Source organism: Aegilops tauschii, chromosome 1 (assembly GCF_002575655.3).
Source record: "Aegilops tauschii subsp. strangulata cultivar AL8/78 chromosome 1, Aet v6.0, whole genome shotgun sequence".
NCBI lineage: Eukaryota > Viridiplantae > Streptophyta > Magnoliopsida > Poales > Poaceae > Aegilops > Aegilops tauschii.
The window spans coordinates 22,712,565-22,784,653 of NC_053035.3; the positions used below are offsets into that span (position 1 = coordinate 22,712,565).

Here is a 72,089-nt window from a genome sequence, read left to right on the forward strand (position 1 = left end):
TGAGCCAAAGCGCCACATAGTTCTTTAAAAAAAGGGACATTGTGGGAGTGGAGGGCAAGACAGACATGTCTGAAGATTATGAAAAGTTTCATGAAATTCCTCCCTTCAAAGTCAAGGCTGACCCAAGCATCCTGATAAACGATGAAGATTATCCATGGTTACGACGCAATAAGCAAATGACACAAGCGAAGAAAAAGTGAAGACTTTCTCCCGCAACTATTATGATGATACCATGCCAACTTTGTAATAGACGAGTATGATACCATTGTCCGTTTTGTACAAGAAGTGCATCTAGTTTTTGCCGTAACCCTCTCAACTTTCTTGCACATGCTATGTGGATGAAATGATGATACCATGCCAACTTTCAACCTTTTCAGAGTTCATTTGAAATGCTTTTCAATTTTAGGGTCTTATAGCTCAAAATAATTAGTAAATGCATGAAAAATAACAGGCCAAAAATTAAAAATTATGCCACCTACTGGGCCACCACGGCCTGAATACGATTAGAAACCCATCCATGGGCCAGGATTAAGGCCCGCAGAAGGCCCAGTAGGCCCACAGGCATGTACAGAGAGGTTAGGCCCGTAAGCCTGCTTTAGAGAGGAGCTCGACAGCTCAGGCGCACCGCACCTTATAAACAGGTGCGGCTCTCTCTTAGCTAGCGAGGTGGGACTAAACTCACCACCACGCCGCTGTGCAAGGCCATTGGTCCCGGTTGGTGGCACGAACCGGGACCAATTCCACCCTTTGGTCCCTGTTGGTGCCACGAACCGGTACTAATGAGGCTGTGGCCCCACGAGCACCTTTAGTACCTGTTCGTGGCACGAACCAGTACTAGAGTTTCTTACTAAGCAGTTTTTTAGTCCCACCTCGCTAGCTGAGAGGCACTAGGAGCGGTTTATAAGCCCTGAGTGCAGAGACGATGAAGAAGAGGCGCAATGCTCACGTTGCTTAGCTTCAAGCCTTGAGGAATAAGGTAGACTGCATCAAGCTCTGTGCAGTGAAGTCTACACTATTCCGAAAGGCTTGAAGCAAATCAACGAGCATTGCGCCTCTTTTTTATTTTTAATCATTAAAAGCAAAAAGAATTTTCATAAAGAACTTTTTTTGATAGAAACTTTAATAGCAAAAAGAATTATCATAAAGTAAAATAAATAAGTAATTAGAAACAAAATAAAATAAAATAAATAAGTTTTTCGTTGTAAGTAGAAACAAAACAAAATAAATATAGCAAAAAAGAAAACAAAAAAAACTAAATACAGCAAAAAGAATTTTCATAAAGAACTAATGGCACTAATAGAAAGTTTATATTTTTTCTAAAACTAATGGCACTAACAGACATTTTATAATTTTGCTGACCTAAAAGCAAAAAGAATTAAAAAATAAAGCAAAAAACAAAAGAGAATAAATAATGCAAAAAACAGAACCAAAAAACTGGATTTTTTTAAAAAAAACTGCCACCTATTGGGCCACCATGGCCTGAATACGACTAGAAACCCAACCTGGGCCAGGATTCAGGCCCGCAGAAGGCCCAATAGGCCCACAGATAGCACAGTGTGACATTAGGCCCGTAAGCCTACATTTGAGAGGAGCTCGAGAGGGCAGCCGCAGTGGGGCTTATAAACCACTCCGAGCCCCTCTCAACTAGCGAGGTGGGACTAAACTTTTGGCCGCGGGCAGCGCAAGGCCTTTGGTCCCGGTTGGTGGCACCAACCGGGACCAATGCCCCCCGTTTAGTCCCGGTTGGTGCCACCAACCGGGACCAAAGGCCGCCGCTTCCCGCCCTTTGCGCTGCTTAAAAGGGACCTTTGGTCCCGGTTGGTGGCACCAACCGGGACTAAAGGGTGGCATTGGTCCCGGTTGGTGCCACCAACCGGGACCAAAGGTGTGCCTATATAAGCCAACACTTGGGAAATTTTCAGATCCCTCGCCAGTTGCCCCCGACGCCGCCAGGCTGCCCGTGCTCGCCGTCGCCGCCCGCTCCTCGTCGCCGTCGCCCCGCGCCCTTGTCTCGACGGGTCGCCGCCCGGTGCTCGTCGCCGTCGCCTTGCCCCCACGCGCCGCCCCACCTCGTGCAACCCTGCTCGCGCGCGCCGCGTCGGCGCCCCGAGCCCCCTGCCCGGCCCGCACGTGCTCGTCGGCGCCCTCGCCGCCCCCGCCCAGTCCCGCCCTCGCCGCCCCCGCTGTGAGAGCCGCCGCCCCGGCTCTGTTTTTTATTAGTTTAATTGTTTTTTGATCATATATATATATATATATAATGTATATGTGTATGTATGTGGCTATATGTTTTTGTTCATATGTGGCTATATGTTTTTTTTATTTTTATTAGTTTAATTTTTTTGTTCATATGTGATGTATATGTGTATGTGGCTATAATGTATATGTGAACAAAAAAAATTTGTATGTATGTAGATGTTCAAAATGTATGAATATATATGTCAAAAATGTTTTTTTGTTCATAGAAAGTTTTTTGTTCATATATAGAAAGTTTTTATATATGACAATGGATATATATTCGATATATATGAGAAATGATGATCCATGGAAAAGTTTTATATATGCAAAAGTTACAATTTTAGAAAAGTTTTATATATCTAGCTAGGAAGGGAAGAAGAAGAAAAAGAAGGATAGGAAAGAAGAAAATAAGAAGAGGAAAGAAAGAAGAAGAGGAGAGGAAGAAGAGGAGAAATAAATAAGAAGAGGAAAAAAGAAGAAAAAGAAGAGGAGGAGAAGAAAGGAATAGAGGAGAAGAAGAAGAAATAGAAAATATACCCCTCCTCTATTCCTTTCTTCTTCTCCTCTTTTTATTTCTTCTTCATTTTCTTATGTTTTATCGGGTCTGTCGTTGTCGATATATACCCCTCCTGATAACTTCAACACGAGGGGGGATAACTTTAACACGAGGGGGGGTCGATATACCCCCTCCCCGATAACATTATTTTCCCGTGTATATATGTCGTCGTTGTCGATATAACCCCCTCCAGATAACTTCAACACGTGGGGGGGGTCGATATACCCCCTCCCCGATAACATTATTTTCCCGTGTATGTATGTCGTCGTTGTCGATATTACCCCCTCCCGATAACTTCAACACGAGGGGGATAACTTCAACACGAGGGGGGTCGATATACCCCCTCCTCGATAACATTATTTTCCCGTGTATGTATGTCGTCGTTGTCGATATAACCCCCTCCCGATAACTTCAACACGTGGGGGGGGGGTCGATATACCCCCTCCGCGATAACATTATTTTCCCGTGTATGTATGTCGTCGTTGTGGATATATATAACTCCCTCCCAGATAACTTCGACATGATGGACGGTCGATATGTATACCCACTCTCGACCGTGATAACTTATACCACGGGAGCACACCCCGGCCCTCTCGCTCGACCAAAACTCTCGAGGACACCCAAACCCTAGAAAAAAACGATGTCGGTCTCCTACCCCCTCCCGCCGCGCCCCTACCCTTGAATCGTTGCCTAGGCCACCCCAAACCCGGAATAAGCTAGGTCTACGTTTGCACTAATATATCCACCTGCTGTCATGTTTGTGTAATAATTGCCATGTTGTAATATTTGCAGAAACAATGGAGCACGGACGAGATGAGCAAGCAGAAGAGGTGTTGGGGGACATAATCTTAGCCGGAGGTGATATCTTGTCGTATCTTAACGACAATGATGGTCTGCAAGAACAGGGTGAAGAAGCAGGCTACGGTGATCGAAGAGTGGAGGAGGAAAGACATGATTATGATGGCTCCGGTGACCCAATGCTGGTGCAAGAAGGAGCCCGTGGTGACGGCTCCGGTGACCGAACAGAGTCCGGCCAGGTAAATATATTAGTTAAGCTTGTGCTGACTAGCTAATTGATGCATTCATTGTTTTGGTATGTACACATATTAATTAACACTCGTCTTTCTTCTTTTTTCTAGCCCTCCGAATCGAGCACAACTTCGGTAAAGAGACGAGGCCCGAAGAGAAAGTTGCGCTCGGATGAAAGGTTTGAGATCACAGCAATCGCGCGACGGCCAACCGATTGAACCCCACCGGACAAAGGATGCTTTTGCTGCTCAGTGCGGGGTTCTAGTTAGGGACAAGATCCCGATTAGCATCCACCAATGGTATAAGCCTAAGAAGGAAGACCCTGAGGTGTCTTATGTCAATGATATGCAGAAAGATGATCTTTGGACTGAGCTGAAGGCAAATTTCACCCTACCGCCAGAGGAGGATCCGGAGAAGCCAATTATAGAGCAATTAATCAAGTCTCATGCTCTTAAGAAGATGGCAGACCTATTCAGGAGGTGGAAGAATGAGCTGAAAACGTTTGTCGACAAAGAAGAGACACCAGAATTCGTCGGCCGGTATGAGAAGATCAGAGATCACTGGCCCGCATTTGTGGCCCACAAGACATCGGAAAAGAGTAAGAAGATGTCAGCGACAAAGAAGAAGAATGCTGCAAAGAAGAAGCTTCACCATCGCACGGGGTCAGGTGGCTACCTCAAAGCCCGGCCTAAGTGGGCCAAGTCTGAGAGGGATCTACTTGTCAAAGGGATCGAACCAGAGACAATGAACTGGCCAGACCGTTGCCGGACTTGGTTCTTCGGGGCTGGCGGAACCTTGGACCCTGTATCAGGGAGGTGTCGTTGGACGGACGAGCAACTTGCAATACCCGTCAAGAAGCTTAAGCACTATATCGATGCAGCGCAGCAAGGGACGTTCGTTCCAGACAGAGAGAACGACGAGCTCACAATGGCCCTCGGGAATCCTGAGCACCCTGGACGGACACGAGGCACGCCAGGCTCCGTTCCGTGGAAGGCTGGTTTTCCGGACGCGGGCGGTTACAAAACCTAGGAGAGGAGGAAAAAAGTGGAGCAGATCTAAATTCAGAAGCTGCACGAAAGGGTTCAAGCGCTAGAGGAACGAGACGGCAATCGAGATGCCGAAACTGCCCCCGAAGCTACACCGCCATCTCAGCGGAGAAGCAGCGTGGCTTCCACCGAGCAGCTTCAGCTGGAGCATGCGGCTCTTGCTAGCTACCCCGTGGATGCTATCACGGAGTCTCAACATTGCCACCTTATGGCGGAATGGCAGAACTTCAAAGTGAAGGCGGCTGTTGGCTCTGTTTTACCTACTGAACCCGGCGCAACCTACCACTGCCAGCCGATTCCAGAAGGATATGCTAGGGTGATGGTGGATGAAATAACGGAGGGATTTGAGGACCTCCAGCTTGACCACCCTACCGGTGAAGGGGAGACTCGGCTGGGTTTAGCTCTGAAGACTCCGTGCCTATGGCGGAAGGAGCTCATCAAGCTTCCGAACTGGACGGCTCCGGCGACTAAGGGCACTCCGCCTCCTCCTCCGCCTCCTCCTCCGGCGAGTGATCAGGGCACTCGGCCTCCTTCTCCGGCACGTGGCGGCACTCCGCCTCCTTCTCCGCCAGCGCCGGCGCGCCACAACAGCCAGCCTCCTCCTTCTCCGCCTCGTGAGCAAGGGCGGAAGAGACCCGCCGCCGCTGCGGTTGCTCCGGCGCGTCGTAGTCCTTCTCCTCCGCCTCGTAAGCAAGGAAAGAAGACAGCCGCAGCCGCTCCGTCTGCTCTGCCGGCGTCTAGCAGTACAGCTGCCAGAGGCGGGAGGCAATACAGATTCGGTCCTTCTCTGAAGACTCCAGAGAAGTTACCATACGAGAGGACCGAGGAGGAGAACGCGAAGATCGTGCGAGCCGAAGTGAAGAACTTCTTTGAAGGGGTGAAAGCAAAGAAACATCCACCTCCGGAGGAGAAGGTAGATCCGGTGAAAGCAAAGCGCACTCTGGCTGCCATGACAAAACCACCAAAGTCTCCGCCGAGAGGCAACTATGAGCGCGTTCTTGCAAAGACATATGCCGAAGCGGAGCGGTTGGGAAGTACTGTCAGTGATAAAAGGATGAAAGACCGACGAGCTGGGAAAAAAATAGCCCAGCTCGGCGAACAAGCGAACCAATCGTGCCCCCCGCTCAAGGTGTCAAAAGACATCGTCGCTAATGATCCGAGTATGGTGCCCGGTTATAGCAATCTTGGAGATTACCTGCTCGACGATGTACATTATGAAATCATGGAGGTGGACGAACACAAATACCATTACGGGAAGCCTCTCGTCAAAGATGAAAGATCTCTAAGCACGATGATGCGAAGACTACATGATTGGTATATGAAAACCTGCACAGAGTCTGATGGGATGGATACTTTGACGCTGAGAGTTAAACCGGAGCATAACCTCGTTGAAATTGATCTGCTGAGTGTTCCATTTGAGGATTTCTTCCAGTTTTACAATCAAAAGGCCCTCGATAAAACAACGATCACTTGCTACTGTCTGTAAGTAGTACTACTTCTGTCATTAAGTCTCTCTATATAGGTCAGCTCTTTCATTGCATGTATTTATACTTATCCTCACTATATTACGCAGATTGAAGATCGCCGAATTGAAGAAAAGACAAATCGGTGATATTGGGTTCATTAACACAAATCTCATAGATGCATATACGGTTGAAAAACATCCCAAAGAAGCCGAGGCCAACTTGCTACAATCGTTGGTATTAAATCAAAACAAAGATATAATACTCTTTCCTTACAACTTCAAGTGAGTGTTACTGTCTTGTGCATATTCGGTTTCCCTTATTAGTCCAGGTTATGGTAATGTAATTGATGAGTTATGCATGCATGCGCAGCTTCCACTATATTCTCCTAGAGATTAAGCTTGAGCAGGGAGTAGTAACCGTCTTAGACTCGAGACGAAAAGATCCCCAGGACTATGCTAACATGACTCAAATGCTCGAGAAGTAAGTTAAATCGATCATTATCCACCATATCAGCAACTTTGTTCATTTCCTGATATCAAGTAATTGTTTTCTTTGTCTGGCAGGGTTTGGAGAAAATTCACCTCAAAAGCTCCGGGACTGCCGAAGAAGCTGCAATTTAATCACCCGAAAGTAAGTACTATAGTAGCATGTTCCGCGCATCTCCTAGTGATTCAAGCGCTAGTTTCATCAATACCATTTAGCATGCTTGCTTATCAGTTTGATTGACCTCTATTTCTTGTAAAGTGGTTGTGGCAGGAACCCGGGAATAATTACTGTGGATACTACGTTTGCGAGTCCATCCGCTACACGACCTGTGAGCGGGGCTACACTGAAGAACAATATGAAGTGCGTAAGCAATAATATTCACAATTTTATTTTATTACCATCATTTGTGTTGAGTTTCATTTATTCATATATATATATATATATGTATTGACCCCCTTCTTCAAATTAGATGTTTCGGAAGCGGGATGAACTCCTAGCCGAAGATCGTATGCGAGGAATTCAAGAGGAATTGGCGGCATTCTTCCTTGACCACGTGATCGCTGAAAACGGAGAATACTATGTGGACCCTGTGTTCCTACAATTTAATTAGGAGATTGTATTGTAAGAGATAATTATTGTATATATGTAGCCGGTAGTGTCGGATAGATATACGAGAACTTGTTGTTCCACCAATATCTCGGAGAAGGAGAGGTGGTCGATATCACTTCTCTCTGTATGCATATGTTCATGACGATCTTCTGTTTCCTTCATTTGATTACTAGCTAGCGTGTCTACTCCTCTTCATACGTATATAGTACGTAGCGTCGACCAAGCACGGAGATAAGAGAGGACACTTCTCTCTATTAATTAGCTAGCTAACACAATATATGAAACACCTAAATTAACCCCCAAAACCCCTAAACCACCCCCTTTCAAAAAAAATAAAAACCTCAGCTCCTGCCAGCTGCTGACGCGTGGATGCCTATTGGTCCCGGTTGGTGACACCAACCGGGACAAAAGGCCCTGCCTATTGGTCCCGGTTGGTGGCACCAACCGGGACCAAAGGCCCTCCTGCCTGGGCTCCCCGCACCGGCCACGTGGACGGCCTTTAGTCCCGGTTCGTGTAAGAACCGGGACTAAAGGGCTAGGGCATTAGTAACGACCCTTTAGTCCCGGTTCCAGAACCGGGACTAAAGGCCCTTATGAACCGGGGTAAAAGCCCCTTTTCCTACTAGTGAATGATGGGCAGATAAGCCACGACGACGGGCCGGGCACGTCAAGTGCGGGTATGGGCGCGTGCTGGGCATCCCGGGCGCGTCGGGTCCGAGTAGTAGGGCGTGCGTGTGTGCGCGCATTGGGTGCATGGGCGTGTCCATGCACCAGGGTAGTGTGTTGGGTCTGTTGCCGAGCCGTTGGCGGCCTGATCGGGCGCGAGCCATTGGAGCTGGCCGTGTGACGGGGGCGTCGGGGCGCAGCGTGGGCCTGGTCAGAGCATGGATGGCGCGGGCACGATCAGGGGCGAGTGGAGGCGTGGGTGCGTGCCCAGTGCGCTGGCTCGGGGTATAAAGCCGCGGGGTGATCGTTGTAATGAATGAAACAATCAAGTTCGTGCTCGAGGGAACAAGGAGGCGTGCGTGCACTGGAAAAACACCTGTGTCCATCACTCCTCTGATCTTCTTCTTCCTATTTCTTTTGATCGAGCCACGACAACAGAGAGTGAGCCGAGCGAGAGGGACAGGAGAGCTAGGGCTAGGGAGTGGCGGTTCCAACAATTGGCATCAGAGCGAGGTAAAGATCAGGGCGTGCCGGCGATGGCGCTCGTCCCGTACGCTGGCGGCTCGGGTGGCTCGGTGTCACAGCCGGTGCCCGTGCTTACAGGGGAGAACTACACCACCTGGGCCATCAAGGTGGAGGCCGACCTGGACGCCGCCGGGCTCCAGGAGGCGGTGGTGCCGCCAGAGGATGCGGCGTCGGTGATGATCTCCAAGAAAGATAAGCCGGCGCAGGCTTACCTGCTGCGGGCGCTCGCCGATAATCTGCTGCTGCAGGTGGCTGCGAAGAAGACGGCGACGGAGATATGGAGCAGCCTCAAGTCCCGGTTCGTCGGGGCCGATCGTGTCAAGGCGTCGCGGCTAGGCTCGCTGTGCAGCGAGTTCGAGCTCCTGCGGATGGATGGCGGGGAGTCGCTGGACGCCTTTGTGGGCAAGATCAGCGGCATGGCGGCGCACTACGCCGGGCTGGGATCGACCCTCGACGATGCGGCGATGGTGAAGAAGTGGCTGGACTGCGTCCCGGATCGCCGGTACGTGGCGGTCGCCGGGATGGAGCAGTTCTGCGACCTGTCGACGCTGCTGTTCGAGGACGCACTAGGGCGACTGAAGGCGTTCGACGAGCGGCTGCGTCGACGCGGGCAGGCGGCGAGCTGCTGTACACGGCGGCGCAATGGTGGGCGCGGGAACGGCGTCATGGAGGTGCGCGGGACGACGATGACGGCGCGGCGAGCACAGCATCAGGCGGCGGGGTCGTCGCGGAAAGTGCTACAAGTGCGGCGTGAGAGGGCCTTTCAAGAGGGAGTGCCCCCTGCTGTGGAAGGAGCCGGCGGCGGGGCGCGCACTGCTGGTGGACGGCGACGTCGACGACGCTGAGCTGCTTTGAGCCGCGGCTTAGGGCATGAATGATGGGCGAATAAGCCACGACGATGAGCCGGACACGTCAAGTGCGCATATGGGCACGCGCTGGGCATCCCGGGCGCGTCGGGTCCGAGGAGTAGGGCGTGCGTGTGTGCGTGCGTTGGGTGCACGGGCGTGTCCATGCATCAGGGTAGTGTGTTGGGTCTGTTGGCGAGCCGCTGGCGGCCTGATCGGACGCGAGCCGTTGGAGCTAGCCGTGTGACGTGGGCGTCGGGGTGCGGTCAGAGCATGGAGAGCACGGGCACGATCAGGGGCGAGTGGAGGCGTGGGTGCGTGCCCAGTGCACTGGCTCGGGGTATAAAGCCACTGGGTGATCGCTGTAACAGATGACACGGTCGAGTTCGTGTCATCTGTTACAACGCAGCGCACTATGCTAATGATACTACAAAGTCATGCATTTAGGTTACAATTACTGACGGTCATGGATGATCCATCAGCACACGGAGAAGAAAAAGGGTTGCACAACAAGAGTTCGATGGAGTTCTTTTCCTATCAGAAGGGGGTGGTCAAGAAGCATGACATCTGCGCTAATTTGCGGTTTACTCCTCTGCGATAACTGAGCATCATCCACTCGTGTTCGACAGTTCCTTGTCAACAAAACATCAAACTCTCTACCCATGGTCTGAAATAAATTGGCCTCTGCAAACTAGTGTGACCAACTTGCTCTGTTCTGTAATATCCTCTCTACATAGCGTCCAAGCTGAGGCGAGATAGAATCCGCAGCACCCTGGACACATTTCTTGCAAGAGACGTCTTCAGTGGTGCCGTCGTTCCTTACCAGAATGAAGCACCTTGTGCCTGGGTGACTGGGATGATGTCCGATCTGCAAGCAGCACACCATCACATAATCACAGGGTCACAATATGATATAATTCCAGAGTAGCCTTATTTCGCCGCAGAATAGTTGGCCATGATATTTACAACAAAACAGGGATGCAAGTATGGAGCATGATGTGTCGGCAACGATAGATACCACCAGAGTTTCAACAAAATGAACTCAATGAAAGGATTGTTGTTCATGTAACTTTTCGAACTCAACGATGCTGTGAAAGCTGGCAGCAGTAGAAACCTTAAGATCAAATTAAATCAACATGGCCCATTTTCATATTAAGTGGACAGCTCATTGGCACATCATGTCAGCACCGAGAATATTCTCACATATACCAATTGAAAAACATATGAACACAAACATCTAAGCGTTATGAAGCTATGAAAAAAAAACAGAAACACATATGCACACAATTGTAGCGTTACAAAGCTATGACAAAAACAGAAACACATTTATATTACCTTTATATCTCTTATTCCAGCACCAATCTTTTCATGCCCTCTGGGATGAAATCTCAGGGCCTCAATCACCCGTGATTTATCTAGCTCCACGACATATGCATTTAATTGGTACCTTCATGCAAGTAAAACATGGTATGCATCATATAGGAAAGTAATCGAGATAAAACTTCAAATGGGATAAAAACTACTATGCACAATACAATTCCGGGAATAGTGATGGGAGCATTACTCATGTAGCATTTTCTGCAAGCAAGTGCGCATATCAATAATATTGTCCCATATAACTATGTAGCACCAAAACAATCCTGTTCCACGGATGTGCTTACATTTAAGATAGCGCCACCTGACACTTGCTGAACTTCAGGGCTATGTAGGCAGTCATAGATGTTCTCATTTGGTATTTGTGTATGCGCCTTAAAAAAATTTAAATGTTAGCATCGAATTAAACATATGTATACATAACAAGTATAGTAAGGAGAAATCATATTTTTAATCCGACAGACTGTTCAATTCAAACAGCCCACAGCTTGATCACGTGCAAGTATCTGGGAAAATATATCTGGCACTATGCTCTCAGAAACTAAATGTATGAAACTATTGTTTTTCAAGTAACACCTCTAGAGAGGCAGGGGGTTCCTGCATTTCATAAATAAGAAGAGAGTTGCCCGGTAAATTAGGGAAAACCTGGCGAAAACCAGATACAAAGGGCAAAAAGTGCCCCACCGGTCGCCAAAGCAATAGAACTCAAGACAGACACACCACCATACGCACCATACGCACCGACAAACCAACGAAACCGAAGGCACGGCACCACCAAAACGCCATCAACGCCAACCATGCAGGGGAGAGAAACCACACCACTCTGAGCGGAGCAGGTATGGGCCGCCCAAACATCATAGACGATGAAGCTTGCCTCTAGAGCTCGATGCCATCCAATGCATGAAACTATAGCAGTGGAGTACAGGGTGATTTCCATCTGAAGGCCCCAATTTTCTTTAGCTGTTTTTCATTTTTGGGAGTACAATGAAATGCCTCTTAAGAAATTATGTGCCTAATTTGTTTTTAACAGAATGATGCGCCTAAATGTGACAGCAATAATAATACTCACCTTCCCAGAATACATAATCTTGAAAGGACCCGACGTCCCAGTAGAAGGCTCCTTGCATCTACAGTACCACAGAGATAGTCCACTGAAGATTGCTTTGCAGCATTTATAAAACTATGCGCAGGCCCCTACAGAAAATAACATCAAATGAGAATTTGTTGACCACACTTAAAAAGACAACTCTTGTAGTAAACAGTCACTCAGAATAGCATAAATTACTCACGGAAAAACATGCTTCAGAAAATGGAGATGAGATTGCTAATCGAGTCCGCTGTTGCTTTAAACCTTGACTGCTTAGTCCATGGAACTGCCCACTTACAGACAAGCAATCTGCCACGACCAGCAAGTGTTTGCGATGAATGCTCCTTCCAATATCATCAGTTTTTGATCTTAAAGACTGTACAAGGAATGAGGAAACATCAAATGCTAAAGTCAAAATTATCACGGGCAATCAGGCTTAAAAATTTGACCCAAATGTTTACGGAGAAGTCAAAATCAAAACAGAGAGAAGTAAATATATACTTCAACAAAATATTTCCACGCTGAGTCTATGCCATATGAGCAGAAAATATCATATACACTCCCTGGCCGGCTCCGTTCCCAGTCAATCAACGCCATAATTACAACGCAAGACTTTTGTAGAGTAGCCCAAAATATCCCACTCTTGTTGCAATGCTCAGACATAACAACTTTCACAACAAGTTCACCGTCTTCATGACACTGGATCTCCACATCCTTAAATTCCAAAAATCCTGCAAAAGAAAACAAGTAGTGCACATCATATATTATCTGCATATTGTTTACTGAAGGAATCAAGGAAGTAGTATGTATTTTTTGATAAAAGTCACATAAGGGTCCTCGGATTTGTGATAACATCAGAATTCAGAAGACTGGAATCATACAAGTTGCACCTAAAACAATTTTACATTTGTACCATGAAACATAGAAAAATAAAATTATATAATTTAGAACTTGATCTAGGAATTATTAAGGATTCCGTGGCACGAATATATAGAGAACATATTTCGAAAAATCTATCGAACAATAATAACCTTTCACTGGTATGGCCAGGAGGCTTGGAATCACCCATTTCTTGATACTGTCCAATTGAGACATGGAGTTCGATTCATCCTGTGTTACCACCACAGTGATGCAACAAGTCTGCTTGCTGACGCACTCATTGCCAGCAGAACATTTACTGCAGGGTAGAAGTATGTTATATGTCAAAATATATATTGCAGAAGCACAAAGGGAAAAGTAAAGTAGGTAATTGCATAATGTACCACACTTAAGACCTAAGCGCTACATAACCTACAATGCATCTCATGTTGCCTTGCCTGATATGTTTACTGAAATACTGATGTGTAAATATCACTTGGGCAGGCAATCCAATAATCGGACATAGCTACTTGAGGCCTTGAGATGAATGAATCAAGCAAAAAGAATTACGATCTATTTGTCATCTACTTTATCCTCCCAATCCCTATTCTAACCCCTCTCCCACACAGCTGCCTGACCATCTTCACAGCGGTATTTACTGTTCATGACAACTATCATTTTCACAAAGAAATGAAGCATGCACTAAAAATTGATGCTGCTGACATCAATTAAGCATGAGATACACCAAAATATTTATCCTTATTGGTAAACATCACACATATGTTGCCATGAATATTAGTGATTAGTGATATCTGTCATTGCCGATTAGCCGATCGAGCGAAGAACGCTGAGCTCAAGAACGCACACAACACACGCGAGAGAGGAAAGCCTTTTTGCCGCAGCTAACAACGCCACGTTTTCTGTTTCATTCCTTTTCCCTTATTCCTGGTACCAACCGAAAGCCTAGCTAACAAACCCCGGCCAGCCCGTCGTGATCCGGATTGATCGCGCCATCCCACGACCTCCTTCACACAGACGTGCCACGCTGACCGGGTTTACAGAGAACCAACAAAGGGAAAAAACGGGATATAGTGCGGAGGGCACGTCCCAGCTACGTGCATGCTGCATGTGACCATCACATCAGTGCATGCGTACGCAAGTTTAAAACAGAAAAATGACCCTAGTGGTCTGACGGAGAGCTTATTCTATCAATATCTACCTCACTGAGGGAGGGCAAAAAGTACAGAGTTGAGTATTAAGGAAGAGGGATGATAATCTTCATTTTCAGGTTAGGGAGAACATAGAAGCAGTTGGCAGACCAAATTAGTGTGGTTAGGCAACAGGAAACAGAGAAACATACAGATAGTCATTTTAAAATGACTTTTTTTACGGGAAGACAAAGTTTCTGTCTTTCTGAACATCAGGCATCACATTGTTTGGCTTGTTTCTCGTGGCATTGTATTGTTCTGTAAGCGCTTCTACAACAAGTGCTAGTTCCAATCTTTTTCTTGTCATAAATTCCTGCATGTGCCATTGTGCGTACAAGTTTAAATAAATATTTAAGACATCGGCTTATTCTATCCCTCATAAAATAGGAAATGGGGTCATTTTGCTTCAAAATAATAAGAACTGGTTTAGATGAAAATGAGTAATCCATGGACTTTCTTTTGTTGACTGGATACCACCTCCCCTATATCTTCAGAACAAAATGCAAAAGTTATTTATTAATTAAACAGTATTAAACGTAAAGTGATAGGAAAAAAGATGATTCAAATGTACTGACAGAATCATGACGGTGTCAACCAAATCAGAGAACTTCACTGGTTCGAGATGATCCTTGACTTCTAGCGATGCATACTCCAAACCGTATCTATATATTTTTACATTCTTCGACAGGAAAAGCAAACCAAAATGATCCTGATAATTAATACCCTTCTGGCACTTTAATACGTCCTGACATTGAAGTTAAGATAGTATCAGAACAAAGAAAAGGGCGAGATCACAATAATCATGGGCCATGAAATAAAGAACCTAACCTGCAAATTCATGAGAGGGGAGTCCTCTAAGCTGTTCACTGGGTGATCCAAAGCTCCATATGCAGCTTCTGAAATGGAAGATGCAGCCCAAGAACCAACAGGGGCACCAGGTTCAGCAGTATCATAAGTAAACTGCACTATTTGCTGCCCGTAAGAACTTCTAACAGTCCCATCATAAGCAACATATATATCCCTCAGGTGATACATTAGTTTTCTTGTTAATGTCCCAGGAACATCTGCATTCGCACCGAAGAAATTTGCTCTACCAGATATTGAATGAAGAAGACACTCCAATGGATTTAAACCACCTGCAAAAGAATTCCTTATCACAGCATATAGGATTTGGCCTCCCAGGCATTCAGCCGTGCTCTCAGCATTCAATGATTTATGTCTATTCCAACTAGCACACGAGAGTTCTGGAGGAATTCTAAAGGGAAATTTGCTTGCTGGAAGTTGAAGACCGACACATGCATGCAGTTTGTTGCACAAACTTCAACATGCTACCCTTACTTCTGGAATTAATCATCACCATCATTGAATTATCTTTGGCCATGTGTTGATGAACCATCTTTAGGAGATCATTGAACACACTCTTAAACGCCATGATTGAAGATTTAATGATTGATAGATTGTTCTGCATGAACTCAGACTGTTCATAAGCATTTGAGAGATCAGCACAGTCATCATAACACTTCAAATAAAGTATAGAATTTGGACTTAGCAATAGTTGTTCAATATGAAAAGCCTCTTTAGCATCATCCAGTGCCAGATTAACTTCATCGGCAAGTTTTTTCCTTGAGTTATGGTCTGAGAAAAGATAGATATCTGAAAGACAGACACTAAAACCCCTCATTGTTGAAAACTCAGAGAGTACATCCTGAGCAGAAGAAAGGAACTTGAGAGCCGCGTCACCATATTCTTTGAACATGACAGAGGAAAGGCCAGACAAGCCATTCTGTATCCATAAAGAATCAGATGAGCAGGCAAGAACTTCACCGTCTATGATGCGTACCTTAGGATCAATACTGAAATTCAAATCAGAAGGAAGCAGCATGCTGAACAACTGTTTACCAGTCCACAGTGGACCGTGAGAGCATACAGATTTAAATATTGATGGTGCTGGTGTCAGCGAGAGTGGATGGCATAACATTTGAAATTGTTGAAATTAAGTTCTCTCCAGTAAAACCTCCGAGCTTGTTAATAGATACGCAGCAGCCAGAGAGTCATGTGTTAATGACACCAAACTTCGACCATCTTGCACATTCAACAGTTGGCGTCTTAAGCTAACTAGCTCTCCAAGCTCAGCACTTGATTGTACAGACTGTGGGACATATCCATGCAAACAATCTCCATCAAAATCTCCCATAAAAGGTGCACAACACAGTGGGTTGATTGAAACAACTGACTGAACTGGTAATAACTTCGCAGATAGCGCAATAAGTGAGTGTTGATGTACTGATGGTGGCCTATTGATAAGAATGCGATCACCATCCTGCAATAGCCTATGCACAATGTCACCAATTACCAGCTGATTTGCCTCCTTAACAAGGATTCGCTTTCCATTGCGCTTAATTAATAGTTCTTCCTTGGCAAGAAGGTGCAGGTTGCACTTAGAATTTATGTTGTCGAAGTTGTATGAGTTAACATACTCAGAAACGTGCAATTTCGAAGCTAAATCCATAGGGATGCCAATTTCATGTAATCTAAACTTCGGATCACCAACCATAGTACTCCGAAAAGAATTATTGGATCGTTTGCTGAGAATGGAATCCTTCAACCATTTCATTCCATATGTGTCTCTTGATGATTCCTTATCTGTCCTTTTAGAGTGTAACTGCAAATAAATAAAATGTCAATGAAGCAAGTGAAAGCATATGACATAAGCAGTAAGCACAATGTCACCTCAAAGTCTCAAACTACATAGTTATATTAATTTTGTGACAGAATTACCAAGTAGGTTAAAAATTCATTTTATTTTACTTGTTATGAAGTAATAACAAAAAACAAACAGCTAGATATCAATGATAACTTGTAAGCCATGGAGCTAGACCAAATATGTTCTCTTCAGGTAAAAGACTTTTCTTTACCGAAAAAGGCTTTCGCCCCGCTTTATATATAAAGCACCGATCAACAATCACCCAGTACAAACGCATGCCACCACAACACACGCACACACCCAGGATAGGATACATAGGCGCTGAGCGCAGCAACACCAACCCTAACACTACCGCCGCGAAGAGATGAAGCAACATATGACGAACCATGGGCTCCAAGGTGGCGCCTTCAGGAAGGGAACGACACTGGAGCGCCGCCACCGCCCGATCCGAGGATCAGAGTTTCCCCTGGAGCCGCATGATGGGCAATGAGAGCCGGAACGACGCCTTCAAGAAGGGAACGAGCTTCCCCGCCGCTGGTCTGTCCGAAGAAAGAATAGGTTTTCACCCCGGCCAACACTCACCGCCACCCAACGCCACACCTTGGCTACCACGCCGCCCACACGGCCATGGCCAGCGGGCAGCACCAAGCCACAGACTCTGCCCAAGAGCACCGCGCTACCACTACCAGGGCCGCCGCCCCGACATCCAAGACCTAGACACCACCTCACCTGAGACCCGCCGCTACCCCAACCAAAGAGACAAGCAGAAAGGTCCCACCTTTCGCACCCCCGGGCGACCCCAGCATCGAGACCCAATAGGCCGGCCAGAACTGGCATCCATCGGCCTGTCCTGCAGCCCCGAGCACGAGACGAGCTCGGTCCTGCGGTACCGTGAGGCGGACGAGGTCAGTCCTGCTACATCGTGCGCGAGACAAGCTCGGTCCTGCTGCACCGTGCGCGAGACGAGCTCGGTCCTGCCTCACCGGGCGCGAGACGAGCGATGGACCGCGGCTGGGAGAGGGCCAGCCCTTCGATGGAAGTAGTGACCGGAGAACGAGGAGATGGGGTGAAGGTCGAAACGGTCCAAACGCGGGCGAGCCGACGCCGGAGAAGCCGGCTGCCGCCGGCCGCCGCTGCAGTCAAAGCTGCCGAGCCACCATGAACCCGCCACGACAGCGGGAGGCCACCACCAATGCCGGACCTCCCCGCGCCGCCGTCCACGGCCAGAGCAACGGCCATGCCCGGCCGCTGCCCACCCGCGTCGCCCGGCGAGCTCCAAGCGTCGAAACCGCCGGACACGCACCACCGATGCCACACGCCGGAGCACCAACCACCACCACAGAACATGCGCGTCCACGCCCTGGCCAACACCACCGGAAGCCCCACCACCCCACCGGAGTAGCACAGCCAACGGCGACACCACCACCACCTTAGCAGGGCCGCCAGCCTTCCCCGCCGCCACCAACCACCACCACCAACCAGATATGGGCAGAGCCACCCAGATCAGCCGCCAGAGCAACCCGCCTCCCCGGAGCCCAACAAGCCGTCGCTGGAGGGGGGAGTGAGGAGAAGGGGGGCACACCTGCGGGCCACCACGACGCCGGGAGGGGGAGGGAGCCGGAGTAGAGGAACGCCGCCACCCGATGCCGACGGGCAGGAGGGGACGCCCCGCGACGCCGGCCACCTGCGCGCGGGAGGAGACGCCCTGCCGCCGCCTGCACCACACGGCCTTTGGTCGGCGACGATGCCGATGGCGGCGAGGACCGGCAGCGAGGGAGGAGAGGCCGAGGCGAGGAGCTTGGAGGCGACGCTAGGGTAGCCGCCCGGAGTCGCCCGCAGGAGCGACTCGGGGGCAGGTTCTTTCTCTCTGTGTGCTTATCCGCAATGGAAGCATTTCAAAGACTTTTCTTTCACTGAAACTGATACTCATCCTTCAAAATTAACCGAATTAAATCTTAGTGGGGAGCCAGGGACTAGATGAAACATCTATGTTTTGTCGGTTGTGTTTAATCAGTTTACAGAGGGCAGCATATCAAGGTGCAGGATTGGTACATGAGATATTCTCCACTACAATCAGGTGAAGTGTTAGAAAAATTTGTATATCATATGGTGCAAGTCAACTACTGAGTACATGTCATGTTTGGAGACGGAAACCTAAAGGAAAAGGGGTGGACAAAATGGGAAAAACATAATACTGTCAAATGCATAACTGCATATGCATGAGTGGGAAGAAAATAAACAAGAGCAACTTGAAAGAAAAACCCACCTAATTTAAACATATTAAATTGTCTAAGCTGGCGCCTTGGCGGCAAAGTGGTTCGCCACTAGACTGTCTCTAGTGGCACACTAAGTGATCCACCCAAACCAAATAGACTTCATCCGAGGAAGAAGCATCCTCGATGCTATTGTGGTCTTTCACGAAGTCTTGCATGAAGTGAGATGCTCTTAAAGGCAAATTTGACAAATTTGACCAATGGACAAAATCAAATCACAAAATGAACTGTCCGTGAAACTATTTCACGCGGCTGACCTTTTTGTGTGACGCCCGACACGAAGGTGCCACACTACACTGTGCAACGCCTCACGGATAGGCGCTACACGGCCAGCGTCGCACCCGTATAGCGCCTGAGAGCTAGGCGCTACACTATACAGTGTAGCGCCTAGCTCCTAGGGGTTGCACTAGTGCAGCGCCTAGCTCCTAGGCGTTGCACTAGTGCAGCGCCTGAGAGCTAGGCGCCACGGGTCAGCCGCATGAAATAGTTTCACGGACAGTTCATTCTGTGATTTGATTTCGTCTATAGATCAAATTTGTCAAATTTGCCGCTCTCAGAAGCAGACTTTGAGGTGACCGGCTAATGATTAACACTGGCCGACCGGCTGAAAACTCCGCAGTTCACACGCAGGTCGTCAATCAGGAATTGAGATAGCACACCATCTGCTGCCACGCGGTCCCCCCACACCGCTTTGTCCAGCCTTCGTCCCCGCGCGACCCCGAAGCTCCTTGACCAGTCGCGAGTCACCTTCTTCCCCCATTTTTCTCTCCCATCGCCTGCGCCGCTCTTTTCTCCTCGCTCCACCATGAATCCGTATTGTTCTAATCTGTTATCTATGCACCTCCAAACAGGCCCACTACTGCAAGGAGCACATCCGTCCCTCGGAGTTGCTTAAGCCGGCGCGACGCGGGGGGTGGGACGCATAGCGAATTGCAATTGGAGGCGCAGTGGGCTGGAGGCACCAGCGGCCACATGAGGTTGGGCTGCAACCAGCAGCACGGCGAGCTGGACCAGCTGATCCGGGAGTTGCAACAAGTGACACCGGAAGCTACGACGGGCAGCGCACTGTAGTCGAAGATTGTTTCTGCCGGCGTTGGTGGTAGCTGGAACCGGCTTCAGTGCATGCTGGAACCAGTGGCGCGATTTGCTGGAACCCAGGAGTCGTCGGTGCTGGAAGTAGACTACAACGCCACCGAATGCTGGAACGTCACTGCATTTTTGCTGGAACCAGCTCCGCAAATTGCTTGCACCAATGTCCCTCAGAGCTACAACTGTTTGCAGCGGTGCTGCGACGGGGTGCGATTGCGCGGCGGAAATGTTGCAACCAGCTCCGTGATTTGCTGGAACCTGCGTTTCCGGGAGCTACAACAGGCATGCGGTGGTGCTGCAACTCTGGCGGGGCGTGGCGAAAATGCTGGAAGAGGCACCATGATTTGCTGGAACCATTGTCCTCGGAAGCTGCAACGACACACAACGGTGTTGTGGCGGGGCGGGGTGGCACGTTGATAAATGCTGGAGCTGGCGCGGTCTGGTGCTGCAACCAGCGACGCAAGAAGCGTCGACATCCCCCGAGGGTGCTCCGATTGGGGCAAGAGGCTGCGGCGAACACGCCAGGGATGACGATTTGCTACAACAGGCCTCAATGCATCTACTGCTGGAATTTTGTCTATTTTGGGCCTAGCCCAATAGCAGTTTCAGAAATTCCTAATAAATCCTAGAGGCCCACGCAGCCCATTCATGCAAGGCAAGAGGTGGAACTAAAGTTTAGTCTCACATTGCTAGTTTAGAGGGAGTTGGACCTCTTTATAAGGGAGGCTCTTTCTCCACATGTATGAGGATGAGAACAAGAGGGACATCCACGCGCGCTCCTCCTCCGCCGCCCGCCTCGCCACGCCACGCCACGCCTCGCCTCGTCATGACGCGCCGCGGGTTGCGAGAACGAGCCGATGTCTAAATTTTTGCCACGCACGATGGGTATACGAAAGGTCACATGGAAGCTGAAACGTTTTTGCTGTAGTGGAGATTGAATACGAACGGCGCACCTCTTTGCCTGCTGCCCATTCGTTTCGTCTCCCTCGTTCTCTCCAGCTCCCGGCGCAGCCTCTCGCCTCCTTCTCTTGCGCCTATAAAAGGGAGGTCGCTCCTCTCAGAGAGACGCACCGGAACCTCTTCTTCCTCTCGCCACAAGTTCCTGAGCACTGCGCTGCTGCTACGTTCTTCCCCATCCCGGCTTGCGGCGTGCACCGCAGGTCGGGACAGTAGGCCTCCGAAACTGCACCTTTTGAGTCCTGTACGGGAGAAGGGTGATAAGGTTTTTGGGGAGCGCTCAGCGCGACTACTGACTTCTTCGTCACGGACGCCCCGGACTCCGACGATTACTTCCCCGACGACGACTTCTTCCCCGACGTCGACAACCTCCTCGACGAGATGGCTGGCGAGGACACCGACCCCAAGATCGGTGCATCTGCTCCCGTTCCGTACGTTCTCATACTCTTTCTGTTAGAGGTTCTCTCACAACTTCTTGCTCCAGTGTCTTTTCTAGATGTGTTCGGTTCTAGTTCATATATGCAGATGTTGTTTACCTTCTCTTTGTCAAATCGCATGACTTGTTTTATCACTGCTATACTCGTCGTGCTTTATCTAGTATTTCTGTTAATAAAATCATTTGGTAAATTACTCATATTTCCAACAATCCAAAAACCTTATGATAGGCAATTTACTCCAAGTGGTTTTGCTGCTTCCATGAGACCTCCTATGTTTGAGGTATCCACTATAAGAGGTGGCGCATGAGAGCAGTCTTATGGTTTCAAACCATGAGTTGCTATGACGCCACTCTTGGCAAACCTGAAGGGGAGCTTGATGCTCAACGGGCACAAGCTTTTCAGAAAATGGATACTCTGTTTAAGGCTGCTCTCTTGAGTGTTCTTGGTGAGAACATAGTTGATGCTTATGCGTCAATTGATAATGGAAAAGATATGTGGGATGCACTCGAGGCCAAGTTTGGGGTCTCGGATGCTGGCACTGAGCTGTACATCATGGAGCAATTCTATGATTACAGGATGACTGAAGAGCGCTCCGTGGTTGAGCAAGCTCACGAGACATAGTCATTTGCTAGAGAACTTGAGCACTTCAGTTGTATGCTACCGGACAAGTTTGTTGCCGGAGGTATCATCACTAAGCTTCCTCCTTCGTGGAGAAACTTTGCTACCTTACTGAAACATAAGAAAGAGGAGTTTTTCGTCCCGGATCTCATTGGCACTCTTGATGTGGAAGAAAAGGCGAGAGCAAAGGACACACGTGCTCGAGGTATTGAGGGAGGATCTAGTGCCAATCTGGTACAGAAGAAGAACTTCCAGCCCCACAAGTTCAAGAACAAGGGCAAGTTTGATGGGAAGAACAAGGCTGTGCAACACACGAACTTTAAGAAGAAGAATGACAAGAAGAAAGGTGTTTGTCATGTGTGTGGGGATCCTGATCATTGGGCTCCTAGTTGCCCTAATCGCTTTGACAAGCGTCATCCTGGGAAAGGTGGCAAGACCGCTAATGTTGTCATTGGAGACACTGACATGAAGGATGTTGGGTATGGTATATTTCCCACTATTCTTTCAGTATGTCATTCTCCTGATTGGTTGATTGACACGAGTGCTAATGTGCATGTATGCGGTGATATTTCCATGTTTTCGTCTTATCAGACCGCAGGGACTTCAACCGTGCTGATGGGCAACGGTTCAAGTGCTTCTGTTCGTGGTGTTGGCACGGTCGATCTGAAGTTTACTTCGAGGAAGATCGTGCGGCTGAAGAACGTGCATTATGTCCCCTCTGTCAATAAAAATCTTGTTAGCGGATCTCTTCTGTGTAGAGATGGCTATAACCTTGTCTTTGAGTCGAATAAATTTGTAATATCCAAGTATGGAACCTTTGTCGATAAAGGCTATGAGTCAGGAGGCCTGTTTCGTTTATCCTTATCAGACATTTGCAATAAAGTTGTTAATCATGTTTGCAACAATAGTGAATCAAATGTCTGGCATTCACGTCTTTGTCATGTTAACTTTGGTTGCATGTCGCGACTAGCGAAGTTGAACTTAATCCCTAATTTCACCACTGTCAAGGGATCTAAGTGTCAAGTTTGTGTGCAAGCTAAGCAACCTCGTAAGTCTCACACAACTGTGGAAACGAGAAATCTTGCACCACTAGAGCTCATACATTCAGATTTATGTGAAATGAATGGTGTTTTGACAAAAGGTGGAAAGAAATATTTTATGACGTTAATTGATGACTCCACTAGATACTGCCGTGTGTATCTTCTGAAATCTAAGGATGAGGCTTTGAACATTTTCAAGATCTATAAAGCTGAAGTGGAAAACCAACTTGATCCGAAAATCAAGAGGCTTAGGTCCGACCGTGGTGGAGAGTATTTTTCCAATGAATTTAATGCTTTTTGTGCGGAACATGGTATAATCCATGAGAGGACGCCTCCTTATTCACCTCAGTCAAATGGGGTGGCCGAAAGAAAGAACTGTACTCTAACTGATTTGGTTAACGCGATGTTAGACACATCGGGTCTCTCCAAGGCATGGTGGGGGAGGCGATATTGACTGCATGTCATGTCCTAAACCGAGTTCCCACAAAGAATAAAGAGATAACTGCATTCGAGGAGTGGGAGAAGAAAAGATTAAAACTCTCTTATCTACGAAAATGGGGTTGTTTGGCGAAAGTCAATGTGCCAATTCCAAAGAAGCGCAAGCATGGACCAAAGACCGTGGATTGTGTTTTCCTGGGATATGCTTTTCATAGCATTGGTTATAGATTCTTGGTTGTAAAATCTGAGGTACCTGACATACATGTAGGTACGATCATGGAGTCGAATGATGCGACATTCTTTGAAGATATCTTTCCCATGAAGGATATGGCTACCTCATCTAATCAGGAGATGCCTAGTTCATCGAATCAGGAACCAGTTACAATTACCGAACCTGCCATTTCGATGGAACACTTTGAAAGTCCTGTGGAGGAGAACAATGAAGTTCCTACTAGGAGCAAGAGACAGAGGACTGCAAAGTCCTTTGGTGATGATTTTCTTGTGTATCTCATAGATGATACTCCCGGTTCTATTTCAGAGGCCTATGCATCTGAAGATGCTGACTACTGGAAGGAAGCGGTTCGTAGCGAGATGGATTCCATCTTGGCGAATGAAACTTGGGAGATAACTGATCGTCCTTATAGGTGTAAACCTATAGGATGGAAATGGGTATTCAAGAAGAAGCTTAGGCCTGATGGTACTATTGAAAAGTACAAGGCTCGGCTCGTGGCTAAGGGTTATACCCAAAAGGAAGGTGAAGACTTCTTTGATACTTACTCACCTGTGGCTCGACTGACCACTATTCAAGTTCTACTTTCACTAGCTGCCTCACATGGTCTTCTCGTTCATCAAATGGATGTTAAGACTGCTTTCCTAAATGAAGAGTTGGACGAGGAAATTTATATGGAACAACCAAATGGGTTTGTACTAGATGGTCAGGAAGAAAAAGTGTGCAAGTTGCTGAAGTCATTGTATGGACTCAAGCAAGCACCTAAACAGTGGCATGAGAAGTTTGAAAGAACTTTAACAGCTGCAGGCTTTGTTGTAAACGAAGCTGACAAATGTGTGTACTATCGCCATGGTGGGGGCGAGGGAGTTATTCTTTGCTTATATGTTGATGACATACTAATTTTCGGAACAAATCAGAATGTTATTAAGGAGGTCAAGGATTTCCTATTTCGCTGTTTTGAGATTAAGGATTTAGGAGTGGCTGATGTCATTCTGAACATCAAGTTGTTGAGAGACGATGATGGTGGGATTACATTGCTTCAATCTCACTATGTGGAAAAGATATTGAGTCTCTTTGGCTATAGTGAATGCAAGCCCTCTCCAACACCATATGATGCGAGTGTGTTACTTCGAAAGAATCGAAGAATTGCTAGAGATCAATTGAAATATTCTCAGATTATTGGCTCGCTTATGTACTTAGCCCGTGCTACAAGACCTGACATCTCTTTTGCTGTTAGCATACTGAGTCGGTTTGTCTCAAAACCAGGAGATGTGCATTAGAAAGCTCTAGATAGAGTTTTGCGTTATTTGAAAGGCGCTGCGAATTATGGAATTCACTACACCGGGCACCCAAAGGTGCTTAAGGGTATAGTGACTCAAACTGGATCTCAGATGCTGATGAGATAAAGGTCATGAGCGGTTATGTATTCAGTCATGGAGGTGGCGCTGTTTCTTGGAAGTCTTGCAAGCAGACCATCTTAACGAGGTCAACAATGGAAGCAGAACTCACAGCACTAGATACAGCTACGACCGAAGCAGATTGGCTTCGCGGGCTCTTGAATGACTTGCCGGTTGTTGAGAAACCTGTACCGGGTATCCTTATGAACTGCGACAATCAAACTGTGATCACGAAAGTGAGCAGCTCAAAGGATAACATGAAGTCATCAAGACACGTTTAGAGAAGGTTAAAGTCTGTCAGGAAAATGAGAAACTCCGGAGTTATTGCATTGGATTATATCCAAACGTCTAAAAATCTGGCAGATCCTTTTACTAAGGGTCTATCACGTAATGTGATAGATAATGCATCGAGGGAGATGGGTATGAGACCCACAATATGAGTTGTTCACAGTGGTAACCTATTCTTTGTGATCGGAGATCCCGTGAATTAGATGTGGAAGACATGTTGTTGATCAACTGAGAGGAGAATATCCTTACTATTAACAATACCACTCCATGAAGATGCAATACTCTCCTAAAACTGCATGGCAGGTTGATGTATATCTCAATGTGTTCTAAGTGGCTCATTTAAGCAGAGATGTTGTCCTGCAGAACATCTTTTGAAGAACACACCTATATGAGTCGGATTGTTAAACGTCGCAATCTATGAGAGTAGGGTTCTCTCTAGTAAACTCAAGAAAGGTCTCGGAGTATGACGCATAAGCTCCACCCGCGGGGAAGACCCACGGTAGCCACGTATCAGTCAAGGCTTTATGTGAAGCTAGATTCGCAGAAAACTTGCAGTTCAAGGCCCAGTCCACTGTTAAAGTTGCTTACTAGTGTAGCATAGAGTTCTAGGTGGAAGTTCAACTTAACAGTCTCCACTGCAGTACCGGTATATAAAGCAGTGTTTTGGAACCAAAGGCAATTTTGTGTGCCTCTGGGATCTGGTGGGGGATTGCTGGAATTTTGTCTATTTTGGGCCTAGCCCAATAGCAGTTTCAGAAATTCCTAATAAATCCTAGAGGCCCACACAGTCCATTCCTGCAAGGCAAGAGGTGGAACTAAAGTTTAGTCCCACATTGCTAGTTTAGAGGGAGTTGGACCTCTTTATAAGGGAGACTCTTTCTCCACATGTATGAGGATGAGAACAAGAGGAACATCCACGCACGCTCCTCCTCCTCCGCCCGCCTTGCCGCGCCGCGCCGCGGGAATGAGCCGAGCCGATGTCTTTTTGTTGTAGTGGAGATTGAATACGAACGGGGCACCTCTTCGCCTGCTGCCTGTTCGTTTCGTCTCCCTGTTTCTCTTCAGCTCCCGGCGCAGCCTCTCGCCTCCTTCTCTTGCGCCTATAAAAGGGAGGTCGCTCCTCTCAGAGAAACGCACCAGAACCTCTTCTTCCTCTCGCCACAAGTTACTGTGCACTGCGCTGCTACTACGTTCTTCCCCATCCCGGCGTGCACCGCAGGTCCGGACAGTAGGCCTCCGAAATCGCACAGTCCTGTACGGGAGAAGGGTGATAAGGTTTTTGGGGAGCGCTCAGCGCGACTACTGACTTCTTTGTCACGGACGCCCCGGACTCCGACGATTACATCCCCGACGACGACTTCTTCCCCGACGTCGACAACCTCCTCGACGACATGGCTGGCGAGGACACCGACCCCAAGATCGGTGCATCTGCTCCCGTTCCGTACGTCCTCATACTCTTTCTGTTAGAGGTTCTGTCACAACTTCTTGCTCTAGTGTCTGTTCTAGATGTGTTCGGTTCTAGTTCATATATGTAGATGCTGTTTACCTTCTCTTTGTCAAATCGCATGACTTGTTTTATCACTTCTATACTAGTCGTGCTTTATCTAGTATTTCAGTTAATAAAATCATTTGATAAATTGCTCATATTTCCAACATCTACGACCACGGTTGACCGGTTGAGAGAAGGTGCGACCCCGGTGTGTAGGCCAGCGACAAGGAACAACATGGGGAGATGAGTGAGATTGCGCCTGCTGGCTGCGGCCGTTGGTTATTTTGCTGCCGCCAGAGCTGGGGTCCGGCAAGAAGAGCGAGATACGCGCAGCATCTGAGCACGGAGGGGATTTTTTTCTTCACAAACTGAAGCCAGCAAAACGACGCGCAAGGGGAATCAAGCGGTCCTGCTCTCTCGCATCAAACGGCTGCACGGCGACCGACCCAAGTTTGGGCTGGCCGAGTAGCGCCTAGCACCGGCCTTCGAGAAAGCATATGATCCGAGCCGAGTTAGATGGGATTTCTTTGAGGAGATCCTCCATAATAAAGGCTTTGAGGCTAGATGACTAGCTGGATGATGCAGCTGGTTATTAATATCAATGGGGAAGAGGGCCCCTTTAGGAAGTACAGAGGAGCTCATTGTTTAATTTAATCTCTCATGCCCTAGCTGCCATGTTAGATGACGCGAAGGCAGACAACCATATCCCTGGGGTGGTTCCTGGTGGCCTCACCCATCTTCAATATGTGGATGATACACTCATCCTCATTAGAAACGCCCCTGTCAACATTGTTTTTTGATAAGGGTGGATTTTATTGACTTAAAATGAAACATCAAGAGGATACAAATACAATGAGCACACACCCGGTCTTTGCATAGCTAGGATGCATAAGCCAACACCAACGCACACACACAAAATACGCCGGCAAATAGCAAAGTCATATAATACCAAGAAAGAAATTGGTTAATTGGTAAAGATACATGAATTTGGTGCCCCGCCCAAGAAAGAGACCCAAGTCCTAATAAACCCGCTAAGTGGTGATTCAACATGAATTCTACATCTTGAAACTAGGCCAATTTGGGAGCGGCTTTGTGATAATGGAACCAACCAGCAAAAAGCATTAACGCCACAAAAATCAATGGGCCCTCAGTTTATGGACCGGCACAAGCTTTATTAGTTTTACCAGCTGCATCAGAATAAACCACTAAAAAAATAGCACGCTATAACCTCGCTAATAGCACGCTATAGCATATTGAGAATTGTTTCGCTAAATATATCAGTGTACAACGTCTCGCTAATAGCACGCTATAGCGCGATATAGCACGCTAATAGCATATTTTAAGGTCGGCGCTATTTTGTTGTAGCATGCTATTTTTTTCATTGGAATAAACTAACATGTCTTTTTACTGGAGTACAACGGAGAAGTGGCGCGCGCACAAGTGTGTGTGTGTGTGTGTGTGTGTGTGTGTGTGTGGCTGGGGTTATGAAGTGCAGAATTTGGTTTAATTGTTCTTTATTGAAGTATGTACAGATGATACGACAGCAAAACTTGACCGCAAAACTGCAGGGGTGGCCTTGACATTGTATAAATTTACTGATATACTATATTAGAACAGAAGACATATAATCATGAAACTTGGATACTGTAATAAAAAGAAAATATCAGTTCCCTTGCCTTTGATGATTTAAGGCACTCCATAACTAGGCTTGTGACAAGTAAATTTGCATGAACACTGAACTGTGGAGGCTGACGCAAGTCATAAATTTTCCTACAGGTATCAACCGTCCTCTTATAAGCTTTCGTCAGGTCATCCTACGTCCAAACGAGAAATGAACAAACATATAAGTTCATAATTAAGATACCAACACATCCCAGATATTCCCTGCAGAAAAAAAAACAGCCCAGCTATGCATGTGCATCAGACCACAATAAAAACATGCATGCTCGACAAACATATAAAGAAGCCGGAGAGTATATATTAGAGATGTGAGAGTATATTAGACAGAATAGTGATGAATCAATCTATTAGATGTAGGAAATGTATATTTGTTAGATTAGGTTCTCTCGTTGATTAAATGATTTATGGTCAGATTTTAATCCTTACACCATACAATGGATCTGGTTGCATTTAACAAAAGTATTTAATGGGAAAATTGTTAGAAAAAAGTTAAAGGTATGATACAGAAAATAATCTTGGGTACGAAGTTCGCCAACGAGATAGCGCATAGTCACATACATAAACAAAGCAAGGGCCATCTGAGAACTCATAGGGCAACTCTGCCACGCGATGGAACTTGGGAGTCACCGGCAAACATGACATATAAATTAGCTCCCGCCTTGAAACAAACCGGCTAATACGCTCAGGATCATCAAGTTGTTTCAATATGTGACGGACCTGCAGACATGATAAGGAAATAAGATTTTAACCATAATAAATAATGTAAAATTATATGGTCAGCTGCTCGTCATTTTCTTTTGAAAGAAACTTAGCATAGCAATACCAATGCACTGGCCAACAAGAATATGCATACCACCTTCCAAAAGAAGCTTTGAGAAAATAGCATTGGCCCAGTTGCCCTTATCACTTAATTATATTTACATCCACATACCATGCACTGAACAAAACTAGAACGCACAGCATAATTTCACCGAGAAGTCTTCTCTAAAGAAAATCACTGAAAAGTGGATAGGGCATTCTGTGTCAGAGTTCGTAATGCACCATAGCTATTTTTTTACCGGAAAGGTAATGCATCATAAGGATCAGGTGTATTGCCTTAATGATCATGCAAAAATACTTTGCCAAATAATAACAAATCAAATTTCTCGATCTCATAATATTTGTTGTGTTCTGTTTTCTGTATGTTGTAGATATTCAACACAACACAAGCAACCCAAAAATTCCTTTTTTAAAATGTCTTAAAGCTTTGAGAAAAATATGGCAGGGACAAAGTTGATGAATTGTCAGTCAATAATATATAACATTTTATGAAACATGAAAAGATGTTGCAGCAAAACTAGATCTTCTCTGCAAGCCAACTCAGAGCAGACTAACAAACTAAATATATAGAAAATACTTACTTGGGATGGAGATATCAATATCTTGGTCATATTTGATTGAGAGGGGTGGCGATGAGGTAAAAAATCCCAATAGTCCTGGGGTAACTTGTCTGTCACTCTGTCAACAACTTCTGCGGTAACCGAAATTCTATCCATAATGGTAGGGTTCTGTTGAAGTTTAGGTTTATTCTTGAACCCTCTTATTCTCGGGCTTGCCAGCGTCTTAAATATTACATCAGGGTATTGTTTAGTGTCATCCTTCTGTTCAGCAAAAAAGGTCAAGGTTTAATACAATATGTAGAAATACAGGCCAAAACGTCTGAACATGCACTTACTGAGCAATACTTGCAAGTTGCTTGACTTGTAGCCCCATCCGATCTCTTCAACAACAAAAAATCAACATGTTAGAGGAGTATTTATGCACCAACCAGATATACCAAAAAAGAGAGCCCATATGCACAGTTTTTTTTTTTTTTTTTTGGCAATGCTTACATACCTTCTTATGTGCTTTTGAAATGTAAACATCTTGTCTCACAAATTCCAAATGTTCAAACAAACAAAGTGTAAGTAAATAATATAAAGTTTGGTTTCCACATTGCAGCATTTTGTTTAAAGATCACTAGTAGAAAACAGGGTTTTGGTTCGGCCAGAAAAGAGCATTAATCCCGGTTGCATTACGAACCGGGACTAATGTGAGCATTAGTCCCGGTTCGAGCGGCTAGGTCACCGTACAGGCATTAGTCCCGGTTGGTGCCACGAACCGGGACTAAAGGGTGCGATGCCCATTAGTACCGGTTCGTGGCACCAACCGGTACTAAAGGTTAGACCTTTAGTCCCGGTTCGAGCCACCAACCGGTACTAATGGGGTTTGTGGCATTGGTACCGGTTCATGGCACGAACCGGTACTAAAGGTCCCATTTTCAAACTCTACCCCCCCCCCCCCCCCCAATCGCCTTTTCAGTTTTGTAAAAAGCAAAAGAAAATGATAAAAACTTCAAAAATTAAAATCCTTCCAGATGTAGTTATGTTACTACATGTACTAGTTAGGAAAATTTAAAAACTTAAATTTGGAGATGTTTTGCAAAAAATGTAGGGAAAATGTAAAACGGCTATAACTTTTGCATACGATGTCAGAAAAAACGTATAATATATCAAAACGTTCAGCACGAAAATCCGCATCCGATTTTGACCGCCTACAGCCTGTTTGCAAATTTTTAGAATCCTCAAATTCTAAAAGGAAAAAAAGTTATGCTCAAATTTCTGTTTTTTTTTGAATTTTTGTTAAATCTGGTCAAACTATGGTCAAACTACTTATTCAAGAAGTATTAGTGTTACTAAATAATTATTCAAGAATATTAGTGTTACTAAATAATTATTTCAGTTTTTTTGAATTTTGGTCAAATCTGGTCAAACTGTGGTCAAACTGTGGTCAAACAATGGTCAAACTAATTATTCAAGAAATATTAGTCTTACTAAATAATTATTTCAGTTTTTTTGAATTTTCGTCAAATCTGGTCAAACTGTGGTCAAACTATGGTCAAACTACTTATTCAAGAAATATTAGTGTTACTAAATAATTATTGTTTTTTAGAACAATAGTTTCAAACTCAAACAGTGAAATGTGTGACTTCATGCTCAAGCTAAATTCCTGAGGGTTAATAGGATTGACATCTTACTATTGTCATGAAAACAACAAGTGCAGACTTGAAAACGAGGGAGAATAGAACTCGAAAGTTAAGCGTGCTCAGGCTGGAGTAGTGAGAGGATGGGTGACCGTCCAGGAAGTTAGATGATTTGGAATGATGAGGGGTGATTAGGGATTAGAGGTTAAATTGAGCAGTGATGAGGGATGATTAGAGATTAGAGGTTAAAATAATTCAGAAATTTGAAAATAAAAAAAATTCAAATTTTTTTTTTCAAAAAAAATCATAAAATTTCCTTTAGTACCGGTTGGTGTTACCAACCGGGACTAAAGGTGGACCTCCAGGCAGCGGCCCTGGCCACGTGGGGGGCCTTTAGTCCCGGTTCGTGTAAGAATCGGGACTAAAGGGGGAGGCTTTAGTAACGACCCTTTAGTCCCGGTTCGAGAACCGGGACTAAAGGCCCTTATGAACCGGGACTAAAGGCCCTTTTTCTACTAGTGGATACATTAGGTATGGAAAAATATACACTACCTATCACAACAGTACCGATGCTTGTTTTACGGCGTTTTATTTTGTATATGCAGGACTTTGCACACCGACATTAGTTTAGAAGATCAATAATGATTAAAGAAAATAAATTGCTAAATGAAGATGAAATAGGTTAATCTGGCCATTACAAACCTTTGAATATCTGTTTTTCTTTGGAGTGTGGCAGCAGGACATATCTGATTCAGTAACTGAACAGCTTCCTCAACCGTATATGGGTTGAACACAATTGTCGGCAGCTTAATGACACCAAAATGACCTAAAATTTTGACAAGTCAATTAATTTTGGATTAGGAAGATAAAACAAGATAAATTTGGTGCTGAATGCTTAATATTACTCACCATCGCCATCACACTTGCTGCGCGATCCACAAGTCTCACACTTTTTTGCCCCATTTGGTAATCCCAACTTGGCCCTAGTGACATCAGATGCTTTTGCAATGCTGGCGCTGCTATACTTTTTCTGGAAATGCCTGTCAGTTTAACATACTTTCCGCAGGGTAAAAAGTGTGGAGGCAAAGTAAATAAAAGATTACCATATCTTTACTGGACATCAGATCAAATTTGATTGCATTTAGCTCCGTCTCCGCGATGGGAGGATCCATTTCAGTATTTGGCTCATCCATCCTGCAGAACCGAACACACATAAAAATTTCACAATGACAGAAGCAGATGATGGTATACATACACAAATTAAAAGAATCTAAATCGTTAATACAAGAAGAAACGGGAAATTTCTACAGGGATTGCTTTAGAAAGAGGAATATCATGTCAATCTCAAGCACTCGTATCGTACCGGAGCAAGTAGGGTTCCAAATAGGGTTTTTATATAGGAAAATGAAGGAGCGAAGTCGACAACAGAAAAATAAAGACTAGTAGGATAGGATCCACCGAAGCCCCCACCTTCAACAAAAGGGTGGAACCAATCCACGCCTAGCCAGATCCAGCAGCAGTAGAAGGTGGCGGCGGCGGCGGCGGCGCAGCAATCTGCCGTGCGAGGAACAGATGGGGGAGCACAAGCGCGGTAGCAGCCTGGCCTTTTGGAAATTTGTGGGTCGGGGGCAATCCACCGGGCCGGGAGAAGCACGCTGCAGGGGTGGGGGCGCCTCGGAGGGGCTGCACGCGGCGACGCCGCCCGCGCTGCATTCTCGGGAGAGTAGGCGCACGGGGAGCTGAGACGACAGGGCCGGAGTTTTTGCTTCTCTCCCTTTCTTCCCCCTTCTTTTCTCTTCGAAGGTTTACACTTTTTTTTGGTCACTAGACTGGATTTCTTCAAAAAGTGCAAATGCGACATTTAATCCCAAAAAGGTGGTATTCTAATGAAGATGCAAAATATAATGTGGTATTTTATCAAATTTCAACTAGTTGCAAAAAAGCCTGCTATCTCTACTCCTAGAGGGGGAGTTAATAGCCTGGTATCCGGGTTTTTCTCCACACCCCCCCCCCCCCCATGCTAGTTTTTCACACTTACCAACAACCCCCTGCGCGCAAAGAAAACATCAAGGTCACCGAATCTTGCCTTCACCCCGCCTAAAATTTTCTCGCCCTTTTCTTCCTTCTTACGAGGAGAGAGCTTCGCGCCTCATGCAGCTAGGCGGTCGTCCCAACCTCCCACTCCTGGTTGTCGGCAACCGACGAGCCACAACCTGCAAGGACGCCGCTGGCCACGCCGTGCTCGCTCCTCCTCCCTACCTCTCCACCATCGCCGCCTGTGTCCATGACACGTACATCTCGCGCCGGCCTGAGCCGTGATGGGTTGGGCCATAGCCGCTGCCGCGTGCACCCGGTGACCGCTAGACGTCCCCCAACCACCGCCAGCTCGTCGCCCTACGTCACCCAGCCGTCGCGCCGGCCAGTCTCTGACCTCCCTTTACGCTCGCTGTCATGTTGAGAAGATGTTGCAGAGGTTGCTCCTACGTGACGGCAACTGGCCATGAGTAGAGGGTGCTCCCCGACTGCAACTGCATGTCTTCCATGCGACTATAACTTAGTGGTGCTTTGTAGGGGGGGAATGGCAGTTGTAGTGGCGGAGCTAGACAGGATGTTCGGGGCGGAGGGGGGGGGGGGGTGAGGTAGCAAATATGGTTGTTTGAGGGGTGGGGGCAAAGCTAAAAACATATAATCCCCAAAATTTTCTTCAGGTTTTGTAGTGAGGCTAGGGGCATGGCCCCTGCTGGCCCCAACTAAGCTCTGCCGATGGACAGTTGCATGACCGTCACTAGGCATGCAACTGCAAAAGTTGCCCCCCTCCCCAATTGCAACTGCATGTATTCAATGCGACTGCAACTTGGCAGGGCGAAGGTGGTGTTTTTGTCGAGAGAGACGGCGGTTACATGTTTGCCACTAGGCACACAACTGCAAGTGTTGCCCTCAACCTCTACTATGTGTTTTCAACATGGCTTCAACATCGATCTTTCCGAAATTACACAATGAAACATTTTTTGAAATACAATTTAAATGTTTCTAAATTATTGGACTAATCTTTTATAAATTATTGAACCTTTTCCCAAATACACATTGTATAATAAATATGTTTCTTAATAAAGGATGATTATATTTTTTCAAATTGCGTTACATTTTGTATGACAATATCATCAGACTTAAAAACCCATAAAATTTGAGAGGTGTTCATGAAAATTTTAAATTTATGTTACACTTTTTAAAAAGGGCTCACCTATTTAAAAAATGTTTTTGTATTTTTAGTAGATTTTGGTATATCTTTTAACAAGTATTTCTTGAATGAAAGAAAAACAAAATTAGAAAAAAGGAAAAGAAAAGAAAAGCATATGCAAAACAATAAAGAAACAGAAAAAACAATGAAAGGAAAAGAAAATAGAGAAAGTAAACAAAAAAACAAAAACAGGAAGAACACACAAAATATCGATGTTCTAACTAAATCAAAAAATATTTAGACAACGGGCCACGTGTTGAATATTTGTAAAAAGAAAGGCCCTAAGTATTTCCTATAGCCCAATATGGGATATATATAATTCTGCACAAGAGGGGACAAGAAAACTAGGCCCAACTAAAGCCCATACAAAGTTCACAACAAGACTGGCTAGAGAAACACGTATGAATGATGAAAAATATACAAGACAACACATATTGTGTTGTCTTATAAGATGACATTAGCCGACTGAGACGATTGAGTCCTAGCCAGACCCATTAGTTATAGGTTAATCAGTACCTAGAAGAGAAAGAAGAGAGAAAGGGTGAAGAGAAAAAAGAGAGAAGAGAGCATAGAGAGAAGGTAGAAGAGAAAGAGGGAAGAGAAAAAGGTGTGAGAGAGAGAAAGAGAAGGGAAAAGAGAAAAGAGAAAAGGAGAGAAGGGAAAAAGAGAGAAGGGTAAAGTTTTTTTTGCTATACATGTCTTTTACTTCGATCCATATTAATTGTCGCTGATCTGTATAAATTTATACTCCCTCTGTATCAAATTTCTTTGCCTACATATAGTCCTCGGCCGAGTCCTCCCCCTGAAAAGGTCTTCCCCCTCTCTCCCTCTCGTGGCGCCCCTCGGGCGACCCGGAAGGAAACCCTAGGCAGCCGCCGTCGCAGCTCTCCCCCACCTCTTCCCCTCCTCGGTCACCACCGAAGGGCGCCACCAGGAAAGCCCATGCAGCATCGACAGCGACAAGGCATGTTCTCCCTTCCTCGCGCTTCTGATGGGGTGGTTGGCGGTGTCCTGGACTAGGGGGTACTCACCACGTCGTCCCCGATCAGGTGGATCGGGCCGAGGACCCCCGTGGCGGTTCACTCATGGGCCACTTCGGGCAGCCCATGCCGCATACAAGGAGGTTTCCACAAGACTTGGCGCACAAGCCGAGGACTCTCCTAAAACCCTAGGCCTCCAGTGTGTTATATAAACCGAGGCCAGGCTAGACAATAGATCAGCTAATATTCATTACTACAATCTCGTGGTAGATACATGTACTCTGTACTACACCCCATATGAATACAATCAAAAGCAACATGTGTGGTATTATCTCTTTGAGAGAGCCCGAAGCTGGGTAAAATCCCGTGTCCATGTTACCATCGCTCCAAGACGCCTAGCTTAGGACCCCTACTATGAGATACGCCGGATATTGAATCGACATTGGTACTTTCATTGAGAGCCTGCTGGCGGTCGCCACAGGGCGATGGGAATTCGGATCGTCTCCGGCGCGATCTACGCATCGGAGCCGAGCTTTATGGTCGATGTCGGCATCTTTTGTCGCCGGCTCGACTGGTCACCTTGGCTTAACCGAGGACTGTGCCCTACCTCCAATCATCATGTTCGGACGAGGGCCTTCATCAACATTAACTCCGATCTCTGTCAAGATCATGGAGGAATCATCCATGGAGCTCGGGGGCTCGACATCAACATAGCCCTCAAGCGACCGTGTTGTTTTTCCGAACAGCGAACTTGTATCCGCTACCACCACCTCCTCGAGCATCGCTTTGACGATTCCTTCGGTGGAATTGTGTGGAATTGAGTGTACAACAACACTGGGAAATTTCGTCGTGTTCCGATGGAGCGATCTCCGCCGGTCTTCGATGTACCGGAGCCCCGTCAAGTTTGGACGGGGATCTGGACGAGTTTGGAGCGTGGTGTCCAGCATCTAGCTCGGATGCCCTTTGGAAGATCCAACCGTTGATCTGCTGCGGAATTTCTATATCTATCACCCCTCCAAATTTCAGCTCGATCCGACCGTCCAAACTCCGGAAACCTTCCGATTAGCGCATCACTTTTCAGATCTGTTTTCTGCGCGAGAACGAATCCGACCCGAGTTCATCTTTTTTATGAACGGGATTTCGGACATCCTTTTTGAAGGAAGTTTTGTATGGGCCCGACAACTTTGCTCTACGGCTGCCGACCTGCGCTAGACACGTCGTCGCTTTGTTGAGCCGAGCTCAACTTCTTCGGATTATCATCTCGGCAAGCCGAACAAGAGTTCGGCATCGCGAAGAATAAATCATCACCAACATCACCGCCCCACGGATTACACGGAGCGGGCACACCATTATCGCCGCACGGTCACTTCATCAAGCCAGCATTGACCAGGTCACGAGTTACGACCTGCATCGGCATGGCCGCACCGTTGCTTCATCGAGCCGATGTCCATCACGCCGAACTACTTCAACACCTCGGCTGAGATGGCAGCTGCAACGTCTCCTTACCGACCTGCTCCGTCTCCTCGTCTGGATCGGGGGCTTTGCCATCAACCTACTCCGGAGACTTCGGCGTCGTCAACCGACCAGCTTCGTCACGTTAGCTGGACCGGGGGCTTTGCCTCGGCGAGTCAACCTTTACCAGCATCGCCATGCTGTCGCTTCACCGCCCATCAGGCAATGGGTATGCGGATCGAGTCCCAATTTTGGGAGTCACTTTTCTTCGGACTGCTACACAAATAAATCAGGTCTTGTTAATCCTAGCAATTTTTGCTTGTTTGGGTTTATTTTTCCCAAGGAATTATTACTCTGGTTTGTCCCATCATCTGCACACACGTCTATCAAATGGTGGCCGCATTAACGACGGTCGCGTGGTGGTTCGGTCAGTTTCCGTACATAGTTCGGCGAACGCCGCATCCGGAACTTGGACCGACCTGTGAATTCAGGCTTTGCCACGCCTTTAACGCATCACGCTGACGCCCTGCATGGACATTGACTTCGGTGCGAGGCCACATATCTTTAAATAGATTATTCTGCGTAAATTAATTACGCGAGGATTTTTATATATTTATATTATTATTGTTGGCCTGCACTATTTTACATGTGCAGGTAATGGACTTCGACTGCGTCACGTGGTCTCTTCGGCAACCCGACGCCGTTGTCCCAATCGGCGTAAATCGACTCGTGTGATCACCTTGTTGGTCATGTTGCCATACCGACGTGTTCGGTTGCCTCGGGGGCTTCGGCATCGCCGAGAGAGCTCTACCTCATCGAGTGTAAATGATTCGGGTCGGGCAGTGTTGTCACCTCGGCTAGACGGGGGCTTCGTCAACGCTTCATTAACCCACGCTGGGGACTTTGGCATCACTCTGCCGGCCTGCATTGGCCGTGCTATGTCACCACTTTGGAGTGCCGAGCTCTTCGCTCCGCCACTTCGATCGGGATCGGCTTGGGGAATGGAACCTTGTCCCACATCAAGCTCATACCGCGTCATCAATGCCGAACACATTAACCAGCTAAGTCGCTTTCATGCTAAAAAACTTTGAGTTTTAAATTTTGTTCGGTTCGACCAAGCATTATACTTTTTTGGCAAAAAGTTGTTTATGAAATACTTCCTTGTCAAAACTTTGTTTATGACACACAAATTCAAATACCCCATCTACTTGAGGGCTTCCTTTATGAAGCTTTTCCTTTTGCATATGATTATACTTGTATGGCTTCGTTCCTTGTTCTTGTAATTACGCTACAATATGCACCATGTTGACTTAAGTGTTCCGCAAGCTGCGTTGCCTTGCTCCTGTGTTTACCCCTACGTTCCCGATTGTTCGGCTAGGGAGTAAAGGGAGCACCTCTGTGATTGTCACGATCAGGTCATCCGAGCTCGGGCCTCAGACTGGGTGAAGCCGAAAGTTAGCGCTCTTATCATTTTCAATCATCGTCGGCACACAATGGAACTCATGAGTACAAAAAATCTATTGCACTAGTCTCATAATAACAATGAGCAACCGAACAAAGGTATCGGTGGGGGTACTATTTTCTTCGAAGATGCTTCTTACACTTCGTCAGTTATATAGCATATGTTCCCTGAGCGCGCTTTGTCTGTTACAGCCTTATGGCCTGATTGCCTGGTTATCGGAAATACCGTCGATATTCTCGACAGGTGGAGTACATAACACTTTTCGGCCCTTGACCGAAGAGGGAGAAGCCGAGGGTCTGTTAAGACGCGTTTAAAGTTCGGGTGAACACAGATATGATATAAGTACTTCGGTATATACAATCATAAAATTCTTTTACCCAAGTCACTTGGGGGCTCTTAAATTTATGTGAGCTGTTTTATAATAAGTGTTCTTCTTCTTAGTCATCGCAAAGTCTTTTTCTATCACTCCTTTTTTCGACGCGAGTGTGTGGTCAATAGCCGGGGAGCCTAATTTCTCTCTCAAAGCCGCTAGAGTTTAGTTTGCTAAACTGGCCTAACGAGAAGTACTCCGCCTTCGGGATAGGAGGTTGAAGCCGTGGGCTAACCCGCTTTAAGTCTTGAGATAGGATGTGTCATGTTCAAGCATGACAGAAGCACAATTTTTTTTCTCTAAGACCAATTTTCGGATTGGCACCGAACACTTGATTTAGTTCGGACGTCAAGTTTTTACTGAAGTTTTTTGGTTTTTAAAGCCTATGGCACTTTTAAACTATTTGTGTGTTTCCAGCATAAGTCTCGCAGTGCAACGCCGGACACCTTTAGAGGTTCGGCAAAAATATTCTCAGATATCGCTATATATGCATCGTTTCAAATTGTGTCTTCGGTCAATAGTTGGGTTGCCCGGCTCCTGCGCTTGCCTCCTACATTCCGCTTTGTTCGGCAAGGTGTGCAAAAAGGAGAACCACTGCGATTGTGCTTCCAGCTAGCATGGTTAAAGCACCTTAGTGGAGAAAGCCGAAAACTGACTGTCACAATAAGCGCAAACTGGTCAGCGATCCGATGACTGTGTTAAACTATAAGATCGATAGAGGTCACCCCGTGTTAAATGACGGGCCGTTCATAACATTGGCCGAAGTGTTTACGGCTTGACCTCGACTGTCGCCGAACACTAACCGGGGGCTAGTAAATGGCCTCCCAACTTTAAACTCCTATGACTAAGTGAAAGTTATAAAGCCTGCATATCTGATTGCCTCGTTTCCGCTAACACAACTGCCTCCGGGCACCGAGACGTCGGCTAAGGGTTGTCTTGTTATTGCGAAAACACCCTGCATAGCATCTAGAAGGGGGCGGAAGCCGACGATGGGCCAGTTTCAGCCGATAAACGGTCGCAACGGAGTCAAAATAAAAATATCATCGGCGTTTGTATTTAATATACGAAGGCTGCCTTCCGCAATCATCGTTATAAAGCCATAAATATGCATCAATTTGACTTAAGATTTTGGCCAAGCTGGGTTGCCTGGCTCCTGTGCTTACCCCTGCGTTCCCGATTGTTCGGCTAGGTGGTAAAGGGAGCACCTCTGCGATTGTTACTACCGGGTCATCCGAGTAAGTACCTCAGACTGGGTGAAGCCGAAAGCTAGCAATCTTAAAGGATCACATTGGTCGGCAACGACAGAAATGAAAATTTTGGTTCATTAATACCATAGAGTTCGGGAACTTTCCCCGAACTAAATCCTCAATATGTTCTCCCACATTGATCGGAGGTGAGGTTTCATGATCATGATAAGCATGACGACCCAAAGAAAGGAACCGATAGCGGGACTATTTTCTTTGGAAGATGTTTCTTACGTTAAAACGTAATATAACATATCTCTCCGTGTACCTTTGTTTATAAAACCGTATGGCCGGATTGCCTTGTTTTCCATAAATTTTTGCCCTTGTAACGGCTTTATAAAGTAGGAATACACTCCTCGGCAACTGGCCGAAGAGGTTGAAGCCGATGGTCGGTCAACAAAGTTTTGTACAATGCGGATCCGAGCATTAATGATGTAAAGTACTTGGATACATATAATCATTACACATCTTTTGTGATTTTACTCTGGATATCGATCCTTAATTTGGCCACCCGTGCCCACATTAAGGCTCGGGGGCTACTGGGCTTCGTGCTTACCATTTACAAATATTAAAGGGCTACATCAATCCCCTGATCTGGTGTTGCCACCCGACCAGTGCCTCGGGGGCTACTGCATTGCCTATTCAATGCAGAAAATACAAAGTGCTCAGTGTTCGGCTTGACCGAACTATGTGGAAATGAGTCTTCGGACAACACTAGGTACTATCTGGACCTATCCGGCATCAAGCTATTATATTACAGCGACTTCTCAAGACCCTCTCTCAAGGGCCCGTTAGCCGATCACTATTATCTCTAATATATTACACTGCGTTTCTATTCCTACGTATGCTGCCGAGCTAGGAGTTGATCCTCAGGCCGATTTCGCGCATCGACCTGAGTCTTAGGGGCTACTAGGATCAGCGGTTTCATGTTTTCCTTCACGTGCATCTCGGGTTTTAGACCGACACACACCTTGAGGGCTACTAGTTATACATATTGACAACAAATAAATTTACACGCATCGGAAATAAAATCCATAAACAATCAGCCCAAGCCCGAGGTGGTGCATCACCTCGGAAGCAATCCGGCATAAAGCTCGGATGCAAGTGGCTGGCTCTATAGAGGGCATTTCCGGCATTAAGCTTGGCTAACCTCCTTTAAACTTCTTCAAGCCAAGGTGATCTATGACACCTCGGATATGGTCCGGCGTTGGAGCTTGGATACAGTCCAGCGTTGGTGCTTGGCTGCAAAAGATACCTCGAATGCAGTCCGGTGTTGGAGCTCGGATGCAAGAGGACACCGCCGCCCGGGAACAACTTCAAACCCGAGGTGGGCGTAAAAATAACAAGGCATTGATAAAAAGCCGATAACTTAAAGGGGCTCCTCGGATACCCGACATGTAAACTCTTCGGATTTACTTCGGAGATCCTCAAGATCGAAGATAAGAAGATTTGTTGAACCAGTTTTCAAGACCGATGACTGAAGATGAAGAACAGTTCGGAAGAATCGAGGAGCGTCCCCAACTTGAAGACCGGTTCAGGGGGCTACTGACGGTGTCCTGGACTAGGGGGTACTCACAATGTCGTCCCCCGATCAGGTGGATCGGGCCAAGGACCCCCGTGGTGGTTCACTCATGGGCACTTCGGGCAGCCCATGCCGCATACAAGGAGGTTTCCACAAGACTTGGCGCACAAGCCGAGGACTCTCCTAAAACCCTAGGCCTCCGGTATGTTATATAAACCGAGGCCAGGCTAGACAATAGATCAACTAATATTCATTACTACAATCTCGTGGTAGATACATCTACTCTGTACTACACCCCACATGAATACAATCAAAACCAGCATGTATGGTATTATCTCTTTGAGAGAGCCCGAAGCTGGGTAAAATCCCGTGTCCATGTTACCATCGCTCCAAGACGCCTAGCTTAGGACCCCTACTACGAGATACGCCGGATATTGAACCGACAGTGGTGTAGGACGCCAGATCTGGCGGAGGCTCGCGTGAAAGCTAGGTGCACACCCTGGCATCCGCCATGAGCGCGGGGCAGCTCAGGCAGGAGGAGTGGCGCTGACGGTGGTCTAGGCGGAGGTAGCGCGGCTCGAGGGCTTCCCTCCTGTCTGGATCTGCGCCTCTTGTGGAAGCGACGACTCGCTTGCCATAGCCACTGCTAGAGGATGGAGGGCTCGCCGCCCCGTGAAGAGTGGCTGGTGGTGGGATGGATGTGTGTTTCTGGTGGAGGTGGATGGCAGAGTCTGGTGGTGCCACACCCGTCGGCCAGGCTCGAAGCACCGTGGAGGTGGAGGAGCTATGCTTGGCTATGAGGGCGCGGTGCCTGGCGGTTCTGTTCTGGTGGCACTGGCCAGTGCTACTTCTTGAGCTTGCGTTGGTTTTTCCCTTGAAGAGGAAAGGGTGATGCAGCAAAGTAGAGATAAGTATTTCCCTCAGTTTGAGAATCAAGGTATCAATCCAGTAGGAGACAACACAAATCACTGAATACCTGCACAAACAATCAAACAACTTGCACCCAATGCGATAAAGGGGTTGTCAATCCCTTCACGGTTACTTGCATAAGTGAGATATGATAGAGATAGATAAACGATAAGGTAAATATTTTTGGTATTTTTGGTTTATAGATCGGAAAGTAAAAGATTGTAAAATACTAGATCGGAAACTTATATGATGGAAATAGACCCGGGGGCCATAGGTTTCACTAGAGGCTTCTCTCAAGATAGTAAATAATACGGTGGGTGAACAAATTACTGGCAAGCAATTGATCGAAAAGCGCAAAGTTATGACGATATCTAAGGCAATGATCATGAATATAGGCATCATGTCCGTGTCAAGTAGACCGAAACGATTCTGCATCTACTACTGTTACTCCACAAATCGACCGCTATCCAGCATGCATCTAGAGTATTAAGTTCATAAAGAACGGAGTAACGCATTAAGCAAGATGACATGATGTAGAGGAATTAACTCAAGCAATATGATCCTCGATGGCAACAATACAATACATGCCTTGCTGCCCCTACTGTCACTGAAAAGGACACCACAAGATTGAACCCAAAGCTAAGCACTTCTCCCATTGCAAGAAAAACCAATGTAGTCGGCCAAACCAAACCGATAGTTCGAAAAGAATTACAAAGATATCAAATCATGCATAAAAGAATTAAGAGAAGATTCAAATAATATTCATAGATAAGTTGATCATAATTCCACAATTTATCGGATCTTGGCAAACACACCGCAAAAAGTATTACATTGAATAGATTTCCAAGAACATCGAGGAGAATATGGTATTGAGAATTAAATAGAGAGAAGAAGCCATCTAACTACTAGCCATGGAACCGTAGGTCTATGGTAAACCACTCACGCTTCATCAGAAGGGCAATAGGGTTGATGTAGAAGCCCTCTGTGATCGAATCCCCCTCCGGCAGGGCGCCGGAAAAGGTCTCTAGATGGGATCTCATGGGTACAGAAGGTTGCAGCGGTGGAAAAGTGTTTTCGTGGATGGCTCTGGTGGTTTGGGGATATATGGTAATATATAGGCAAAATAATTATGTCAGGAGGTGCACGGGGGGCCCACTGAAGGAAATATGCCCTAGAGGCAATAATAAAGTTGTTATTTATATTTCCTTATATCATGATAAATGTTTATTATTCATGCTAGAATTGTATTAACTGAAAACTTGATACATGTGTGGATACATAGACAAAACACAGTGGCCCTAGTAAGCCTCTACTAGACTAGCTCGTTAATCAAAGATGGTTAAGTTTCCTAACCATAGACATGTGTTGTCATTTGATGAACGAGATCACATCATTAGGAGAATGATGTGATGGACAAGACCCATCCGTTAGCTTAGCATAATGACCATTAAGTTTAATTGCTATTGCTTTCTTCATGACTTATACATACTAGTCGATGACCCGTGCGATGCACGGTTAGTCTATCTAATATATTTTACCATGAAAAATTGAATTCAATTAGCCACTTAATTTGATTACAACAAATATATGTAATTCTACTACAATATAAATAAATTAATTTTATAATAGCTAAATAAATTATTTGGTAATTGGCACAAAAAATGCTTAACTATTAGATGGAGTTTACGAACTCAATGATATTTCATAAAGGACTTAATATTGGATCAATATGATATATACATTTTATTGATTGATAAATATCTTAAAACTAATGTCCATGACTGGTAATAATGATATTGAAATTTCTGAGGCTTATGTACTAAAATCAGCTGATGATATCAGATCGTAAGAATGAACCTTTTCTAATTATAGTTTTGTAGTACAACATGTATGCTGCAGACCAAGAGATTAATGGAGAGCTCTTTATTCCCGGCATCATATACTCACGGTGATGTACAGAAACAAAGGAGTCATGTTTCACATATGCACTTTGTAGAGGAATCATCCTCCTCGACAGATTCTTCGAGGCTTTGACCTATGTCTCTCTCACCGTAAGAATATCCAAAAATATGTATTAGAACTTGTGTCTCAGCAAAAGAGTAAAATGAATACAGAAAATGGTTTGTCAATTAAGTTATTGGTCCAATTTAGAAATTATGCAATTCAGATCAATCTGGATAGTTTGTGCATACGTTTTGTAGTACAGGGACAGGTATTAAACATTCCGTCCAACATAAAAGGTAATAACATGTTATAGATAATTTAAACGTATAAACCATATACAAATAATAGGTATGAAAGAAAAGAGAGACACAATATAGTGGGTGGAAAACATAGATAGAGGAGATTTCGAGTAGTGCCATGACCATCTCGTATTAACTTTGCTCCTATAGTCGCCTTCAGAAATAGATTAATTAAAGTTCTTGTGCTATGTTTAATCTAACATCCATAGAAAAGATAAAATAAAATAAAATATACAAAATCAGATGAAGGTAATATTTTTTGATACTCAGCATAAACTTCATATATCTACGGTGAACAGAACCATAAATAGCCGGGAATACATTTGGGAGTTTATCTTCTAACGTCAAGAGAAATTCATGTATATTACAAAATAACATTTTAGTACAAAAGGACATTAGAAAGATACAGCTCAATTTATATTGTGACTGTTGCTTCATAAAACACCATTTGCAATCATGGAAAACTGAGAGCCCTCTTTCGCGTCAGACCATTAAAAAAATTAAATGAATAACATAAAAATAGTTGTAGATTGTCATTTAAAATTCAAAATACTCAGAATGCTCAGATTCACACGGTCGCGCCAAAGTACACTCAAATGCAGTTATAACAAAGCTTTGATTTACAATGATTTTTGTGCTGCTCGCTTGACATATAATTTCCTTGATATATCTAGCCAACAAATGTTTCTTTTATAATAGCAAACTCATTGTACATGTTTCAGCCATGTAAATATTAATTTAATACATATTATTTTTGCTGCACAGTTTGTATTCAAGATTTGAAGTAATAATACCTGATCAATGAACTCTTGTTAGTCCAGTTACATCATTATGATGTGCACTCACAACAAATCTAGCTCAAGAATCTTTGCATGTAACATCAAGGTTCTGAACAGATATTAGAGATAGTTATATGAGTACAGATCATCTCATATAAATAAAAAAAATAAGAAATCAATCCTCTCATGAATTATTTATATATGTGAAGACAGAGCTAAACTACTAAAATCAAATCCTCTGTATTAGAATCTAACATTGGCTACAGATATTGAGCATTTTTTTTAAATCATCAAAGAGGGCATCAAATTTTCACGACACAGAGACCTTCCAATTGCAGAAAGAGAACTAATAACTCAGAGTGCAATACCTGCCAAGCCTCATATGCTCAGCACTTTGTTGTGACATCCCCAGATTGGTCTGGCCTATTAGTGCAGAAAAACCAAGTCAGACTTGGGGATTAATTAAGTGCTAACCTGCGCTGAATTATCCCCATTGATGGCCATAAGAGCTCAGCTCCAGGTATATCTCGTCATGAAGGGCATGTTCATCGCGTATGTATGGCAAGGTTGAACATGCTAAATATTCTCTCGTGATTTTGAACTGAAGTTTCTCTAGTGATTTTGAGCTGAAGCTTCTCTCGCGGTTCATATTCATCCTCCATTGTCGCCTGCCTAGTTTCCTTCCTTCTCCCTATACTCCAATCTGTCACGGATGTCACGGTCTGACCTGAGAATTTGTGAACGGCAAGGGAGCGTGCTTGAGCGGCTGGACACCAAGAGAAAGAAGAGGCGTCAGCGATGCAGTTCACCAGAAGATGCGGCAGTGGATGATATCGCCATGGCCGTGGATGGTATAGTGACACGACGGAGAACTGCAGGCACGCCACAGATGGGAAGAGGCAGCCATGGATGAGATCGTGGGAGGATCTCATTTTCAATCGTGGGACGATCTTGTTTCCGTGACCCTCAAAAGTTGCATGGAATTTTGCCTTAGCTTCCGAGTAATAACTAAAATTGGCGGCTACCTGTACCTCTAGGACTGCTTGATTAGTGCAAGCAGTAGAACGTGTGTCTCCTGGACTCCTCCAAGTCGTACAAACTACAAAACACGCCGTAATCAATCCATCTTTCAATGATGTCATTGCTTTCCTTTTGTCTACTATTATTAATCCTTAATAGTGGCCGTTCCTTTTCTTCTGTCTTTTAATCGTTAATCCTAAATATTGGCCGTTCCTTTTCTTCTGTCTTTTAATCGTTAATTCTGGCTGTTTCTTTTCTTCTGTTTTAATAAGTAGTATATAATAGATAGAAGATAGATCCAAGGGGAAACAAATAAAGTAAGAGCTCATAATTTAAAAATTCGACGCTAGCATCGGCCAGTGACCTGCACCTTCCTGTAACTAATCCTTGTAATCACCATTCTTTTATGAGCTTGTGGCCACATCCAAGCCCCATCGACCATCGTCCGCATGGTAGCCAATCGAGGGCATTGACGATGGAAGTGGAGGTGGCATATTTTAATATCTAGGGAAAATGCTTACCCAGTCAATTATTAAGTTGTGGCCTTCAAATAGGGCTCTAGCGACTCATGTAGAAGGCACTTTACAATACGGACTGTATTCAGTACACACAATACGGATGTAAACATAAGTGGGAGTAACTCACCTCATATAAGATAATCTAACCAAAATCGACAATTGAAGATCCCACGCCTCACATTCTTGACAACCGTTTTCTGCCTTTAACACAAAACATGGGAAACATCTCAAAGGATTACTGTGATTGAAACAGCTGGGGAGAGAAACAAACTTATGATAGAAACCATTGCTTTCAGACATTTACAGTGTAAGCACAGAATGAGGTGAGCATTGAACCTTTGTATAGACACACCAATCCGGTTTATAGATTAATAATGAACGTATTACTAAAATTGATGGCATCTATTTACTATATAGAATGATAGGTGGGAACACTAAGCCTGCTTGCAGCCAACATGATTCTGCTACAGAACTCATAGAATATTTGTATGATGGAACAACACAAATTCTTAAATTGGGGTGCAGAATTTGTCCTCCAATGGATTCAATAGGACACCACCCCCTCTACTGCGCTAATCGATGTGAGATTGATTTATCGATTTGCGCAGGGACTTTAGATTTGATCGTCGCCGACGACAGCCGCCACACTGATTTTCTTTGATCTGCTGTTGGACACCACCTCCTCTGCTGCACTAATCGACGTGAGATTGATTTTCCCTGGGATGTTGGATTGAATCATGGAAGCTGAGATTGATTTACTGATTTTCCATTGGTTGGACCATGGAAGCAGTAGAGATTCAAATGCTGGAGAAGAAGATGACAGGGGAGAAGACAGATTAGATCGTGGTAGTTTGTACGTGTGCGATATATATGTAAGATCAGACTGGCAATTAGGGCATGAAGTCATGGGAGGAGAGAGGGGCATACACGTGTGTATCATGATTTGTTAACTGATTTCATGACCAAGCGGCTGATTCAAGATTGATTAATCCAGGCCATTAAAACATGGATGGACAGTCATGGGAGAGAGTTGCTTTAAAAATACGTGAGCTTCCTCATAGGATAGATACGTGAGATGTGAGAGACAGGGAGAGTTTTTCATGGCAGAGAGATAGGTGAGTTTTTTTTCTATCAGTCAATCTACACCGTAATAACTCGGCCCCACCAGATTAACGGTTCCTAATTATTGATTAACGTGGGAATTTCTAGGGAGTCAGGAATTAGTATAGGTAGGTATATAGATAGATAGATAGATTCCTTTGACTATGAGATTATGCAACTCCCGAATACCGGAGGAACACCTTGTGTGCTATCAAACGTCACAACGTAACTGGGTGATTATAAAGATGCTCTACAGGTGTCTCCGAAGGTTTTTGATATGTCTCCAACGTATCTACTTTTTCTCACGCTTTTCCTCTTGTTAATTTGCATGATTTGAATGAAACTAACCCCGGACTGACGCTGTTTTCAGTAGAACTACCATGGTGTTGTTTTTTATGCAGAAATAAAAGTTCTCGGAATGGAACGAAACTTTGCGAGTATTTTTTATATCAATAATAAGAATTTCTGGAGCCAAGACCCACTAGAGAGGGGCCCCTGGTTGGGCACAACCCACCAGGGCGCGACCCCCACTCCTGGCGCACCCAGGTGGGTTGTACCCACCTGTTGGCCCCGCTGACGACCCCCTGATACTGTAAATTCACATTATTTCAGAAAAAAATCAGGGAAAAAGAATTATCATGATCCACGAGACGGAGCCGCCGCCAAGCCCTGTTCTTCCTTGGGAGGGCAGACCTGGAGTCCGTTTGGGGCTCCGGAGAGGGGGATCTTCGTTCCTCATCATCACAAACCAATCTCCATCGCCAATTCCATGATGCTCCCCACCGGGAGTGAGTAATTCCTTCGTAGGCTCGCTGGTCGGTGAGGAGTTGGATGAGATTCATCATGTAATCGAGTTAGTTTTGTTAGGGCCTGCTACATCTTGAACATGCGTTGGTTTTCTCTTGAAGAGGAAAGAGTGATGCAGCAAAGTAGTGTAAGTATATATTTCCCTCAGTTTTGAGAACCAAGGTATCAATCCAGTAGGAGACAACGCACAAGTCACCTAGTACCTGCACAAACAATCAAGAACCTTGCAACCAACGCGATAAAGGGGTTGTCAATCCCTTCACGGTCACTCGCAGAAGTGAGATCTAATAAAGATAGTAAAGTAAATATTTTTGGTATTTTTGTTGTATAGATTGGAAAGTAAAGATTGCAAAATAGTAAACGAGATGCGATGTAAATAAAAGAGATGCAATATAATAAGAAAGAGACCCGAGGGCCATAGGTTTCACTAGTGGCTGCTCTCAAGATAGCATGTATTACGGTGGGTGAACAAATTACCGCCGAGCAATTAATAGAAAAGCGCATAGTTATGGGAATATCTAAGGCAATGATCATGAATATAGGCATCACGTCCGTGTCAAGTAGACCGAAACGATTCTGCATCTACTACCATTACTCCACACATCAACCGCTATCCAGCATGCATCTAGAGTATTAAGTTCATAAGAACAGAGTAACGCATTAAGCAAGATGACATGATGTAGAGGGATAAACTCAAGCAATATGATATAAACCCCATCTTTTTATCCTCGATGGCAACAATACAATACGTGCCTTGCTGCCCCTACTGTCACTGGGAAAGGACACCGCAAGATTGAACCCAAAGCTAAGCACTTCTCCCATTGCAAGAAAGATCAATCTAGTAGGCCAAACTAAACCGATAATTCGAAGAGACTTGCAAAGATATCAAATCATGCATATAAGAATTCAGAGAAGAACCAAATAATATTCATAGATAATCTTGTTCATAATCCACAATTCATCGGATCTCGGCAAACACACCGCAAAAGAGTATTGCATCAAATAGATCTCCAAGAACATCAAGGAGAACTTTGTATTGAGAATCAAAGAGAGAGAAGAAGCCATCTAGCTAATAACTATGGACCCGATGGTCTGTGGTAAACTACTCACGCTTCATCGGAGAGGCAATGGTGTTGATGTAGATGCCCTCTGTGTTCGATTCCCCCTCCGGCAGATCGCCGGAAAAGGCCCCAAGATGGGATCTCACGGGTACAAAAGGTTGCGGCGGTGGAAAAGTGGTTTCGTGGCTCTCTCTGATTGATCTAGGGTATAAGAGAATATATAGGCAAAAGAAGTACGTCGGTGGAGCTACAAGGGGCCCACTAGGGTGGGGGCGCGCCTACCCCCCCTGGGCGCGCCCTCCTGCCTCGTGGCCACCTCGTAGAGTTCCAGGCTTCAACTCCAAGTCTTCTGAATTGCTTTCGGTCCAAGAAAGATCATTGCGAAGGTTTCATTCCGTTTGGATTCCGTTTGGTATTCCTTTTCTGCGAAACTCTAAAATAGCAAAAAAAACAGAAACTGGCACTGGGCCTTCGGTTAATAGGTTAGTCCCAAAAAAATATAAAAGAGCATATTAAAGCCCATTAAACATCCAAAACAGATAATATAATAGCATGGAACAATAAAAAATTATAGATACCTTGGAGATGTATCAAGCATCCCCAAGCTTAATTCCTGCTCGTCCTCTAGTGGGTAAATGATAAAAATAGAATTTTTGATGTGGAATGCTACCTAACATAATTATCAATGTAATTTTTCTTTATTGTGGCATGAATGTTCTGATGCGAAAGATCCAAGACAAAAGTTTAATATTGACATAAAAATAATAATACTTCGAGCATACTAACAAAGTAATCATGTCTTCTCAAAATAACATGGCCAAAGAAAGTTCATCCCTAGAAAATCATATTGTTTGGCTATGCTCCATCTTCGTGACACAAAATATTCAAATCATGCACAACCCCGATGACAAGCCAAGCAATTGTTTCATACTTTAGTATTCTCAAACTTTTTCAACTTTCACGCAATACATGAGTGTGAGCCATGGACATAACACTATAGGTGGAATAGAATGGTGGTTGTGGAGAAGACAAAAAAGAGGAAGATGGTCTCACACCAACTAGGCGTATTAATGGGCTATGAAGATGCCCATCAATAGATATCAATGTGAGTGAGTAGGGATTGCCATGCAACGGATGCACTAGAGCTATAAATGTATGAAAGCTCAACAAAAGAAACTAAGTGGGTGTGCATCCAACTTGCTTGCTCACGAAGACCTAGGGCATTTTGAGGAAGCCCATTGTTGGAATATACAAGCCAAGTTCTATAACGAAAATTCTCACTAGTATATGAAAGTGACAAAATAAGAGACTCTCTATCATGAAGATCATGGTGCTACTTTGAAGCACAAGTGTGGAAAAAGGATAGTAGCATTGTCCCTTCTCTCTTTTTCTCTCATTTTTTTGTTTGGCTTCTTTGGCCTCTCTTTTTTTTTCATTGGCTTCTTTGGCCTCTTTTTTTCCTCACACGGGACAATGCTCTAATAATGATGATCGTCACACTTCTATTTATTTACAACTCAAGGATTACAACTTGATACTTAGAAGAAAATATGACTCTATATGAGTGCCTCCGGCGGTGTACCGGATGTGCAATGAATCAAGAGTGACATGTATGAAAAAATTATGAATGGTGGCTTTGCCACAAATACGATGTCAACTACATGATCATGCAAGGCAATATGACAATGATGAAGCGTGTCATAATAAACGGAACGGTGGAAAGTTGCATGGCAATATATCTCGGAATGGCTATGGAAATGCCATAATAGGTAGGTATGGTGGCTGTTTTGAGGAAGGTAAATGGTGGGTTTATGGTACCAGCGAAAGTTGCGCGGTACTAGAGAGGCTAGCAATGATGGAAGGGTGAGAGTGCGTATAGTCCATGGACTCAACATTAGTCATAAAGAACTGACATACTTATTGCAAAAATATACAAGTCATCAAAACCAAGCACTACACGCATGCTCCTAGGGGGATAGATTTGTAGGAAAAGACCATCGCTCGTCCCCGACCGCCACTCATAAGGAAGACAATCAAAGAAACACCTCATGCTTCAAATTTGTTACACAACGGTTACCATACATGCATGCTACGGGGCTTGCAAACCTCAACACAAGTATTTCTCAAATTCACAATTAATCTACTAGCATGACTCTAATATCACCATCCTCATGTCTCAAAACAATCATCAAGCATCAAACTTCTCATAGTATTCAATGCACTTTATATGAAAGTTTTTATTATACCCCTCTTGGATACCCATCATATTAGGACTAATTTTATAGCCAAAGCAAATTACCATGCTGTTCTAAAAGACTCTCAAAATAATATAAGTGAAGCATGAGAGATCAATAATTTATATAAAATAAAACCACCGCCGTGCTCTAAAAAGATATAAGTGAAGCACTAGAGCCAGATTATCTAGCTCAAAAGATATAAGTGAAGCACATAGAGTATTCTAATAAATTCCGATTCATGCATGTCTCTCCCAAAAGGTTTGTACAGCAAGGATGATTGTGGTAAACTAAAAAGCAAAGACTCAAATCATACGAGACGCTCCAAGCAAAACACATATCACGTGGTGAATAAAAATATAGCCTCAAGTAAAGTTACCGATAGACGAAGACGAAAGAGGGGATGCCTTCCGGGGCATCCCCAAGCTTAGGCATTTGGTTGTCCTTGAATTTTACCTTTGGGTGCCTTGGGCATCCCCAAGCTTAGGATCTTGCCACTCCTTATTCCAAAATCTATCAAATATTTACCCAAAAACTTGAAAACTTCACAACACAAAACTTCAACAGAAAATCTCATGAGCTCCGTTAGTATAAGAAAATAAACCACCACTTTAAGTTACTGTAATGAAACCATTCTTTATTTTTATTGGTGTTAAACCTAGTCTATTCCAACTTCTCTATGTTTCATACCCCCCGATACTACTCATAGATTCATTAATAACAAACAACACACGAAAAACAGAATCTGTCAAAACAGAACAGTCTGTAGCAATCTGATTTGTTAGAATACTTCTGGAACTCCAAAAATTCTGAAATAAATTGGTGAACTTGAGGAATTTTCTATTAATCATCTGCAAAAAGAATCAACCTAAAATCACTCTCCAGTAAAAAATGACAGCTAATCTCGTGAGCGCAAAAGTTTCTGTTTTTTACAGCAAGATCGCAAAGACTTCACCCAAGTCTTCCCAAAGGTTCTACTTGGCACAAACACTAATTAAAACATAAAAGCACATCTAAACAGAAGCTAGATGAATTATTTATTACTAAACAGAAACAAAAAGCAAAGAACAAAAATAAAATTGGGTTGCCTCCCAACAAGCGCTATCGTTTAACGCCCCTAGCTAGGCATTGAGATTTCAATGATGCTCACATGGAAGAAAAGAATTGAAGCACGAAGAGAGCATCACAAAACACGTGAAAAACACATCTAATTCTAACATACTTCCTATGCATAGGCATCTTATAGGAAAATAAATTATCAAGACAAGCAAAAACTAGCATATGCAAGAAAGAAGTGAGAAACAATAACAATCTCAACATAACGAGAGGTAATTTAGTAACATGAAAATTTTTACAACCATATTTTCCTCTCTCATAATAATTACATGTGGGATAATATTCAAATTCAACAATATAGCTCTCACATAAAATTTTCTCTACATGATCCACATGCATGCAAAGTTGGCACTCTTCCAAAATAGTGGGAATATCATTAAATAAAGTCATGACCTCTCCAAACCCACTTTTAACAAAAACTTCATAAGATTGAACATTATCCAAATATGTGGGATCTAAAGTTGACAATCTTCCAAACCCACTTTCAGTATTATTGCAAACATTATTATCAATCTCATATTCATCATGGGGCTTAAATAAATTTTCAAGATTGTAAGAAGAATCACCCCAATCATGATCATTGCAACAAGTAGTGGACATAGAAAAACTAGCATCCCCAAGCTTAGAGTTTTGCATATTATTAACACAATTGACATTAATAGAATTTATAATAATATCATTGCAATCATGCTTTTCATTCAAGGATCTATCGTGAATCACTTCATAAGTTTCTTCTTTCAACACTTCATCACAATTTTCAGATTCACGAATTTCAAGCAAAACCTCATAAAGATAATCTAGTGCACAAAACTCACTAGCAATTGGTTCATTATAATTGTATTTTTTAGAAAGATTAGCAAGTGGACGAGGATCCATATCAATAGATTTTTAGAAAGCGAAGATGCAAGCAAATAGAAGGCACATGGCAACACAAGCAAACGAAAAGACGAACGGAAGAAGGGCGAAGAAAAGGGCAAATCTTTTCGAAAATCGTTTTATAAGTGGGGGAGAGGAAAACGAGAGGCGAATGGAAAATAATGTAATGCGAAGGAGAAGAGTTTATGATGGGTACTTGGTATGTCTTTACTTGGCGTAGATCTCCCCGGCAATGGCGCCAGAAATCCTTCTTGCTATACCTCTTGAGCATGCGTTGGTTTTCCCTTGAAGAGGAAAGGGTGATGCAGCAAAGTAGCGTAAATATTGCCCTTAGTTTTGAGAACCAAGGTATCAATCCAGTAGGAGACAACGCACAAGTCACCTAGTACCTGCACAAACAATCAAGAACCTTGCAACCAACACGATAAAGGGGTTGTCAATCCCTTGACGGTCACTCGCAAAAGTGAGATCTAATAAAGATAGTAAAGTAAATATTTTTGGTATTTTTGTTGTATAGATTTGAAAGTAAAGATTGCAAAATAGTAAACGAGATGAGATGTAAATAAAAGAGATGCAATATAATAAGAAAGAGACCCGGGGGCCATAGGTTTCACTAGTGGCTACTCTCAAGATAACATGTATTACGGTGGGTGAACAAATTACTGCCGATCAATTGATAGAAAAGCGCATAGTTCTGAGAATATCTAGGGCAATGATCATGAATATAGGCATCACGTCCGTGTCAAGTAGACCGAAACAATTCTGCATCTACTACTATTAATCCACACATCGACGGCTATCCATCATGCATCTAGAGTATTAAGTTCATAAGAACAGAGTAACGCATTAAGCAAGATGACATGGTGTAGAGGGATAAACTCGAGCAGTATGATATAAACCCCATCTTTTTATCCTCGATGGCAACAATACAATACGTGCCTTGCTGCCCCTACTGTCACTGGGAAAGGACACCGCAAGATTGAATCCAAAGCTAATCACTTCTCCCATTGCAAGAAAGATCAATCTAGTACGCCAAACTAAACCGATAATTTGAAGAGACTTGCAAAGATATCAAATCATGCATATAAGAATTCGGAGAAGAACCAAATAATATTCATAGACAATCTTGTTCATAAATCCACAATTCATCGGATCTCGGCAAACACACCGCAAAAGAGTATTACATCAAAGAGATCTCCAAGAACATCGAGGAGAACTTTGTATTGACATTCAAAGAGAGAGAAGAAGCCATCTAGCTAATAACTATGGACCTGAAGGTCCATGGTAAACTACTCACGCTTCATCGGAGAGGCAATGGTGTTGATGTAGATGCCCTCCGTCATCGATTCCCCCTCCGGCAGATCGCCGGAAAAGGCCCCAAGATGAGATCTCACGGGTACAGAAGGTTGCGGCGGTGAAAAAGTGGTTTCGTGGTTCTCTCTAATCGATCTAGGGTATAAGAGTATATATAGGCGAAAGAAGTACGTCGGTGGAGTTACGAGGGGCCCACGAGGGTGGGGGCGCGCCTACCCCCTGGGCGCGCCCTCCTGCCTCGTGGCCGCCTCGTAGAATTCCTGAATTCAACTCCAAGTCTTCTGGATTGCTTTCGGTCCAAGAAAGATTATCGTGAAGGTTTCATTCCGTTTGGATTCCGTTTGGTATTCCTTTTCTGCGAAACTCTAAAATAGGCAAAAAAATAGTAACTGGCACTGGGCCTCCTGTTAATAGGTTAGTCCCAAAAATAATATAAAAGAGCATATTAAAGCCCATTAAACATCCAAAACAGATAATATAATAGCATGGAAGAATCAAAAATTATAGATACGTTGGAGACGTATCAGGGCCCGATCCGTAGTATCCACTATGTCCTTAGCTTGATGTTGCTATGACTTTGCTATGCTTAATGCTTGTCAGTTTTGACCCGTGTGCCATGAACTCAGATCTGAACCGTTTATGAATTCATCATTATATCCATGTTTTTGATCCGATCTTGCAAGTAATAGTCACCTACTACGTGTTATGATCCGGCAACCCCAGAGTGACAACAACCGGGCCCACTCCCAGTGATGACCATAGTTTGAGGAGTTCATGTATTCACTATGTGTTAATGCTTTGTTCCGGTTCTCTATTAAAATGAGGCCTTAATATCCCTTAGTTTCCAATATGGACCCCGCTGCCATGGGAGGGTAGGACAAAAGATGTCATGCAAGTGCTTTTAATAAAGCACGTATGACTATTTATGGAATACATGCCTACATTATATCGATGAACTGGAGCTAGTGCCGTATCGCCCTAGGTTATAACTGTCACATGATGAATATCATCCAACAAGTCACCGATCCAATGCCTACGAATTTATCTTATATTTATCTTGCTACGTTACTATTGCTATCATCACTGTTGCACTTGCTAAAAAATTACTGCTATCACTGTTACTGTTACCGTTGCTGCTGTCACTACTATCAAAACTATCAAAATACTTTGCTACTGATCACTTTGCTGTAGATAATTAATCTCCAGGTGTGGTTGAATTGACAACTCAGCTGCTAATACCTTCAAATATTCTTTGTCTCCCCTTGTGTCGAATCTATAAATTTGGGTTGAATACTCTACCCTCGAAAACTATTGCGATCCCGTATACTTGTGGGTTATCAAGAACTTTTTCTGGCGCCGTTAACAGGGAGCATAGCTATATTTGTTGAGTCACTTGGGATTATTATCATATTATCACTACGAATAATCTGAAGGATCTGAAGTCTAAGATTTATCCCTCAAAGACGAGGGGAGGTAAGGAACTGCCATCCAGTTCTGCTTTAGATTCACCTTCTGTTATGAGTAAACTTGCAACATACATTATTTAATGCCCCTTCATTCTTACCGAAGGATGAATGCCATGATAATTGCTATGATCCCGTTGATTCATTTGAAATATTCCTTTTTGATGAACTTGATGCTTGTTATGCTTGTGGCCATGATGCCAATATGAATTCTGCTTGTGGAAATGAACTTGCTGTAGTTCCTTATATTGAGAATGAAATTGTTGCTATTGCACCAACACATGATAGTCCTATTATCTTTTTGAATTCTCCCAACTACACTATATCGGAGAAGTTTGCTCTTGTTAAGGATTATATTGATGGGTTACCTTTTACCGTTGCACATGATGATTTTGATGAATATAATATGCATGTGCTTGCTTCTCCTACTTGCAATTATTATGAGAAAGGAACTACGTCTCCGCCTCTCTATGTTTCCAACACGATAAAATTGCAAGAAACTGCTTATGCTATGTATTGGCCTTTACTTGATGTGCATGAATTGTTCTTGTATGACATGCCGATGCATAGGAAGAGAGTTAGACTTCTTCATTGCTTGATATATGTTGCTTTGTGCTCACTACTAAATGCCAAATCATTGCTAATTAAGATTGGCTTTGATATACCTTGGGATCCGGGTGGATTCGTTACTTGAGCACTTTATGCCTAGCATAATGGCTTTAAAGAAAGCGCTGCCAGGGAGACAACCCGGAAGTTTTAGAGAGTCATTTATTTCTGTTGAGTGCTTTTATAAAGTTTAAAAACAAAAAAATATACAGGGAACTTAAAACTTCACAAAAAGAAGAGTGAAAGTGAGATAGACGAGCATTGTGAAAGTGGGGGACGTCCTTGACCTTTGTTCATGCTCATGGAAACTTTGTGAATCTTAATTACAGAAACTTTTCAACAAAAATAATTATCCCCTTGTACAATTCTATTGTATTATAAAAATAATGTGCCAAGATTTGCCATTAGGATGTTTACATTGCTTGTTGGTTTGTGCGGTGCAAAACAGAAACTTTGGCTGTAGTGCGCGATTTTACCTTTTTACTGGAACGTCAAACTGTTCTGAAACTTGTTGCACTGTCTTTCTATACAATTTTTTTGTTTTTACTAATTTTTTCGGAATTTTTGGAGTACCAGAAGTATGGTTAATGTTTAGATTACTACAGACTGTCCTGTTAAGACAGATTCTGTTTTTGATGCATTGTTTGCTTGTTTTGATGAAACTATCGATTTCTATCAGTGGATTAAACCATGGAAAAGTTACATTACAGTAGGTACAATGCAAAAATAAAATATGAATTGGTTTGCAACAGTACTTAGAGTAGTGATTTGCTTTATTATACTAACAGATCTTACCGAACTTTCTGTTGAGTTTTGTGTGGATGAAGTGATCAAAGATCGAGGAGGTCTCGATATGAGGAGAAGGAGGAGAGGAAAGAGCTCAAGCTTTGGGATTCCCAAGGCACCCCAAGTAAATATTCAAGGAGACTCAAGCGTCTAAGCTTGGGGATGCCCCGGAAGGCATTCCCTCTTTCTTCAACAAGTATCGGTATGTTTTCGGTTTCGTTTCGTTCATGTGATATGTGCAAATCTTGGAGCGTCTTTTGCATTTAGTTTTTCCCTTTTTCTTTTATGCACCATGCTGGTATGAGATAGTCCATGGTTGATTTATAGAATGCTCATTGCACTTCACTTATATCTTTTGAGTATGGCTTTATAGAATGCTTCATGTGCATCACCGAAGTTTGGATTGCCTGTTTCCCTACACATAGAAAACCGCCATTTGTAGAATGCTATTTTGCTTCACTTATATTTGTTAGAGCGTGGGCATATCTTTTTAAGAAAGAATTAAACTCTCTTGCTTCACTTATATCTATTTACAGATATGACAGGAATTGGTCATTCACATGGTTAGTCATAAAATCCTACATAAAACTTGTAGATCACTGAATATGATATGTTTGATTCCTTGCAATAGTTTTGCGATATAAAGATGGTGATATTAGAATCATGCTAGTGGGTAATTGTGGATTGTAGAAATACTTGTGTTGAAGTCTGTGATTCCCGTAGCATGCACGTATGGTGAACTGTTATGTAACAAAGTGGGAGCATGATTTATTTATTGATTGTCTTCCTTATGAGTGGCGGTTGGGGACGAGCGATGGTCCTTTCCTACAAATCTACCCCCTAGAAGCATGCGTCTAAATGATTTGTTTTGATAGCTTCTAGACTTTTTCAATAAGTATGTGAGTTCTTTATGACTAATGTCGAGTCCATGAATTATACGCACTCTCACCCTTCCACCATTGCTAGCCTCTTCGGTACTGTGCGTTGCCCTTTCTCAGCTCGAGAGTTGGTGCAAACTTTGCCGGTGCATCCAAACGCCGTGATATGATACGCTCTGTCACACATAAGCCTCCTTATACCTTCCTCAAAGCAGCCACCATACCTACCTATCATGGCATTTCCATAGCCATTCCGAGATATATTGCCATGCAACTTCCATCATCATCATAAACATGACTTGAGCATTTATTGTCATATTGCTTTGCATGATCATAAGATAGCTAGCATGGTGTTTTCATGGCTTGTCCGTTTTTTGATGTTATTGCTACGCTAGATCATTGCACATCCCGGTACACCTCCAGAGGCATTCATATAGAGTCATACTTTGTTCTAGATATCGAGTTGTAATATTGAGTTGTAAGTAAATAAAAGTGTGATGATCATCATTATTAGAACATTGTCCCATGTGAGGTTATCAAAATAAAAGTGGCCAAAGAAGCCCTAAAAAAGGAGAGAGGACAAAGAAGCCTACAAAAAAAGAAAAAAAAAGAAAAAAAAATGAGAGAAAAGAGAGAAGGGACAATGTTACTATCCTTTTACCACACTTGTGCTTCAGAGTAGCACCGTGTTCTTCATATAGAGAGTCTCTTGGGTTATCACTTTCATACACTAGTGGGAATTTTTCATTATAGAACTTGGCTTGTATATTCCAACGATGGGCTTCCTCAAATGCCCTAGGTCTTCATGAGCAAGCAAGTTGGATGCACCCCCACTTAGTTTCAATTTGAGCTTTCATACACTTATAGCTCTAGTGCATCCATTGCATGGCAACCCTACTCACTCACGTTGATATCTATTGATGGGCATCTCCATAGCTCATTGATACGCCTAGTAGATGTGAGACTATCTCCCTCTTTTTGTCTTCTCCACAACCACCTTCTATTCCACCTATAGTGCTATGTCCATGGCTCACGCTCATGTATTGCGTGAAAGTTGAAAAGGTTTGAGAATGTCAAAAGTATGAAACAATTGCTTGGCTTGTCATCGGGGTTGTGCATGATTTGAATATTTTGTGTGGTGAAGTTGGAACATTGCCAGACTATATGATTTTGTAGGGATAACTTTCTTTTGGCCATGTTATTTTGAGAAGACGTGATTGCTTTATTAGTATGCTTGAAGTATTGTTGTCTTAATGTCAAATGATAGACTATTGCTTTGAATCACTCATGTCTTAATATTCATGCCATGATTAGATTACATGATCAAGATTATGCTAGGTAGCATTCCACATCAAAAATTATCTTTTTTTTATCATTTACCTACTCGAGGACGAGCAGGAATTAAGCTTGGGGATGCTGATATGTCCCCGTCGTATCTATAATTTTTTATTGTTCCATGCCAATATTCTACAAGTTTTACATACTTTTGGCAACTTTTTATACTATTTTTGGGACTAACATATTGATCCAGTGCCCAGTGCCAGTTCCTGTTTGTTGCATGTTTTTTGTTTCACAGAAAATCCATATCAAACGGAGTCCAAACGCGAGAAAAACTTCCGGAGATTTTTTTGGAATATATGTGATTTTTGGGAAAAAGAATCAACGCGAGACAATGCCCGAGGAGTCCACGAGGCAGGGGGCGCGCCCCAGGGGGTAGGGCGCGCCCTGGGCCCTCGTGGACACTACGTAAGGCGGTTGGTGCCCTTCTTTCGCCGCAAGAAAGCCAATATCCGAATAAAAATCGTGTCAAAATTTCAGCCCAATCGGAGTTACGGATCTCCGGGAATTTAAGAAACGGTGAAAGGGCAGAATCAGGGAGCGTAGAAACAGAAGGAAACAGAGAGAGAGAGATCCAATATCGGAGGGGCTCCCGCCCCTCCGCCTCCATGGAAGCCAAGTACAAGAGGAGAAACCCTTCTCCCATCTAGGGGGAAGGTCAAGGAAGAAGAATAAGAAGGGGGGCTCTCTCTCCCCCTCTCTCCCGGTGGCGCCGGAACGCCGCCGGGGCCATCATCGCGACAACGATCTACACCAACAACTTCACCGCCGTCATCACCAACTCTTCCCCCCTCTATGCAGCGGTGTAACCCCTCTTTTACCCATTGTAATCTCCACTTAAACATGGTGCTCAACGCTATATATTATTTCCCAATGATGTATGGCTATCCTACGATGTTTGAGTAGATCCGTTTTGTCCTATGGTTAATTGATGATCGTGATTGGTTTGAGTTGCATGTTTTATTATTGGTGCTGTCCTATGGTGCTCTCCATGTCATGCAAGCATGAGGGATCCCCACTGTAGGGTTTGCAATATGTTCATGATTTGCTTATGGTGGGTGGCATGAGTGACAGAAGCACAAACCCGAGTAAGTAGGTTGTTTGCGTATGGGAGTAAAGAGGACTTGATGCCTTATAATGCTATGGTTGGGTTTTACCTTAATGATCTTTAGTATTTGCGGATGCTTGCTAGGGTTCCAATCATAAGTGCATATGATCCAAGCAGAGAAAGTATGTTATCTTATGCCTCTCCCTCATATAAAATTGCAATAGTGATTACCGGTCTAGTTATCGATTGCCTAGGGACAAATAACTTTCTTGTGACAAAAAGCTCTCTACTAAGACTAACTTAGTTATTTCTTTATCTAAACAGCCCCTAGTTTTTATTTACGCGCTCTTTATTATCTTGCAAACCTATCCAACAACACCTACAAAGTACTTCTAGTTTCTTACTCGTTCTAGGTAAAGCGAATGTTAAGCGTGCGTAGAGTTGTATCGGTGGTCGATAGAACTTGAGGGAATATATGTTCTACCTTTAGCTCCTCGTTGGGTTCGACACTCTTACTTATCGAAAGAGGCTACAATTGATCCCCTATACTTGTGGGTTATCACAACACCACCACATGTTATCAATTCAAATATGTCGCAAGTTATTGATGATGCTACTTCTACTATGAATGATGCTTGTGATGATGCTAGTACCTTGCTTGATAATGATGATGTGCCACTTGGTGAATTTCTTGATGAACAAATTGCTAGTGTAATACAACATGATGTTGTTGAATCTGATGATGAGCTTCAAACTGAAACTCCTGAAACACCTGCTAGAACTAGCCTTCCTAGATATGAATTGCCTAATGTACCGGAAGGTTATGTTATGAGTGAAGAAGCAACTAGAGATATTCTTGCTTGTAAGGATAGAGATGATCTAGAGAAATTACTATGCAAGTATAATGAAAAATCTCTGAATGCTAGAATGAAATGTGATCCTAAGTTTGCTACTTCACCTATCTGTATTGCTGATAAGGATTGTGAATTCTCTGTCGACCCAGAGTTAATTTCTTTGGTTGAATCTGATCCTTTCCATGGTTATGAAACTGAAACTGTTGTGGCACATCTTACTAAGTTGAATGATGTAGCCACCCTTTTTACTCATGATGAGAAAACTCGTTATTACTTTATTCTCATTATTTCCTTTCTCATTAAAGGGTGATGCTAAAGCTTGGTACAATACTCTTGCTCCTAGTTGTGTGCGTAGTCCCCAGGATATGATTTATTACTTCTCTGAAAAATATTTTCCTGCTCATAAGAAACAAGCTACCTTACAAGAAATATTGAACTTTGTGCAATCTAAAGAAGCGAGTCCCCCACAAGCTTGGGGGAGGCTTTGCCAGCTACTTAATGCTTTGCTTGATCATCCTCTTAAGAAAAATGAGATACTTGATATCTTTTATAATGGACTAACCGATGCTTCTAGGGACTTCCTAGATAGTTGTGCTGGTTGTGTTTTCAGGGAATGGACTATTGCTCAGGCTAAAGAATTATTGAATAAAATATTGAAAAATTATGATGATTGGACTATTCCTCAACCACCACCTAAACCCATGTAACACCCCGGTGTAATGATGCTACAGTAATCCCTGAGATCAAGCTAATCATTTTGCTATAACAGTGCTTAGTCACTTTAATCAATATTCCATTTCAAATTCCAGTTGAATTCAATTTCAATTTCTGAGTGAAATTCAAAATTGTTCAAACATGAAAACTAAAATGTTCATGATGTGCCAAATAATCCACAACTAATATTGGTGGTGAACCAACATTTTTGCAAAGGGTTTGAGTGGCCTAAACTACTTAAAACAGTGACCTAAGCAATAAATTAAATGCCTTTTTAATTTATAAAATTGGCAAACTATTTCAAAAGTCTCACAATATTTTTGTGGCAGTGCACTTTAATTCTTTGAAATTGTTTTGGCTAGTGGCATAATTTTGCGAAGTCATTATTGGCTAAAAAGAAAATGCAAAAGCAGCTGAAAATAAAAAGAAAACTAAAAGAAAAGGAAAAGGGAGAGAGAGAGAGAGCAACCCCCCTGCCTGGACTACACCCACCTGGGCTGGCCCACTCCAGCTGGCCAGCCCACTCCCCCTCCCCGGTCGTCTCCCCCTCGCACTGTTCCACGACCCGAGTCACTACAGACGCCGTCCCCGCCGGACCCGCCTCGCCGGCGACGCCCGGGCGAGGGGATAAGGCCTGCGCCTCCTCGCCTCCTCGATCCCCGCCTCCACTTGCACCACCCCACTCCCCCTGGCGTCCTCATTCATTTCTCCCCCTCTCCCTCTCCGCGGATTTGGAGAAGGGCCGATGACACCGTCGCCTAGTCCTCGCCATAGGCGCGGCCGCCGGCCACCCCGCTCCGTTTGCGCATGTCCAGTAGCGCCGACGCCTTCACCTACGTCACCTACGCCCTTGGATCGGAGCGGGGGAGCTCCACTGTCACCGCACGCATCGTCTTCTTCCTCGACGGCCGCCGGCGATCCCCTTCCTCCCCGGCGAGCTCTGCTGCTCCTAAGCCACCAAGGGTCTTTCTTGACCGCTCGGTGAGCTCCACTCCGTCCTCTCCCCTCTCCTTCCTCGCCTCACCGCGCCCCTAGCCGTAGCTACCGTCCTGGCCGTAGCGCGCCTCCGCCGCCGTACTCGTTGTCGTGTCCACACTCTCCATCCAGCTCGGACGAGCACGGCATCGTGCTCAGCACGCTCCCAGTAGTCCAAAACCACCTTCCACGGTCCTTGCCGTGCCCTGCAACGACGAGCACGAGCACGCCCGAAAGCCACCGCCGCCAAGCTCGACGCCGGCGACGTTTCCGGCCTCCCCGGTGTAGTCTAACAGCACCAGTCGACGCGGCTCCCTCCTAGCTTTCGAACGCAAGTCGTGGCACGCGAAATGGTGAACCGTAGGCGATTTCCGACCTCGTCGGCGTTCGGCCGCCGCGCACGAGCTCGCCGGAGCCACTCCGGCAGCTCCGCTGAGCTGGCGCCGTGTGGGCCACCCCCGGGCCACCATCTAGGTCACTGACTCGTGGGCCCCAGGGGCCCGGCCGGCCTGTTGACCGGTCAGCTCTGCTGACTAGACCGGCCCATGCAACTGACAGATGGCGCCCAGCCACCAAGGGTCTTTCTTGACCGCTCGGTGAGCTCCACTCCGTCCTCTCCCCCTCTGCCCTCCACCGTCGGCCGCTCGCCTCGCCTGCTGCATGTTGCTTCCTGCTGCTATGCGATGCTCTACTGCTGGTACGCTGCTGCGCCATGCCCTCGACACCTCCGTGGACAAATGTGGCGGAGGGATTGTTAATGGAGTACGAGAAGGAGGTGGCGGAGAAGGTGTGGAGAGGCAGGAGGTCTGGGGCGGTGTCACCTGGCTGTGGTGGAGGTGTTTATGCGAGAAGGAGCCGGAGTGGAAGGAGAGGCCACATTTGGAAAGAATCACAAAAAAGATCATAACCCGGAGATCTCAGTTCAAAAAAATGCTAATATCGATGGAAAACATAGGATATATTTGTTGTTATCAAGAAAAGGTAAAATTTTAGGAAAGTTAGGATTTTTGAACTGATTTCTATGCAAATGGGGTTTTATTGTTTAGTAACGTGATATCAGTACCTGTCAGTTTGTGACATGTCTGGTTAGGAAAGTTTGCAAATGTTAAGAAACTATTTATTGGGAGGAAAGTTGTGACGTGTCTGTTATTTGTTTCCTAAAACAAATTTCACTAATAAGTTAGGAAAGTTAGATTAAAATGTATTATTTGTTTCCTGAAAATCTGTTATTTGTTTCCTAAGACAAATTGAACCAATAAAAGGAATTGATTGATTTGCATAATTTAAGGAAGTTAGATTAAAATGTATTATTTGTTTCATGAAAAACTGTTATTTGTTTCCTAAGACAAATTGAACCAATAAAAGGAATTGATTGATTTAGATAAGGTAGGAAAGCTAGATTAAAATGTATTATTTGTTTCTTGAAAATCTGTTATTTGTTTCCTAAGACAAACTGAACCAATAAAAGGAATCGATTGATTTGCATAATTTAAGGAAGTTAGATTAAAATGTATTATTTGTTTCCTGAAAATCTGTTATTTGTTTCCTAAGACAAATTGAACCAATAAAAGGAATTGATTGATTTGCATAATTTAAGGAAGTTAGATCCATGATTTATTATACGTTAGGAATGTTCTGGTTGTAATAAAGAGTAGAGAGAAAAATAAACCGATGGACTAGGGTGGGAGGGGGTGGTGGGAGGAAAGACGAAAAAAACAGCAAAAATAAACCGCGGACCAGGGTGGGAGGGGGTGGTGGGAGGAGAGATGAAAAAAACCAGCGAAAATAAACCGCGGAGATGATTCACCAACTCGTCCATTAGGAGTAGAGACTAATGCTTGGAAAGGCGGGTCAACCCTGAGGGGTACCCGCGAGTGATGTGGAGACGGGTTGACCTAGAGGGTGCCCGCGAGATAATTACGAGGCGTGGCCGGGCATTCCTAGCCCTTGCCGTAAGTCCTCGAGACGGGGCGACGGGGTCACATCTTTCATGAGTCTCTGCCTTCTATTGGCCGTAACAATCAGCCCCATAACAACAATGCCAGACCTTATGGTCGTGGTCAGGCTAATCATGTTGATCTGAATGAAGCTCAAGACCAACCTGCCACTGTGATGGGTACTCTTCTCATTAATTTAGTACCGGCTTCTGTTTTATTCGATTCAGGAGCATCACATTCTTTCATATCAGAAGATTTTGCATTCATGCATGGCATTAAATACGAAGAGATGCACACTCCACTACTGGTAAAAAACCCTGCGGGCCAATGCCAAACCTCCATGGTTAGCCACAATGTTTCAGTTGAAATCGAAGGGTTGGAATTTTTTGCCTCCCCCATTATTCTGAAGTCTTCCAATATTGACCTCATTCTGGGAATGGATTGGTTGAAAGCACATACAGCCTCTATCGTTTGCGCCACTAAAACCGTCCAACTTCTACATCCTTCAGATGAGATAGTAAGCTACAATGCTCGTCTGGTTCAAAATGCCGAAGCCCGACTCTATCTCCTGAATGCGTTAAACGCAGCACCTCTTTAGGGAATTGAAAAGATTCCAGTTGTTCGCGACTTCCTAGATGTCTTTCCAGAAGAACTTCCAGGAATACCCCCTACTCGGGCTGTCGAGTTCGTCATTGACTTGAAACCAGGCACTGTTCCTATTGCCAAACGACCCTACAAGATGCCGCCTCATGAGCTCCTTGAACTTCAGGATGAAATCGACAAATCTCTTCGCAAGGGTTTCATTCGACCAAGTTCCTCTGCTTGGGGAGCACCTTCTCTCTTCGTCAAGAAGAAGGACGGTACGAACCGTTTGGTCCAAGACTATCGTCCTATCAACCAAGCTACAATTCAGAACAAATATCCCCTTCCTCAGATCAATGATCTGTATGATCAACTGGCTGGTTCATCGATATTCTCTAAACTCGACTTGAGGTTGGGTTACCACCAGATCCGTGTTCGTGAAGAGGATATTCCAAAGACCGCCTTCGTCACTCGTTATGGTTCTTACGAGTACACCGTCATGTCATTCGGTTTAACCAATGCTCCAGCTACATTCTCTCGTCTGATGAACTACATATTCATGGATTACCTCGACAAGTTCGTCATAGTCTATCTTGATGATATTCTTGTATATTCAAAGAATAAAGAAGAACATGCTGAACATCTTCGTATTGTTCTGGAAAAGCTTCGAGAGCATCAACTTTATGCCAAGTATTCCAAGTGCGAATTCTGGTTACCCGAAGTCACCTACCTGGTCATGTCATCTCCAAGGATGGTATTGCCGTCAACCCAGAGCGCGTTCAGGCTATTCTTGACTGGACCCCTCCGAAGACTGTCAAGCAAGTCAGAAGCTTTCTCGGACTAGCCAGCTATTGTCGCCGCTTTGTCGAGAACTTCTCCAAGATCGCCAAGCCACTGACCAATCTGCTACACAAGGGCGTTATGTTTGATTGGACAGACAAATGTCAGGAAAGTTTCCAAGCACTCAAGGACAAGCTGACGTCTGCCCCAGTGCTTGCTCCCCCTGATTCTCGCAAAGAGTTCATCATCTATTGCGAAGCTTCACGTCAAGGATTAGGTTGTGTCCTAATGCAAGAGCGCAGGGTGATTGCTTATGCCTCCCGTCAAGTGCATCCTCACGAAGAGAACTACCCAGTTCATGACCTCGAGCTTGCTGCGGTTATATTTGCACTGAAGCTATGGCGACAATACCTTCTCGGTAATCGTTGCGAGATCTTAACCGATCATCAGAGTCTGAAGTACCTGTTTACTCAGCCAGATCTGAACCTCCGTCAGCAGCGATGGATGGAAGCTATTGCTGACTACACTGCGGTATATCCTATACCCCTAGCAAGGCTAATGTAATGGCCGATGCCCTGAGCCGTAAGTCTTATTGCAACAATCACATGGTTTTCAAAGCTCAACCCCGCCTTTATGAAGAGCTATGCAAGCGGAACCTTCAACTAGTTCCACAGGGTTCTCTGAATAACCTTGTCTTGGAACCAACTCTTCTGAAAGCAATCAAGTCTGCTCAAGCCAAAGATGCTCATGTTGATCTGATGAAAAAGGATCTTGCATTAGAGAAATCCAGAGATTTCTCACTTGGTGAAGATGGAACCTTATACTTCAGAGATCGCATTGTAGTGCCCCGGTTCGAGCTTATGACAGAGAAGGTGATGAAAGAAGCGCATGACACCCCTCTCTCTATTCATCCGGGAAGTACCAAGATGTATCTAGACATCCGTCAGAAGTACTGGTGGTCTAAAATGAAGCAAGACATTGCTCGATATATCGAAGAATGTGACGTTTGTCATCGCGTCAAAGCAGAACATCAGAAACCGGCTGGACGTCTACAACCGCTTCCGATTCCTGAATGGAAGTGGGATAAGATTCAGATGGACTTCGTCACTGGCATTACCAACTCTCAGAAAGGTAACGATGCTATCTTTGTCGTCATCGACCAATTCTCGAAGGTTGCTCACTTTTTGCCAGTCAAGTAGACTATCATTGCTAGTCAATTAGCAAACTTGTATATCTCCAGAATTCTGTCACTCCACGGCATTCCGAAGGAGATCAGTTCAGACCGCGGCAGTATTTTAACTTCGAAGTTCTGGGATAGTTTCCAAGAAGCAATGAGAACTCATATTACCTGGAGCACTGCTTATCATCCCCAATCCCAAGGCCAAGTCGAGCGAGTCAATCAAATTCTTGAAGACATGCTTCGGGCTTGTGTTATTTCTTTCGGAAAGAAGTGGGAAGAATCTCTCCCTTATGCGGAGTTCTCTTATAACAATAGTTATCAAGCCAGCTTGAAAATGGCACCCTTTGAAGTGCTTTATGGACGCAAGTGCCGAACCCCTCTGAATTGGTCAGAAACTGGGGAACGGACGCTCATTGGTCCAGACATTATTCAACAAGCTGAAGAGCAGGTTCACATTGTCCGGGATAATCTCAAGGCGGCCTAGTCCCGCCAGAAGAGCAACTATGACCGGAAACACTGGGGTTCAACTTATCAACCTGGTGAACAAGCTTATCTACGTGTCACTCATTTGAGAGGCACTCATCGGTTCGGAGTCAAGGGCAAGCTAGCTCCGCGCTACATTGGTCCTTTCCGCATTCTGGCCCGTCATGGACTGGTGGCTTATCAACTGTAGTTGCCACCTCAGTTCTCTCACGTCCATGACGTCTTCCATGTGTCGCAACTTCGTCGTTGCTTCAAGGACCCGGAACGTGAAGTGGATCCGGAATTGATTGAAATTCAAGATGATCTCACATACAAAGAGCATCCGATCCGCATTCTTGAAGAAGCTGAACGTCGAACCCGCTAGAAGGTTACCAAGTTCCTCAAGGTGCAATGGTCGAATCATACTAAAGATGAAGCCACTTGGGAACGCGAAGATAACCTCCGCGCTAAATACCCCGACCTGTTCCCTTCTACCTCTTAATTCTCAGGACGAGAATTTCTTTTAGAGGAGGAGAGTTGTAACACCCCGGTGTAAGGATGCTACAGTAATCCCTGAGATCAAGCTAATCATTTTGCTATAACAGTGCTTAGTCACTTTAATCAATATTCCATTTCAAATTCCAGTTGAATTCAATTTCAATTTCTGAGTGAAATTCAAAATTGCTCAAACATGAAAACTAAAATGTTCATCATGTGCCAAATATTCCACAACTAATATTGGTGGTGAACCAACATTTTTGCAAAGGGTTTGAGTGGCCTAAACTACTTAAAACAGTGACCTAAGCAATAAATTAAATGCCTTTTTAATTTATAAATTTGGCAAACTATTTCAAAAGTCTCACAATCTTTTTGTGGCAGTGCACTTTAATTCTTTGAAATTGTTTTGGCCAACGGCATAATTTTGCAAAGTCATTATTGGCTAAAAAGAAAATGCAAAAGCTGCTGAAAATAAAAAGAAAAACTAAAATAAATGGAAAAGGGAGAGAGAGAGAGAGAGCAACCCCCTCCCTGGATTACACCCACCTGGGCCGGCCCACTCCAGCTGGCCAGCCCACTTTCCCTCCCCGGTCGTCTCCCCCCTCGCACTGTTCCACGACCCGAGTCGCTACAGACGCCGTCCCCGCCGGACCCGCCTCGCCGGCGACGCCCGGGCGAGGGGATAAGGCCTGCGCCTCCTCGCCTCCTTGATCCCCGCCTCCACTTGCACCACCCCACTCCCCCTGGCGTCCTCATCCATTTCTCCCCCTCTCCCTCTCCGCGGATTTGGAGAAGGGCCGACGTCACCGTTGCCTAGTCCTTGCCATAGGCGCGGCCGCCAGCCACCCCGCGCCATTTGCTCATGTCCAGTAGCATCGGCGCCTTCACCTGGGTCGCCTATGCCCTTGGATCGAAGCGGGAGAGCTCCACTGTCACCGCACGCATCGTCTTCTTCCTCGAGGGCCGCCGGCGATCCCCTTCCTCCCCGGCGAGCTCTGCTGATCCTAAGCCACCAAGGGTCTTTCTTGACCGCTCGGTGAGCTCCACTCCGTCCTCTCCCCTCTCCTTCCTCGCCTCACCGCGCCCCTGGCCGTAGCTACCGTCCTGGCCGTAGCGCGCCTCCGCCGTCGTACTCGTCGCCGTGTCCACACTCTCCGTCCAGCTCGGACGAGCACGGCATCATGCTTAGCACGCTCCTAGCAGTCCAACGCCACCTTCCACGGTCCTTGACGTGCCCTGCAGTGACGAGCCCGAGCACGCCCGAAAGCCACCGCCGCCAAGCTCGACGCCGGCGACGTTTCCGGCCTCCCCGACGTAGTCTAGCAGCACCACTCGACGCGGCTCCCTCCTAGCTTTCGAACGCAAGTGGTGGCATGCGAAATGCTGAACCGTAGGCGATTTCCGACCTCGTCGGTGTTCGGCCACCGCGCACGAGCTCGCCAGAGCCACTCCGGCAGCTCCGCTGAGCTGGCGCCGTGTGGGCCACCCCCGGGCCAGCACCTAGGTCACTGACCCGTGGGCCCCAGGGGCCCGGCCAGCCTGTTGACCGGTCAGCTCTGCTGACTGGACCGGCCCATGCAATTGATAGATGGGGCCCACACCCCCTAATTAACTTAGTTAATTAAGCTAATTTAATTAACCTAATTAGACACTGACAGGTGGGCCCCTTCTAATTAATTAACTTAGTTGGTTTAGGTTAACCTTTGTTAGCCCTACTGTCTATGACAGGTGGGACCCACTGGTCAGTTTGACCATTCAGCGGGTCTGTTGACCTGCTGATGTCATGCTGACACTCTGCTGACGTCATATTTTCCTTTTCTGTTATTTTAAATAATTTCAGAATATGCTTTAATCTTAGAAAATTCATAGAAAATAAACCGTACCTCGGATGAAAATGTTTTCTACATGAAAGTTGCTCAGAAAAATCCAACGAATCCGAATAGTCGGTCCGTTCATCTGTCACATGCCCCTAGCATGCTGAACATGGAACATTCCCCCTCCGGTCATCTGTTTGATACAGGTCCGGAACCGGGAATACATTCCCGTTTGAATTCCCCCTTCACCTTTATCGTGTAGCCATACGTTAGGTCACACCCGGCACAACATATTGCC

The 72,089-nt window shown here is 44.8% G+C and overlaps 1 pseudogene; it reads right to left on the minus strand.

Moving 5' to 3' along the window:
- Nucleotides 1-10,059: 10,059 nt before the first annotated feature.
- Nucleotides 10,060-32,844, minus strand: LOC109785782 (DNA-directed RNA polymerase IV subunit 1-like; annotated as a pseudogene).
- Nucleotides 32,845-72,089: the final 39,245 nt, after the last annotated feature.